Raw genomic sequence first — 72,089 nt, forward strand, 5'->3', positions numbered from 1 at the left:
TATGATCTCATTTGCATTAACTACCTAATCTAGAGAAAAACGTCAATTTGATATTGTGCGACTGAAAGTTTTCTACTTGCTGAATAACTTTTGCTCAAGCTTTAAAAACCCAACATTGGCCTATTAGAGTATGATAATTCTTCCTTTAAAATACTTGAGCGATTTTTAACTTCGGAGAAGTAATCCAAGAGTTTTGCATTTACATTAGAAAGCTAATAAGGGGAATGGAAGCAAGATTTTAATTCTTGAACTTTTCCCCTCTCTGATAGTCTTAAAAAATAGTTATTTTTTAGTAACATTTTAAATACCAAAAAAAGTTCCAATTCAGAAATAAGACTCTTCTTGCTCTAATGAATTCAGATTTTTATAGTACTCAATTTTTCTTATTTTTCCATATAAAATGTCACAGTAATCAAGCTGTCATCAACTTATGTAATATATAACAGTACAGCTACTGGCTAAAATTACATGTATAGGTACCTTAAGATAACACAAGACTTATACTATACTTATGAATAAGTGCTTTGTGACATGTAGTTACAAAGTTATAAGCATTAAAAATGCATGTGACACAAGTTCAAAGAGTAAGGTATTTTATGTTTTACTTATTTACTTCATTATTCCTTTAATATAGAAGAATTGGGCCTCTCCTACAAGTTAGAGACTGTTCTAGGCAATGAGCATACAGCCAGTGTACAAGACAGACAGTATCCCAGTCCTTGTGGAGGTTCCATTGTGAAGAGATGAAGAAGTATGTAAGCAAATACATAAAAAAATCATTCCAAATACTGTGAAATCCACTGGAAAAAAACAAAGTAATGGATAGACAAATGGAAACTGGAGCATAGTGCTTTTTACACTGTGTGGTCAGGAAAACTTTGAATAAAGTGTATATTCTTGCCTGCCAGGCTATTAAAATTGTTATAAAAATATATGTAATTTAATGAGTAACTGACTGAGGTTTTGGTCACTGATTGCTTTCTTCCCAAAGCCATTTCTCCAGCTGAACCATTCATACTGATTTTTACCTATATTCATTATTTATTCTTCTAAAAGGGAAAAGTAGTTTTTTTTCTTTTTTTTTTTTTTTTTTCTTTTTTTGCGGTTCACGGGCCTCTCACTGTTGTGGCCTCTCCCGTTGCGGAGCACAGGCTCCGGACGCGTAGGCTCAGCGGCCACGGCTCACGAGCCTAGCCGCTCCACGGCATGTGGGATCTTCCCGGACCGGGGCACGAACCCGTGTCCCTTGCATCGGTAGGCAAACTCTCAAACACCGCACCACCAGGGAAGCCCAGAAAGGTAGTTTTTGATCATTGACTAATCTTACAGAAGATTACAGAAATGCTTACTTCCTTAAATTGTTGTATTTTCTGCAATACAGCTGTAACAAAATTAATATTTTTTGTGAGATAATTTTCTAAGTTTAATTATGGAAGAAGTTAATATAACAGCTGGTTGCTTTCATTTTCTAAATGTTGTCTTTATGCTTTTTGTAAATTATAGAATTTGGAAAATAATTATAAAATTATTCAAAATTCCATCATATAGTGTACAAAAGAGTATGCATTGTTCTAAAAGGGTCTTTTTTTGACAATTACATGATAGTTATGTCATCTACTCTTGGATTTCTATATAATTTTAAAAGTTTACTTCTGAGAGGCAGATAATAATTTTTGTTGGCCAATAAACAGATACAGACAACTAAAGATAACCCAAAAAGAATTAACAAAATAAAAATAAATCTAGATAAATTATTTATGATGGTTGATATTCTTAAAAAAATTAAAAATAGTTTTGAAATTTAATTCAAGGGAATTAACTTTACTCTCTAAGTTGTGATTAGTTCCACTCAGAGTCTAGTTGGTTTCATGGTAGTTGACGCAGATTTTGTAGAAATATGGATGCAGTCCTGTTACTTGTCTCACCTGAGAGCAAACATTTAAGTTTTCAGTGGCAAATCTATCACGAGTTAAGAAAAATAATCAACTTCAGATTTAAAACTTAGTTGTAGCAAGATCTATTTTCAGCAGGAAAAAAGGTACCTCATCTTTTTTTACTTCAGAATTCCACTTATAAAATTGACTTCTAACTTACAAATAATTCTTTTATTTTTATAAAATGAGATACAAAATATTTTATTCCCAACTCAGACTCATGTGAATCAGATCTTTGCTAGTATCTGATTTTTCTAATTGGTTCAAGGATAAAAATCATAGGGTGCAAGCAAAACAGGAAGTGGTCTGGGATCTCCAGTGCCTCTCCCCATGTTCTACCTGCTGTGTTAGAATGCACTCCAACCAGGATAACCTGTGAGATCTTTAATAATATATACAGGCACATCATTAACACAGAAGGAGTGATTTTGGTCATGAAATATCTTCATCTTATACTTAGTTACATAGATTACATAACATTCTGCAGGGAACCCTAAGGATTCATGCCAGGTGAATTTGCAGATTCCAGATTTGGTTACCATCAGCAATCCTAGCCAGGTTGGTAGGTCCTGTATATTCATAGATAAGGATTCTCCTGTTAGCAAATACCAAATTTTCTTTCACCAAGAGGTCTATCATTTGTCTGTTTAGAAGATTTGACTGTGTCAAATTCTTTCTATCCCTGGTACATCAGCCCTCTTCACCCAGAAGAAAATGTAAAACACAGCTTCCATTTAACCATTTACTTCTCATGAGCAAATGCAATGAGAAGATGAAAGATACTTTGCTTACCCTGCTACACTCCTGCTCATCAAGAAGAAACCCTCGCTCCATCTGCAAATAACAAGGATAATAGCCAATGGATTATTGCAATGAAATCGTTGATACAAATCATAGAAAGTACAGTTTCATTACTGCTTCTCTATACACAATTTGAAAGTAATGAAAAATAAAATAAAGAAAATAATTTCATCCAGGTTTTATTCTGTAGTTGAATAAAACCTGAGAGAGAGTGCGTATTGGTTAGGGATCCAACTCTGCAGTCACAGTGCCTGGATTAAAATCTGGAAATTTATTCAATCTCTGATTGCCTTCATTCCCTCAACTAAGAATTAAATAATATATGTAAGGCCTTTAAAAGCAGATATTCTCAGAAACAATACCAGCTAAACCAACTTTCAGTCATCCAAGTTGTGATTGTGCTGTAAGACTTGCATTATTGCTTTTCTATTTTAATAGACAATTACAAAGATGCAATTATACTCAGTTAACTTATTCTCACATTATTTGCATGCTATTGTTATGTTTCTTAAATTTGTTTTTTATGTTACTATTGTGCTAAAGTATAGTTCTCATTAACTGTAATGGGTTAATGGCTCTAATGTCATTAATCGAAACATAATGATAAAATGTTAATATAAACATCTAACTTAAAATAATGTTGCAAGCTTAAATAAGAACAGACTTCAGTAAAACTGTGGATTGTGGATTTCTGTTATGACTTTACAATGAGCATAGGCTATAATTATTTTCCACAAGTAGCTTAAAAAGAAACAAAGCACAAATTAACAAATACAAAATTAGTATCAAAATACTAGTATCTTGTCAAACTAATAAGCTGTTTACACCAATGTCCAGCGTGTTTTTGTTTTAGAGTGTTAATGAGTTGCATCTTCATTTTCAAAGTATAGTTTCTAGTAATATGATGGAGACACCCCATAATACTTCCAAAATGCTTTCCTATATTAAATGAATGTTGTCCAAAAAGGTAAAGAAAAGACCAAAACTACAGCAACATTTTTCAAAGTTGCATTTTCTGTAACAAAAGAAGAATGATACAGTATTTCTGAGAACTTCATAAAGCTAGTGCAAAGTAAATGACAAACATGGCCAGTGAAGAAGATCTATTTGGTTATCTGCAAAATCCCTTTACCAAGTAGCACTGTGGTACAGGGTGTAATACCAAAGGCATATATACCAGGAGAGAACAGCATGGAGTGGTTGCAGATATTTCTCTTTACAGGTGGATGACTCCACCAAGGAAAAGAGTATGAACTTCTCTTAGCAGTTTGCCATAATATCTGGAGAAAAATAATATGTGACAGAATGATATTTTTTCTTTTATAACTGGAAAGTCATGTTCAAAGAAGGATTTGCTTTTTTAAAAAAATTTGGTAGAGGTATGGATAATTATTAATACTTTTATTTTTGGAGTCATGCTGACTGAGAAATGTACTTTTAATCAGTTCTAACGGAGCAGCAATCACTGAAAAAGGGTCTGCTCTAAATGAAATTTCCAAGTGCTCCTCCAAACAATATTCAGAAGGTGTCAACAGGGCTTTTTACCATGATTTTAATATTAAAAAAATAGTAAAATTAGTGTATTAGAAATGGACTAAGTTCCAGTCACAGCTAACTAGAGAACATTTTCCTGCTTCCAGAGAGTTCAAGATTTTTCTTTTCCATTCTGAAACATACATCTTGTGAAAAATCTTTGTGCTGGTTTGTAAAATGGATGAAACAAACATTTCCTTGTGACATTAATACTGTTAGAAAGTTCTATTTCCATGATAGTACATCCAAGTGACATAACTCAGTAATAAATGCATCATCTTAAAATGCCTTAATTTATCAACCTAGGGTCAAAAATTTTATTATGTTTTTAATGTTGACAATTACTTTTTAGCATTTTAAAGAGATAAGCAAATAACTTGATCAATGACAATGTAACTCTTCCAAAAATACTATTTTTCTATTTCTGGAGTAAAAAAATAAACATACACACACACACATACACATACACACACACACATATATGTATATATTAGTTATCAATTGCTAATAACAAATTACTACACACCTAGCCCTTTAAAACTTCACTTACTTATCTCAGTTTTCACAGATCAAGAGTTCAGGCAAAGCTTAACTGGGTTCTCTGCTTAGAATCTCAGAAAGCTGCAAAGTGCCAGCCAGGCTGTGTTCTTATTTGGACGCTTGACCTGGGAAAAATCTGATTTAAACTTACTCAGGTTGTTGCCGGGATTTATTTTCTGGTGGCTGAATGATTGAAGTCCTGGTTTTCTTGCCAGCTGTCAGCCAGGGACTGCTCTCGCTTCCTAGAGACCATCTTCAGGTCCTTGGCTTGTGGTCCCCTCCATAAGCCATCTCACAACATAGGAGCTCACTTCTTCAAGGCTAGCAGGACAATCTCTCTTTTGATTAACTTAAAGTCAACTGTTAGTGACCTTTATTATGTATGAAAAATCCCTTCACTTTGCTGTATAATATAACCCATTCATAAGAGTTAAACTTTGTCACTTTTTCAATATTCTATTAGTTTGAAACAAGTCACAGCCCAGATTCAATGGGAAGAGATTGCACAAGATGTAGAGATGAGGGCATGGTAATCATCTTAGAATTCTACCTATCAATATATTACTGGATGTATTAAAAATTGCACCCTTTAATATTTCAAAGTCATGAATTCAGTATACATTGTTCCCAGTTGGATATTACTCCATAATTTCTGAATAAGTTTTCCTCTTCAATATCTTTAACTCTCTGAAAGACTTAAACATGGTTTATTGCTGTTAACTATTATTGTGACTTAAAATTGTGAATTGGGATTCTCTAACTCTAATAACAGAGTATATAGCTACCACTAAAAAATTTAGAATAATTTAGTCCCAGAAACTGTCAAATATCTGAGCTTAGGTATCTTTATAAACATCAAAAATTTAGAAAGGCTAGAAATAGAAAGTAATACAAATATTTGCAGGGAGAACTATGAGAATAAACAATTATGAAGACATAAGTGGCTGTTTTTCCAATTACATTTTCTCTATAAATGAATAAAGTGTGTTTATGCTCTTATCTTTTTTAAAAAATACGTTGTTAATTTTTTCTTATTTAATTGTAATGAATCTATACATATGGAGTAGTAGTTTATCTTTTATTTTCTACTTTTTATTTTGATTTACTTTTAAATTCAATTTTTATTAGGTCAAATATAGAGATATACATACATAATATGTATTATAGTAACAGATAATATTAACAGAAAATATTAATGAAATAAAAGTGATGATCCTGATACAGTTCTCACATATCAGCTTTAATAAATGGAAAGAGAAGGTAAGAAACCAGTAGAGATAAAATATACTTTTCAATAACAGCTGATAGGAGAATTAGCTGTTTGGAAAATAAAATAAAAATCAAGGGACTTTTCCATCGTACTCCATAAAACAAATTTATTTTAAGGGAAAAGAGTTAAATATATATAAAGCACTAAAAAAAATAGGAAAAAATAAGATCATTTATCTGAAAGAAGTCTTTCTAAGCATATAAATAATGAAAATAAGCAAATGAATGATCAAAAAATTTGGGCAAAAAAATTTAAAGCTTTTTGAGTTAAAAAATGTTATACACAGAATTAAAATAACAGTGGAGAGAATTTAAAAAAAAAGCTAATTTCCTTAATAGGTCTAGATTTCTTGCAATTCAATAAGGAAAATTCTAACAATACCGGTAAACAATAATAAAGATCACAAACAGCCTTTTGTTTTTCCATTAGTTTAAATTGTCATAATATTTTAATTATTTTTTCATGCAAGTCATATGTATTACTATTTCTTCCTAATATTTGTATATCATTTTGTCCATTTATTTAATTGTACCAGCTGACATAAAAATACTAAATAAATGGAGCTGATAGGAGAAATATTAAATAGTAAGTCTTCATTATACTTTTTTATTTTTTCAATGTCCTTCAGATAATTTAAGTTTTCAACTGTTTCTGGTCTATTTGAGTAATATATAAACTCTTCCACTTTCTGTTATTTTCATATTTATTAGCACTGTGTTATACAAATAATTTTCTTTTAATTCATTTAATATCCTCTGTAAGTGATGTTCTTTCTCAATTGGTATTTTTTAGGTTTTTTTTTTAATGTACCAACAAACAAATTTTGTTCTTATAGTAGTACTATATATTTCCTGAAGTTTTCCTAAGAACCCAATATTAAAATGCATTTATCAAAGCTATTGTTTCTGATTTTTAATTATAATGTTCTGCCTTTTTCCTCTCATTTTATTTAGCTATTTTCTAATTTCTTGAGTTGAATGTTATATTTATTTTCAGTGTTTAAAGGCTAAGTATAACACAGATCCAGATGACATTTTTTTTTTTAAGAATTTATACTTTTCTAACAGTTTTAGATTCACAGAAAAATTGAGAGGAAGGTACAGAGACTTCCCATATACCTCCTGCCCCATATAAATAGCCTCCCCCATTATCAGCATTCCTCACCAGAGTAGTACATTTGTTGCAAATGATGAACCTACCTTGACACTTTATAATCACCCAGAGTCAACAGTTTACATTAGAGTTCAGTCTTGGTGTTATAAATTCAATGGGTTTGGACAAATGTATAATGATATGCATTCATCATTATAGTATCATACAGAGTATTTTTACTGTACTAAAAATCCTCTGTGCTCTGCTTATTCATCACTCTTTTCCTCTTACCCAACCCCTGACAGCCTCTGATATTCTCTTACTGTCTCTATAGTTTTTCCTTTTTAAAACTGTCATATAGTTGGAATCATATGGTATGTAGCCTTTTCAGATTGACTTATTTCACTTAGTAATATGCATTTAAGGTTCCTCTATGTCTTTTCAGGGCTTGATAATACATTTCTTTTTAGCACTGGATAATATTCCATTGTCTGAATGTACCACAGTTTATTTAACCATTTACCTGCTGAAGTGCATCTTGGTTGCTTCCAAGTTTTGGCAATTATTAATAAAACTGCAATAAATATCTTTGTGCAGGATTCAGGATTGCTGGATTATATGGTAAGAGTATGTTTAGTTTTGCAAGAAAACTCTTCCAAAACAGCTGTACCATTGCATTCCCACCAGCAATGAATGAAAGTTCCTGTTGAATGAATGCATTCCCACCAGCAATGAATGAAAGTTCCTGAGCTCTACATGCTCACCAACATTTAATGTTGTCAGTGTTCCAGATTTTGGACAGATGTGGAGAATCTTTTCAGATGGTAATTTGCCATCTGTATATCTTTGGTGAGGTGTCTGAAAATTATAAATTCTTTAAAACACCTTCACAGACACCTCTAATAAGATTTTTTTCCTTATTGTTGAGTTTTAAGAGTTCTTTATATATTTTGGGTAACAGTTTTTTTGTTTGTTTGTTTTGTTTTTAAATCAGAGAAGTCTTTTGTAAATATTTTCTCATCATTCATGGCATCTCTTCTCATTCTCTTGAGATGTCTTTCACAGATAATAAGGTTTTCATTTTAATGAAGTCCAGCTTATCTATTATTTCTTTCATGGATCATGCATTTGATGTATCAAAAAAGACAACTTTCTCAAGGATATCTAGACTTTGCCCTATGTTATTTTCTAGGAGTTTTTTAGTTTTGCATTTGACGTTTAGGTTTTTCACCTACTTTGAGTAAGTTTTTGGGAAGTGTGTAAGGCGTGAGTCAAAAGTCATTATTAGCATGTGGATGTCTGGTTATTCAAGCAACATTTGTTGAAGAGACTATATTTGCTCCATTGTATTGCCTTTGCTCCTTTGTCAAAGACCAGTTTTCTGTATTTATAGGGGTTTATTTCTGGGCTCTCTCTTCTGATTCATTGATGTGTTTGCCTTTTCTTTCACCAGCACCACACTGTCTTGATTACTGTAGCTTTATTGTGAGTCTTAAAGTTGGGTCAGTCCACCATCTTTGTTTTTCTCTTTCAATAAGCTATTTGCTATTCTGGCTCTTTTGCCTGTCCATATAAACTTTAGAATCAATTTGTTGATGTCTACAAAGATTGAGATTGCATTTAACCTATAGATCAAGTTGGGAAGAACTGACATCTTGACAATATCAATACCTTCCAATCTAAGAACATGGACTATACCTCATTTATTTAGTTCTTCTTTGATTTTTTCACCATATTTTTAAAGGTTTCGTCATATAGATCATGTTTATATTTTGTTAGATTCACATCTAAGTATTTCATTTTGGGGGGTACTAATGTAAAATATATTGTGTTTTAAATTTCACATTCCACTTTTTCATTTCTCATTTACAGGAAAGTGTTTGACTTTTATATATTAACCTTGTATTTTCCAATTCTTCCATAGTCACTTCTTAGTTCCAGAAGAATTTTTTTTGTAAATTCTTTCAGATTTTCTACATAAACTATCATGTCATCTGTGACCAAAAAAAATTATTTTTCCTTCTCAGTCTAAACATTTTTTCTCTTCTTGTCTTGTCTTATTGCATTAACTAGTACTTCTAGTACAATATCAAAATGAACTGGTGAAGGAGGGGAATTCTTGCCTTTGGCATGAATATTATAAGCACTTAATTGATTATCTAGTCATTCATATTATTGTGGCCTGTGTCCAAGAATGTGCTGGAGTCTAATGACAAATTGTTGTTTTATTAGTCTATTCAGATCAGAATTTCATTATGATAATATTGTCTTGTGCACATTACAAATTGATTGCATTTTATAATTCTCTCTCCTTGATTGAAATTGTAAAGCATCCCAGTTCTTCAATTGAAACTCAAGTTATATTTTAATAATACTTAGGAAAAACCCTAGGTCTTATTGAAAATAAATTTGTAAATTAGTTCTTGAGATAATTACTACTACAGGGTTCAGTCAGTTATTTTACACAGACTTCTATTATTGTGGTGGCATCCATCTTCAATAATGCCTATTATATTATTGACTCATGAGAACATTTCATATTTTCTAAAATGTGCTATAGGTAATAAAAACTCAGGATTCTTAGAGGAGGGAGAAGTTTCATTAGTCAAATAAATTTGGAAAATGTTATTCTATATCTCCCTCTTGGAAATTTACAGTGCACATTAACCTTTTGAAGCTCAGGGAAATACTGCTAGGAGTAAACAAAATTTAACTTTTTTACTCATTTTTTTTTCCAAGTAGAAGAGACCATGTCTCAGTGATATCCAACAGATATATTTTTTATCTTACCCACATAATTATTTTTATCCAGATAACTTAAAATGGCAAATGGCACAATATTTTTTCTAAAGTTATAACCTAATTTTGTTTTGAATATGGATCACTTTATTTTACAAGTCTCAATGTTTCCTCGTTCTCAGTATTGCACCCCATGGATTCTTCTGCCTTACAATTAAGAAAGTGCTTAACAGACACAAATGTGATCATGTCACTCTCATTCTGAAGAATGTCAAAAAATGTCAACCATTTTGAATACGATTATGTAGAAAATTGTTAGCATGACATATGTGAACTTTAATGAACCTATGTAATTTTCATCTCTACAAACTTTATTCTTCATCTGTTTTCCCATACAGTGGGTATTAAAATGGTCAGCTTTCTTCTTTATTCCCTCTTTTCCCTTCCTGAGTAGTCAAATACATTTCTAGGGATATGGGATCTATCTTTCTTCCCTCTTCTTTGTGCCTTTGTACATATTTTCCTGAATTCCTCTAAATGTTGATATATTACAAATGTTGACCTATTACAAGCTTCTGGGCCAGAACTTCTTAAATAATTTACTTATATTCAGAGTACAAATGAGATACTGTTCAAAGTAATTATTTTTTTAAAAAAAATATCTCAGCCACTCACTGATATAAAGTCTCTGGATGTGTTTAGTTTATATTCAGGATGATATTTAATATCCATGGTAGTCTAACTTAAAATTCCATTACTTCATTCTCTATGAAATGTATGGAGTTGTTGATAGACATAAAGCTAGACTCAATAATAATAATAAAGTGTACCTAGCATTTTTGCACTCATTTGCAGAGGACAATTATGTGTATGTACAGAATATTTGCAATACATAGGAAACAATGAATTTATTGTCTAATATATAATTGTAAACATAAAGTTGTTTATTTTAGTAGCACCCTTTCTTCATACTCTAATTCATGTATCATTGAAAAGAATCATGTCTTACAAGGAAGTAAATGTGAATTCTGGGGGAAATAAAAATTATTTTGCAAAGTAATCTCCAGCTAAACCTAATGTTACCAAAAAATTTGTGCTCCCTTATTTTCTACATATTCTCCTTTGTATACTCAATGCCTGAGATAATACCTATTGCATAGTAGACAGTAAATAGATATGCATTGAATTAATAAATAAATGAATAATGAGTAATTCAAGTTTTGAAAAACACAGTGTCTTAAGATGACCTGTTCTTTCGAGGCTTTTTTTTCTTCATATCCTCAAAGACAAAGTTTTTAGTGATACTCAACATATTTTTCTCTAAGTCTTCACTGATTTATTGATAGTTTCTGTTGATTGTAGTACCTATATCTGAACTGCTGCATTCAAATAAACTTGACCTATTTATTATGAAGAAGCTTTATATTACAAGTTGTCAACTGAATCTTTACAAAGACAATGGATGTCATGCTCCTTGTTTCAAATTCCTTTTAGAATGAATAATAATATCAGATTTGGTTAGACTAAGAGCCATCATTAGTGAATAAGTGGGCGTTTTTTCTATGCATTGCTGTGGATTTTGTATATGTCAGACAATGTGCTACGTATTGTGTGTTCTTTAAATTCATACAACAACCATAAGAAGAAGAAAATATCTCTTCATGACTGTGGAAACTGAAGCTTGGAGTTGTTAAATAAATAGTATAAAGGTATCAACTAAGGGGTAGCAGACTTAGAATTTGAAACCAGAAAATCTCCCTCTAGAAGCTGTGTCTTAAAGTAGATACTACAATATATTTCCTCCCTCAGGGAAAGTCCTTCATATTTTTTCTCAAAGTAAATATGGTATCTGGCATGGTACCTAGCACAGAGTAGGTGCTCAAATAATTTGTTGGAAAAAAATGCTTAATCTAAGGTAAAGTCTGCTATAACTAAGCAAATACTAGGAATACAAACCCATTTTTTATAATAGGAAGGATGTCAAAATTCTGTACTAAAATGACTTCAGATTTATATAATTGGCAGAAAAATGGAATGAACTTATTATCATGAAATTTTTTTAATCCAATGCCACCTAGATGGATGTGTAAGATATTCAAGTTTAAATATTTGAACAGTATTTTAAAAGTATATACTGCAATTATATGGGAAAGTAATACAGAGCTTTCACCCCACAAATTGTTTTCAAAGTTCTTTTTAATATTTAAATATTTACCACTGCATAATTTACATAATCTATTCAGAATTTACAGGATTCAAATTCTACATATCCTCTCCTAAATTTGTACCAATCATTGACACCATTTAAAGAAAACAAGAGTCTTACAGGTAATCTAAACCTTTTAAGGCTCATTTCTACTTACTTTATTTAACAAATTCAATATTCATATTTATACCATAACAATCTTAAATTATACATTTTTCCATCCAAAAATTGTGCCTGCTTTTCCATAAAGTCTTCATTTTTATATTCTATCGATACCTGTACTAGCACTTTTTCACAAATATGTGAAGCTCTCACAGTCTTTATTTCACCCCCTTTCCACAGGTCCATTTCAAATTCAGTTAGTACAATTAAATGTTTTATTTATAATGTTTTTACTCCTTATGTAAAATATGCCTATAAAGATTTTGAACTAACAGAGAGAATTCACTCACTCTTCCCATAATTCCTTCCAGGAGCTGGAATACCAATCTTCTTTAGTCATCATAACCCCTTTAAGTATATTTCATAAACTTAATTTTTTCAATCTATAAATATTTATATATTTATAAAATAAATCCATCCCTTTTGAGATCTGCAAAGCTGCTTCAGATCTGTACATGTTTCAAATATTTGTCCTGGTAACACTATATATTCTTTCAGATCACACAATTATTTTGTATGAGGGGCTGAAGACACTCAGCTTTTAAATAAAAAGGAACAGATTAGACTTTGCTATTGAAGGTATAAATAACAACCAGTCCATAAAAGTCACAATCAACAACTAGGAAATACAATTAATCTTGGAAGGCATTCATAAAAATAATTATTTAAAATGAAATTTAAAGCAAGCAACAACTATCCTCCACTTCCTTCTTTATAACATTCTTTTACTTGATTTAAATTTTTCTTTCTTTGTTCTGATATTTCCTATGCTTATTTTTTAAAGTTATGAGAAATATGTTTTATCTTAGGTCAATAGTTCTAACAGAAAATAGCCCAAGAGGTAAAAAAAAAAAAAATTACACATATCTCTACACAATTATTTCTGGAAACAAAGTATTTAAATCATGTTAAAAAACATAGGCACAAATGAAAATGAATAAAATACGGATACATATTTCAACATGCATGAACCTAATAAACATTATGCTGAGTGAAAGAAGCTAGTCATGAAAGAACACATATTATATGATTCCATTCATGTGAAATATCCAGAAAAGGCAAATCTACAGAGACTAAATAGATTATTATTTGCTCAGTACTGAGTGTAGGAATGAGATGTGGCTGCAAATGAGCACAAAGTTTCCTTTTAGGATGATGGGTATGTTCCAAAATTAGATTGTGGTATAGTTGTACAATTGTATAAGTATACTAAAATTCAATGAACAGTACATTTGAAATAGATCAATTTTATGATATGCAAATTATATCTCAGTAAAAGGCATATCATCTTCCATCCCAGAAAGTCGTATATGAAGAAAGGCATTAGCACCTCAGCGACTGTGGAAAAAACTGTTGATCTAGAAGTAGAATGCAAAAAAACCCTAGTATTTGAATGTAATTTTCTCTAACTTAAGCTTTCTCCTTGGTTCATGCTTGATCATATTCTCAGCTGGAAATGGTGACATTGAAATTATAGGTGAACACCTTGAAGCTATTGAGTAGAGATTGAATCTCAAAGGTTTTAAGGTGAAACTCAATATTTAATATGAAAAGTTAACTACCTGATGTTCTTAAAGGGTAAAAAAAGCTATTTTTAAATTATCACACTTTTTCCCTTTTTTATTGGTGAAATAAAAACTTTTAAAACTTTCATTGTCCTTAGCATCAATATTATATTTGTATTTTCTTATCTGTTGTCTGCAGAGAGCTCAGAATATAAGGAAATATAGATGTGCTGATACTGCGTGATACTGTATAAGGATTGCATTCCACTACTTAGTTTGTGAAAACTCATATCCTAGTTTGCCCTGGCAGGTAAGTTAATATAAACTTAGGGAACTGATGAATAGATGATGGAGTGAACTAGTGGCTAATGCGGCAGATAGTGTTGTGGAGGTAGCTGAAACAGTGTTTTTGAAATACCTTTAATTTCTCAAACCAGGTGTCCAATGGATATAAGGTACTGGATCTGATTGTACAGTAATTTAACTCTATAGTGAGAAAATTGCTCACCAAAATGGGGTGAATTATCTCTTCCCGAAATATGAAGGTTCCAGTGCACTAATGTACTGGAAGTGATTATTTACCAAACGTCATTCTGATCCTTTGAAGTTAATCCAATTCACATGGTTAAAATGTGTATATCTAGTGACTATTTACATTGGCTAATACCATCTTTTCATGTTTAAATTTATATTTAAAATATTTGTGTCAGTGGATTTGTGTAGCTGCTGTTTTACAACCACTGGACACATGCATAGTAAAAAAAAAATGAAAAATGTTAATAATTAGGTAGGTTTTATTCTCTTTATACTTTTGAAATGAAGTTTTGCACCAGACTTTAAAAGTTAACAATTGCTATATTGGCAGAAATTAAAGAAATTAAAAAGCACAAAAAATGAAAAAAGATCTTCCATAGAAAATATCTGGTTACTTGTTTCTCTATAAAATTTGCTAGCTGGGAGTGTCAATTGTGTTAATGGAGAGAGCAATTTGAAGCTGTAATCAGGATTAAGCCTCCATAAGACTCTTCATTTTTCTTTTCCATTTGATGACAATTTTCTGTAATTAATATCAGTCCTTTTTTACATCAACCAACTGCCTTGATATTACAAATAGAACATTGTGCTGTGGCTTTAGGTAAGGAGTAAATTAAGAACAGATGAATTCTTAATAACAGTCTTCTCTCACAAAATGTTCAAGATTATAAAACAATATGAGGAAATAATCACTGAAGATGTGAAAATATACAGGGATAAATTTACCTTAAAAATGGTGATTTTTCTGAAATTCTATTAATTTAAGTTCATCTGGGCCTTTGTATTTACATGGGCATGCCAAAGGATCTAGAAAATGCATTGCAATATATAAGGATCAGGTTCATGTACATTTATAGATGAATATACATCTACTTTAATACTAGAAATAAGATTAAAAATGGACATGGTCAATCAATTGAATTTTAAACTTTTAAATGAGGTTATTAGTCATGAACATTTAAAATTAACTCTAGTTTGTACAAGTACAATAAACTCATAAGAAATTTCTAGTTTTTTGTTTTTGTGGGAAACAAAAGAATGAAAACTTATACATTAAATTATTGCCAATGGTTATGTCCCATCAGACTACAGGGAAAAAAAAATCATGTTCATGCATATGGATTTCTTTTCCTTTCACTCATTATTAGCTTATTCTTTATTTCTGTATGATACACATATTTCTCTGCTGTTTCTAAAGTAAATAAATATATTCAAAATAAAACTGCTGTAATCATTATTTGGAGAACTTAGAGGCACAAAACAGTAGAAATATGAGTTTTAAATTAGACAATTCTTTTTTTTTTCTTTTATCTAAAAGCAAATAGTTAATGATTCTAAATCAGATAGTTATGCTTTGAATGGCTCTAAATGGTTCTTCATTCTGGGAAATGTAAGTCTAGCCTTTAGTGCATAAATGGAATTACAGTTATTAACAAATCAACTTTAACTAAAATAAAAGAGAATGATGCAAAGTGATCAAATTGTAGTGATACAAATATGAAAAATAACATTTAATTCTTATTAACAGCCAGAATATGAATATCCTGTCTCTCAGTTTTCTTTCAGTTAAATGGGGATATTAACCTTGACCACTGACCCAGTCAATATCATACACATTAACAAAAAAGTTAAAAATTAGGGTAATAACACTGCAATTCAAACAAGTACCTCCTGGAACCACAGAATGGAGTAATGAAATACATAATGGAGTGGTGTTCTCCTGGAAAATTCAATTTTTCCTATTGTGGCAAAATAAAGATATCTCTTTTAAAAAAGAAAAAAAATCACTCAAAAATAAAAGCCTTCCTTTAAAAACAAAATCTCTCCCCTCTATACAGACAGTAACTTCCCCACTTAAAATTTAATAATCCTTAAAATATGGCTTTTTATTATGTTCATTAAATAAGAATGATCAACATAAGGACAAAGATATGACTGGGTTATTTCATAATAGTTCCCAAATAAATTTTACATTGCATGGTAACAAATCTTTAGAAAATTAACATTCACATAAGCACAGTAAATCTTTTATTAACTGAAGTTATACGACGGTTTCGGAAGTGACAATGATGATTCTTTAACTAAAACTGTTTTTTTTTTTAATTGTTTAATGCTGTCATCTGGTCTTGAGCAAAACTTGCAGAGGCTATATTTAAAATTTTTGTTTTACCAACATTATAAAAACCCTGCCAAGCTTTTTGTTTAAAGTATAAAGTGATTGTAAGTTTCGGGTTTTGAGAATTCCTGAGTGGCCACGAAAGGAAAAAAATTCTGAACTTTTCAGGCTTATAAAAAGTTGAAAGTTATGCGGTACTTATATTTAGAGTAGACTCAGTTGAACAGTTTCAGGTTACTGCATGAGCTTAGTAGAAAAACAAAATATTGCTACTGCAGAAATAAGTTACTCTGTCACTAGGAACTGCCAGAAGAATCTATTTACATTTGAAAGAATATCAAAGAAACGAAACTCAGAGTTGAAGCAAAAACTGGCCCAAAAAATAATACGTTGCTTCATGAAAAAGGTGAGAGGAAATAATTTAACCACCCATGTTTTAATTTTTTATTATAAATACATACATAAAATAAAATATTTGTATAAAGTTTATAAAAGTTTTTTCAGTTCAAATAAAGTCTATTTTAGGTGGAGAAAACCATAATGTGGAATGAGCTAAATATTGGAACTGAATCCCAACACACTTTTTTCAATTTAAGTGGTATTTAGTAAGCTTTTTAAAACATCATGTATACTCTTATTATATGCAAAGCTTTGTTGAATAAATGTTAAATCTACTGTATAAATCAAGCATGAATAAAATAGTTGTACATTCAGTTATACATTACCCTTTAAAAATAATTTCAAAGACCAACATTTAAAATTTAAGCTTTACTTTTAAAGTTCTGATATAGAGTCAGAAATCATAAAGGTCACATGTCCAACTTATTAACTTTTCAGTTTTTTTTAAACTCAAAGTGCATTTCCAGTGACCGCAAGCTTTATTACTGAGTAAATACTGTTTCAATTTTGTGTACTGATATACTCATGTTTTGTGAAAGAAATATTTACATTTTTATGTTTATGTACTTATGGAGGAAGATTTCTGAGTTAGGGGGAAACATTTCAAAGGAAATTGGAGTTGATAAAGGTAATTGATCTATCATTCACATGCACACATGCATGTTTTGTCTTATTCTCTTTAAAGATAACATTTTGATATTTGCATTCTATTTTGTAATCTTATTCACAATCGTTCAAAGAGTATTTCCATATTTAACTGGTTTTATTATTCATAATTAGTCCTTTTATATGATGGATTTTCCATTCATTAGTTCTTTACATTTTTAACTATCTCAATTGAGTAAATGTATTAGTTTGCCAGGATTGTTGTCACAAAGTACCACAGACTGGGTGTCTTAAAACAACAGTAATGTATTGTCTTACATTTCTGGAGGCTAGGAGTTTGAGATCAAGATATTGGCAGGGTTGGTTCCTTCTAAGAACTATGAAGGATCTGTTTTATGTCTCTATCCCACCTGGCAGTCTGATGTTCCTGGGGTCCTGCTGTATTACTCCAATCTCTGCCCTCATCTTCACATGATGTTCTCCCCGTGTGTGTGTGTGTGTATCCAAACGTCCCCTTTTTATTGTTTTTTTTTTTTTTTTTGGCGGGCATCTCACTGTTGTGGCCTCTCTTGTTGCGGAGCACAGGCTCCAGACGCGCAGGCTCAGTGACCATGGCTCACAGGCCCAGCCGCTCCGCGGCATGTGGGATCTTCCCAGACCAGGGCACGAACCCGTGTCCCCTGCATCGGCAGGTGGACTCTCAACCACTGCGCCACCAGGGAAGCCCTAAACTTCCCCTTTTTATAAAGACACCATTCATATTGGATTAGGAGCCTACACCACCCAGTATGACCTCATCTTAACTAACTACATTGGTAACAATCCCATTTTCCTAAACATTCTGAGGCACTGTGGTTTAGGACTTCAACATATGAATTTTCAGGGTGACACAAATCATATTCACATAACAGTAAGTATATTTTTAATTAAAAAACTTGGTGGAGTAATGTGAGTAACATGTTTTCTAGTCCTTTCCTAGATGAGAATGTTTATTTTAGTTTCCTTCATATACAAACAACAATTTTACTGGTTATAAAATTTTTGAATCATCCTTTGGACAAAACAACTTGGAGAATATACCCCATAATCATCTGGTTTTGAAGCCAGACTGATTGTGTCTTCTTTGTGGACATTTCTTCTTCTTGCCCATCTATCTGAAGGCATTTTTTTTTCTTTATCATAGATATAATTTGTAAATAATTTACCTGCCACATAGTAAACCAATTTAATTTACAAAATCTGATAGTATTATTTAAGATATGGGTTTTGCCATTGAAATAGACAGTCATAGTTCACAAGAGATTAACTCTTATGAAAGATTATATCTCATTTAATTCTCTTTCTTGTAAAAGATCCTCTATGCTCAAGGCTTTCCTCCATAAAGTCATCAGGGGTCCAGGCTTGGTCTACCTTGATGCTAGTAACCCTCAATACCTAGCTTTCGTCTTCTGGTTTGAAATGCTTATTCCAGGTGCTGCCATTTTATCCCCATTCCAGCTACAGAAGGAAGAAATATAAAGACATGGTTATTTGTGTTAAGGGTACTAGCTAGAAATTGTACATGTAACTTTTGCTCCTATGCTATGGAACAGAATTAGACACATGACCACACTCAGCTGCAGGTAATCTGGAGAAATGTAGTCTTTCCATGGGTAGCCAAGTACTCAACTAAAAATTCTATTAATATAGAAGAAAAAATATATTAGGGGACATATAGTAAACACTGCTATAGTCTACACTTTTCTTCTCTTAAATATCCATTTGTAACCTCCTTCTCATGCATCTGAATGTACTTGCCTTTTTTTCAGGGAATCAACCTCAATGCCCCATCCAGTTACTGTATCCTACTCAAAGTCTAGGATCTCTGGAAAATGTGCAGTCCTACTGGTTAGGTCTGAATTTGGCTTATCATGGCCCAGCATCCTCTAAACTAAAAGACAAATTATCTGTCTTCCTCTTGTCACCCACTCCATAGCCAACACTCATATCCAATATGTATATATAATAAGAACATATCAACAACAAATCTTACAAGAGCTGTAGCAAAAAGATGCCAGCTACTCCAGGCCACCCAGGGAGGCTGCCCCATTGCAAGTGTAGTTTCTTCGGGGGGTAGGCAGTGGGTCAGTGACAAAAGGTGATGGTTTCCATGCTAAGGAAGGAGATGTGCATGTTGGTCTTGCTGTCTACCCCATGATCAGAGCTTCAAGGAGTCATCAAAGGTGATCTCTTCAGACACCTGATCAGGCTCTACCTGCCCCATGCAGATTCTGGCTGACTCTATCATCGCCCCCTCTGCATAGGAGTGAGTGGAATCATTCTCAGTGTGAGGGTTTCTGGAGAGAAGCTCCTCAACCACATTTTGATAGTCTTCCAGACTGATGCATCATTCCCTGTCTGAGTCATACACACAGAACAAAACTCTTAGCTTCTTTTCAGTGCACCTGCACCTGATCCTCCTCCATGGGTTGGAAGTAAGACATGGTAATCAGGAAGCTCTAGAATTAATCTCCTGGACCAGGCCACTGAGCCCCTCGCACATATTAATATTGTCAAAGAAGGCAGATGGCTATTTGGATTGTATTTGGTTGAGTTCCAGGCCTGGGACTTTGTTGAAGTTCTCCTTAGGAATGGTGGGCTGATCTCCACTCAGCTTCTTAAACCTCCACTAGAACTGCTGGATCTAGTCTGCTGAGAAGCCTGTCTTGTCCATAAGTTCCCACACATCCTCAGATTGGAGGAGGGAAGTGCCTATGGTGCTCCTGGCAGGGGCTGTGGGAAATGGCTTACTCACAGGGCTGGGACTGGCATTGGCTCTGCAGCATCTGGTTAGGCCTTGGGTCCAACATGGGTGAGGGTGTCAGGGATGGGTCTGAGCCACAGGTCAAGCAGCTTGGGAAAAGAAAAAAAAATATATTCATCTAAATAGGAAAGAAAGAAGTAAAACTGTCACTATTTGCAGATAACATAATATTATGCATTGAAAACCCTGAAGATTCCACCAAAACTCTATTAAAACTAATAAACAAATTGAGTAAAGTTGTAAGATACAAAATCAACATAAAAAAGCTGTTGTGTTTCTACACAATAACAAGACAATCAGAAAGATAAATTAATAAAACAATCTCATTTACAACTCTACCAAGAAAAAAAAGAAACTAGGTATATATTTATTGGAGGAAGTGATAGACCTGCACAATGAAAACTATAAGACATTGATGAAAGAAACTGGAGAATTATTATTGTTAAAATAACCATACTACTCAATGCACAGACTCTAAAAGCCAAAGCAATCTTGAGAAAGAACAAAGCTAGAGGCATCACACTTCCTGATTTCAAACTATATTACAAAGCTATAGTAATCAAAACAGTGTGGTATTAGCATAAAAACAGACACATAGATTAACGGAAAACAAGAGGAGCCTAGAAATAAATCCACTCATATATGGTTAAATAATTTATAGCAATGGGGCCAAGAAAATGCAATGGTGAAAAAAAGTCTCTTCAATAAAAGGTGTTGGGAAAACTGGACAGCCACACACAAAGGAATAAAACATAACCCCTATTTTACATTATATATACAAATTACCTGAAAATGGATTAAAGACTTGAACATAAGACCTGAAACCATAAACCTTCTAGAAGAAAACATAGGTGGTAAGTTCCTTGACATTAGTCTTGGTAATGATTTTTTTTTAAAATTAACACCAAAAACAAAGGAAACAAAATCAAAAACAAACAAGTGAATAAGCAAGTGGGACTATGTAAAATGGGAAAGCTTCTGCACAGCAAAGGAAACCATCAAAAAGAAAAGCAACCTACCGAATAGGAGAAAATATTTACAAATCATCTATCTGATAAGAGATTAATATTCAAAATACATAAAGAACTCATACAACTTAATATCGAAAGAAAAACAAAACACCAAAAAACAATCTGATTAAAAAATGGGCAGAGGATCTGAATAAACATTTTTACAAATAAGACATATAGATATATGGCTAATAGGTACATGAAAATGTGCTCAGTATCACTAATTATCAGGGAAATACAAATCAAAGTCACATTGAGATACACCTCACCCCTGTTAGGATGACTATTATCAAAAAGGCAAGAAATAACAAGTGTTGGCAAGAATGTGGAGAAAAGGAAACTGTTGTGCACTGCTGGAGAAAACGTAAATTGGTTCAGTCACTATGGAAAACAGTATGGAGGTTCTTAAAAATTTAAAAATAAAAGTATCTTATAATCCAACAATTCCACTTCTGGTACTTATCTGAAGGAAACAAAAACATTAATTCAAAAAGATGCATGCACCCCGGTATTCATAGCAGGGTTATTCACAATGGCCAAGACATGGAAGCAGCCTAGGTGTCCATCAATGGATGAATAAAGAAATATATATGTGTGTGTGTGTGTATACATGTGTGTGTGTGTGTGTGTGTGTGTGTGTGTATAATTCAGTAATAAAAAAGAGAAGGAAATCTTGCCATTTGTGACAATGTGGATGAACCTTGAGGGCATTATATTAAGTAATTTTAGTCAGAGAAAGACAAATACCATATGACCTCACTTACAAATGAAATCTGAAACAAACATACCAAAATAAAAAATAAAACTGAACTCACAGATATAGAGAACATATTGGTGGTTGCCTGAGGTAGAGGGTGGAGAGTAAGCAAAATGGTTGAAGGTGGTCAAAAGGTACAAACTTCCAGTTATAAAATCAATAAGTCCTGCGGATATAATGTACAGCATAGTGACAATAGCTAATAATACTGTACTGTATATTTGAAAGTTCCTAAGAGAGTTGTTCTCATCACAAGAAAAAATTCTGTGACTATGTAAAGTGATGGATTTCAACTAGATTTATTGTGATGATCATTTCACAATATGTGCGAATATCAAATTATTATTTGTACACTTGAAACTAATAAAATATTATACATCAATTATATCTCAATACAAAATTTGGGGGGTTGTGTAATGGGGCAACAAACAACCCCCCAAATTTCAGTAGCTTATCACAACACAAATTTATTTCTCTGTCATGGAGAGCCCAATTGAGATGTTCCTCGCCTAAAGCTTTCCTTCAAGCAGAGACGGAGACTTGGAGATTTGGGCTCATTTAATTTTGAGGGGCTGCCATCTTAAACAGATGGTCCTTGAGGTCACTATAGATCAAAAACAAACAAGCAAAGAAACAAACCAAATGCCGAAAACAAACAAATAAAAACGTTCCCATGCAGAGTACTGAAGAACGGGAACACATAACAGTCTCTTTTTCAGATTATGTTAAGTCATTATTTCTGCTAAGTATTTCAGAGATCAAAGCCATAAATTATTTGAAAGCAGAGATATATGATAGCTATTCAATATAGGTAAATTCACCATTTTCCCTTGAAATATTAACATGAAAGATGCGACACTAAACCAGTCTCAATGATGCCCCATTTGTCAGGTTAGCTACATTCAGTTGACAGTTGTCAGCTGATAAACTAAATCAGGATCCCAAATTTTTTGACACAACACAGATTTTATGAAGGTAAAAGTTAAAGAAGCAGGTTATAACCACAAATATTGATCAGAAAGTTACTTGATAATTTATGTAATAATATATTTTACATAACTATAAGAAATAGAAGCAGGTTACAAATGAAGTAGAAAAATAGTCCTATATTGAAACTTTGGAATAATTCATGCTTAAAAGGAAAATCTAAAAAACACTATTTTGGAATTAGATTTTTATAAATTTTTATTTATATATACTGTTCTCCCTAAGAATTGAGACCTCCATACCTTTGTGTTAATAAGTCATTTTGCTTCCACTATCCTTTTAATATTTTAATATTTTATGGCAGCATGGTTAGGCCCCATCTCCTCAGAGAAGCAAAATAGTGTAGAATCTTAGAGCACTGATTCTCCAACTAGACCATCTCTTTCATATCTAGGCTCTACAATATCTTATCTTTGCAAATTTAGACATGTTATTTAGTCTCCCCTTGGATTGGGATGAAGTAACTACACAGCCCCAAACAATCCATTAACAATTATTCTCAGACCAGATAATTGGTACTGAACGACTCTTAGATGGACGAATTAGGCATGTTTCTTAGCTGTCTGTGCGTGAAAGGACTGATAATCTTTTAACAGCTTCAAGCAAACCCACAGCCATCAGAGTCCAGAGGCTGACTTCGGGGGACACGGATTTGGGAAATCCCAGGAGGAAATTTCTGGGAATTTTCTAGTGGAGAAGGAGGGAGGTCTCAGACTCTAGTTCCTCTCTCTTGCCCTCTTCCCTCTTGGGCTCAGTAGAAGCACTGGAGACCTTCTGCCAACTTCCTGAGCTCTGCCTGGAAATGGTCACCCAGCACTGGTTGGGGACAAGGGATAAACAGTGGTCACCAGCCACATGTAGGAGCCAGGGCCCGAAAGACTGGCAAGCTCTGGCCACGGGGGCCACTTCTTACCCTCCCAGCTCGCAAGGGGGTCACTCTTTCCTCTAATCTGTCAGTGCAGTACCTGTGCTCCTGTAGGTGGAAAGGTGAGTCCTCCACACATTCCTGGCTGGGGTCCTCCAGCCTGCTTTTTCTCTGCTGCTCCACCACACTCTGCACCTTTTCTTATTTTGGTGAATCCCCCTTCCTCGAATTAAAGTCTCTTCTTGCCCCTTTGGGGCTACATGAAAAAAAAAAACTAAAAAGAAAATTACTCAAATTTCACAAATTATTACCTACACTTTAAAAAACTACACTTGTTTCCCTTAGGATTGTAGACACTTACATAAGAGTGGTAAATGTACTTTTTTTAACTCAAGCAATATTCAACTATCTGTTCAACTCCTAATCTTTGTGTATCAGGTGACATGTATTTTTTTTTATCTAAGACCATCTGTTGACAAAAATTATTTTAATTAATTTGTTAACTTTAGAATGACATTTATTTTCAAATAATCTTGATATATTTTTTATGTCCTATACATTTTTTAAAAGTTTAAGACCATAATTTGATACTGAGGTAAAATGATGCATATAAGTTGCAGGGGTTTTTTGTACATTTTCTCTTACAGAAAAAACACATGTTGACAGAAAACTTCATTCATTTACTTATGAATTTGTATTGATCTTTTGTGTTTTATATATAATAGGTAACATTTATTGAGGGCTTGCTATTTGTTATAAATGTTTTCAGCACTTTAATGGGCTACCTCATTTTATTTTATGACAATTTTATCTGGTAAAATATTATTCCCCTTTACTTGGGAAGTGAGGCCCAAGGTCATATAGTTATAAAACAGACCACACTCCCTCAGATGTTTCAGCCATGAATTATCTATGCTTACTGTAAGTCAGGAAAACCTAGGTAACTATTTCCTGCCCCATAGTACAGAAGAAAGTGGCAGAGGTTTAGAGTGTGGCATTGTAGTGCCTTACAGTTTAATTTTCTAACACAACTCTAAGTTTCTCCAAAGAGTTGTCCAGCTGCATAAAATTCCCACTTGAACTTTCCTCAGGGAAGCTAATATGAGTGCTCTGTCTACATGGCTGTTTGTGTATGGCCCTGAGCTTTCTTGTACATCAGACTTTTAGGAACAGCTGAAAAAATCAGGAGACAACTGGGATCCTTTGATAGGTGCTGATGATGAGAGAACCACTGCTAGAAGAGGCCATTACTCTTCGCAGAAGCCCTACTGGGAACTGCAGAAGGCCTCTAGGAGTGAATACCAACAAGACTTAAGACCAGAAATAACTGCCACGTATGTAAGTGGGATGTACTATGGCTCTGATAATGTAAGGAGCAGACTTTATTTCTTCAGTCTCTTCTGTTTCCAAACTGTAGGAATGGATCTGATATTAGATGCTGAGAACTTAGCTTTAATAAATGTAGTCTTTTAATGTGTTCTCATTTAAATACTTTTTCACCGCATGATGGTGTATGCTGGGAGAGGGAACATGCTGGATGAATAGAAAAATGTGAGTGGCAAATCAGCAAACTGGAAAATCTGTTTTTGTTTTTTTTTTAATTGTCTTACCTCAAAGTGAGGCCAGTCCTACTACTATATCTCCTCTTTCAAAATTAATATATGATACTGATCCTCACAGTATTATAATATATCAAGTGCAATTTATGAAAAGATGATAGAATGTCTTCTTTAGACTATTCATGTCATTTTATTTATTTATTTCATATGACATTCTTCATGTTTCACCTTATTAGATAAACTTTAATCTAGTAGGTAATGAAAAACATTACCTACCATGGAAATTTGATCTGATATATTGGGAAGAACATTGAATATTGATTGGGAGATTAGTCATAGTAATTTGAATCTTAAAGTAGTGTAAAATATTTTTACATTATATTCATTTATTCATAAACTATACATTTATTGAGCACTTACTCTGTACCAGGCATTTTGGTAGATGATAACCAAAAGAAGAAATGTTTCTGCCCTCAAAGAGCTTGCAGTTTATTAGAAAAAGCATGTTTAAACAGTTTCAGAATAATAAAGTTAATACTAAAATAGAAATACTGTATGTACTAGACAGGTACCTAAATGAGAGAACACTCAATTCTTCCCTGGAGAGGAAAGGCTCAGAAAAATAATGCAGGGATGATGCAATACAACATATGATTTAAAATGCCAACTTTAAAAATTAGTTTATTTGTGTGGGTTTGTCCTTTAAAATATGAGAGATGTAAAGAAAATAGATCTATAAACCAAATATGATTAAAAATATCCAAAGTTCTTCTTGTGAGAGTATCTAAATCATGGTACTGAATTTAATTAAATAAGAAAATATGTTCAATTTGAAGGGCTAATCTGTGCAACTTCATAAGGTTTAAAAATTTTTAGGCATGATGGAAAGCTGTTTCATAATGGAGGAAAGTGGGAAAAAACTTTATTGATGTTATTCCATTGACTTTTGATTTTCCATCAATTTTGTTAATGTATTAGCATTTAGTCCTATTTTTGCTCCTTTAATTTTTTTTCTTTTAGTTGTTTAAAAATGTTTTTCTATTTGATTTATTTACAGAATTTTGAGTATGTTAAACTTAAATACTATTTTCTGTATTTATCCTGTTTTAATTTTATAGAGATTCTTGACTATGTAGGCTAACATCACAAACAGTTTTTGCAAGTTCTTAACCATTATTTCTTGCCATAAAATTTCTGTTCTTTTTGTTTCTCTTTTCCTTCTAGGATTCCATTTACATGTATGTTTAACATTTTCACTGGTTCCCTTATTTATTTATTTTTATCCCATTTTCCATTGTTTTGCCTCTCTGTGCTTCAGTCAACAATTTTCTTAGTATTTTCCAGTGCATTATTTTCTAGTTAACTAATCTTTTCTCCAGCTGTGTCTAATATGTTTTGAAACTCATGTATGGAATTGAGTGTGATGCTCCTTTCAGCTTCTAAAAATGTGTTGAAATCTCTTTGCCCCCTGATAATATAGATCTTGTCCTCTTTATGTATGTTTTACTTAAATAAAATTTTATTAAAGTTTAAGTTCTATGATGACTCTTTTCCTTATGAAAAAGTATCCATTCATCACTGAAATAAATAGTAGTATGTATCTAAGGCTTTAGAATTATATTTTCATAGGTGACTTGGGGAACTGTGTTCAATAATATAGACAGCATCTCTGCATTCATTTGCATTTCTAAACTTTCCATTGTCTTTATTTCAATAGTCAGAAGTTTCATTTAACATCAAAAGTTACATTGGAAATTGCTGAATAAATTTTAAAATCCTTTGTATTCTGTTTTATATTGTTGATACCTAATAGGGAAAATATTCTTAATAAATTTTAGTGTTATCTGGTAGTATAATGTAAGGAAGTACTACTTTATGTATGAAATTAGGAAGCCTAATAATGTATATAAACAACACTCAATACTCAATAGGTTTTAAATAATAACTTGAATAGATATGTCCCATTTACTTTTAAGATTTCTTTCTTTACATTTTGATATATATGCATTGCATATATGCATAGCCAATACATATATAATGGATAGATAGATAGACAGATAGTTGGATATAGATATACAGATATAGATATATAGAGAGATATAATGTTGATGGATAATGGGACCCCCAGAAAAACTTTTTACTTTCTATTCTCTTAGTAAAGAGAATTTGCTATCATTGACTTATGCACTATTGTTCTGATTCAACAAAACTCTTTCCCACAATTTTACCCTATGAATTTATTTCAACTGGTCTCCAATTTGAAGAGTACATTTGAAATAACAGGGTAAAAATAAAATAAAATTTATTAATTAAAACAAAATGTATAACTTTGCATTCCAATTCCCATTCTAATTCCATATAGTGATAGTAAAATAAAACCTAATTGAGATTGAAATCACATTCTCCCTCTCCATTTACCACATTTGGGTAAAAATTGTGTGGATTAGTCTGTTGTATTTACTCTACATTGCTCCAAAACTCCAAGAAATTCTCTCTGGAAGGTGATTCAGAACTGAATATGCTTCTAATTAAAAAAAAAAAAAAATCTAAGAAGTTTTTTTTTTGTGTGCCTTACTAATTTTTAGGTGCTATAGAAAAATATGTCACTTCTCTTCCCACCACAAAGAACTTACAGTATAATTATGGAAATAAGACTAAGAATGACAACAAAGTCAGGTAACTAATTCCAATAGAATTAGGTTCTAATCATTTTCATTGTGTTTTAATTGTACTTCGATACCGGACGAGAAAAAGAGTAATACCAAGTGATATATTACAAATATTAAATAAGTCTGTGAAGAGGTTATGGAATTTAAACTTAGATCTTGCATTTCAAAAAACAGTGAAAATGATACTCTTCAGCAGGACACAGTTGGGGATATTGTGCTTCTCAAAGCTTTACCTGTCCTACAAACAAAGCATGTGAGACATGAATTGGCTGAGATCATTTTCAAAGTGGGAAAAGTCATGGATCTAGTGACCATAAAACCCAGCTCAGAAACTACCTTTTCAGAGAGTCCAGTCAGTTTGAAAACCACTCTCATAACCAAAAATCAGGAAGAACTAGGTATCTCTTCAACACAGTGAAGGGGGATTGGAAGACAGAGCCAAAGGAAAAGAGTTATAAGTTTGCTTTACGGAAAAATTTTTCTAAATTTCATCACAAACTGTCCAATTTATCTTCTGGTATTTATGAGATAGCTAAAAATAAATGAAGTAAAGTTCTTGCTAAAATTTTTCATAAAAAAAGATGGTGAAGAATTTTATAACCTCTGACTGTGTAGGAATGATATAAACCATAAAAGTAAGACTGGAAGGGGACAGAAACTGGAAGATACAATAATTAGTCCAGTTTTCTCATATTTTATAATAAGTAATCATTTTATGATCAAGTATTATATCAAAGTGTTAAAAGTATTAATACAAGAATGACTATATATTTAAAGATACTAAGTAGACTTATTAAATAATTCAATATAGTTGAAATCATGTAGTAGGTGTTACAAGCACTTACTCATATCTTGCTCACATCTCCTTCTTGGTACCAGCAGGAGTACTGTCTCCTTCTTAAGATTTAGTTTATGGCAAGAAGGATATCAACAGAAATGACTGCTGTCACTTCTGGGCTGACACATTGAATTCCTGCTGCAGACTCCTCCATGTTCCCCTCCCCTGCAGAGTGGACCAGAAGCATTATGTTGAGAAGTAAGTGCCACAAGATTGAAGCAGCCTGAGATTCTGAGCTGCCACATGGAGAATAGCTGCTTTGGAGAGATGCCCAGACTGTAAGGTACTTTTTGCAAGACATAAACTTTGTTGTCAAAATGTCACTGAAATGTTGTGTTCTTTTTACTGCAGTATAACCTAGTCTTTTCTGATTGACACAAAATAAGCAGTGGTTGGGACATAGTAGAAGAGGAAGTTCAATAGAGCTTGTTTAAAGATTTAGATAACTAAGAATATGGCTAAAAGTAATACCTATAAAGAAAACCTCTAGAAAATGTATAAACATTCCAAATTATCAGGAAAAAACCCCACAAACATGCATAAAAGAAAACACTGTTTACATAGTGAAATATTTTAAAAAGCAGTGGGAGAAAATAATGACATAATTAACCAAACATATATATCATTTAAATAAATGTAAATAGGCTTAACTCAAACGTTTAAAGTAAAAATTTTTATTAGAATAAAACCTAGTAATATATTGTATACAAAAATATACACATTGCAAAATAACCCAGAAAAGCCAAATATGGAAAAGGTGGATCTAGCCAGCCAAGGTAAATGTAAATAAACAAAAATCCAAAAGTGGGATTAGCAATATTGAATCAGAAAAGAAAAAACTTCAGGGCAAGACATAATTAAATGAAGAAAAATTTAAAAATAATAAAATTTACAACAAAGATCAAAGAAAATATTCATTCATCAAATAAAACAGTAAGAGCCAAATCATCAGGAAATCCAGAGAAAAAGACAGAAACACATTTGTAACAGGAAACTAATTCTTTTCCATTTTACGTTAAATTAAATTTAAAACAAAAATAAACATGTAAACAGTATAAATAATATTATTAATATATACTTATAATTTTTAAGTTCTGTATATTGATATAGAAAATATTCTTTTAAAAATGCTATTAACTTTGAAATTTGGTCATGTATAATGTCATGAAGCATTTCAATCAACTTTGGAAAGTCAAATTTTTATGTACTATACCCTCTGATTTAATTTAAGAGAGCACAAAGTTATATGGGAAAATATAAAAAGTATAATGTCCGAAGCTTAAAAACTATATGTATATGTGTGTGTGTGTGTAAACATATATTTAACAACTTTATTAAGTTGTATTTTAAATAGCACAAAACTAATGCATTTCAAGTGTACAATTCAATGATTTTTTTTAACTTTATTGGCAGCTTTAATAATCACCATAAATAATCCTTAGAGTATTTTCACATCTCCCAAAAGGATTCCTCATGCCCATTTACAGTTCAGCCTGGTTCCCACACAGATTCCCACTTCTAGTCCCCAGCACCCACTAATCTACTTTCTATCTCTATAAAATTGCCTTCAGGACTGGACCTTCAAGATGGTGCAGGAGTAAGACATGAAGATCACCTTCCTCCCCACAAATACATCAGAAATACATCTATGCATGGAGCAACTCCTACAGAACACCTACTGAACTCTGGCAGAAGACCTCAGACTTCCCAAAAGGCAAGAAACTCCCCATGTACCTGGGTAGGGCAAAAGAATAAAGGAAAAACAGAGACAAAAGAATAGGGACGGGCCCTCACCTTGGGGAGGGAGCTGTGATGGAGGAAAATTTCCACACACTGGGAAGCCCCTTCACCGGCAGAGACAGGGGTGGAGGTTGCGGGGGGTGGGGGAGGAAGCATCGGAGCCACGGAGGAGAACACAGCAATAGGGGTACAGAGGGCAAAGTGGAGAGATTCCTGCACAGAGGATCAGTGCCAACCAGCACTCACCAGCCAGAGAGCCTTATCTGCTCACCCACCGGGTCGGGTTGGGGCTGGGAGCTGAGGCTCAGGCTTCGGAGGACGTCAGGTCCCAGGGAGAGGACTGGGGTTGGCTGCATGAATACAGCCTGAAAGGGACTAGTACACCACCGCTAGCTGGGAGGGAGTCCAGGAAAAACTCTGGAACTGCCGAAGAGGCAAGAGACCATTGTTTCAGGGTGCGTGAGAAGAGGGGATTCAGAGCATTGCCTAAAAGAGCTCCAGAGACGGGTGTCCACGGACACCAGAGACAGAGACGGGCATGAAATGCTAAGACTGCTGCTGCAGCCACCAAGAAGCTTGTGTGCAAGCACAGGTCACTATCCACACCTCCCCTCCCAGAAGACGCACTGCCAGGGTCCTGTGATCCAGGGACAACTTCCCAGGAGAACACACAGCACACCACATGTTGTTGCAACGTCATGCCGGCCTCTGCCGCCACAGGCTTGGCCCACATTCCACATCCCTCTCTCCCCCCCACCCCCCGGCCTGAGTGAGGCAGAACCCCCGTACACGCAAAGGCGGGGCAAAATCCAAAGTTGAAACCCAGGAGCTGTGTGAACAAAGAAGAGAAAGGGAAATCTCCCCCAGCAGTCTCAGGAGCGGTGGGTTAAATCCTTACAATCAACTTGATGTAGCTTGCATCTGCTGAATACGTGAATAAACAAGGAATCATACCAAAATTGAGACGGTGGACTTTGGGAGCAACTGTAGACCTGGGGTTTGCTTTCTGCATCTAATTGGTTTCCGTTTTTATGTTTATCTTAGTTTAATATGTAGAGTTTATTATTATTGGTAGATTCGTTTATTGATTTGGTTGCTCTCTTCTTTTTTTTAAAAAATTGTATATATATAAATATATACTTTATTCCTTTTTCTCTTTTTGTGAGTGTGTATGTGTATGTTTCTTTGTGTGATTTTGTCTGTATAGCTTTGCTTTTACCATTTGTCCTAGCATTCTGTCTGTCCATTTCTTTTTTTAATTACATTGAATTTTTTTATTTTTAATAATTTATTTTTTATTTTAATATCTTTAATTTTCTTTTCTTTTTTCTTCTTTCTTTCTTTCTTTCTTTCTTTCTTTCTTTCTCTCTCTCTCTCTTTCTTTCTTTCTTTCTTTCTTTCTTTCTTTCTTTCTTTCTTTCTCTCTTTCTTTCCTTTTCTCTCACTTTTCTTCTGAGCTGTGTACTGAGAGGGTCTTGGTGCTCAGCCAGGTGTCAGGCTTGTGTCTCTGAGGTGGGAGAACCAAGTTCAGTCCATTGGTCCACTGGAGACCTCATGGCTCCACGTAATATCAAACAGCAAAAGTTTTTCCAGAGATCTCCATCTCAACACAAAGACCCAGCTCCACTCAATGACCAGCAAGCTCCAGTGGTGGATACCCTATGCCAAACAATTAGCAAGGCAGGAATAAAACCCCACCCATAAGCAGAGAGGCTGCCTAAAATCATAATAAGGACATAGGCATCCCAAAACACACCATCGGATGCAGTCCTGCCCATCAGAAAGACAAGATCCAGCCTCATCCACCAGAACACAGGCACCATTCCCCTCCACAAGGAAGCCTACATAACCCACTGAAACAACCTTACCCAAAGACAACAAAAACAACCTTACCCAAAGACAACAAAAACAATGGGAACTACGAACCTGCAGCCTGTGAAAAGGAGACCCCAAATACAGTAAGTTAAGCAAAATGAGAAGACAAAGAAACACACAACAGTTGAAGGAGCAAGGTAAAAACCCACCAGAACAAAAATATGAAGAGGAAATAGACAGTCTACCTGAAAAAGAATTCAGAATAATGATAGTAAAGATGATCCAAAATCTTGGAAATAGATTGGAGAAAATACAAGAAATGTTTAACAAGGACCTAGAAGAACTGAAGAGCAAACAAACAGTGATGAACAACACAAGAAATGGAATTAAAAATTCTCTACAAGGAATCAATAGCAGAATAACTGAGGCAGAAGAACAGATAAGAAACCTGGAAGATAAAGTAGTGGAAATAACTACTGCAGAGCAGAATAAAGAAAAAACAATGAAAAGAATTGAAGAGAGTCTCAGAGACCTCTGGGACAACATTAAATGCACCAACATTTGAATTATAGTGGTCCCAGAAGAAGAAGAGATAAAGAAAGGGACTGAGAAAATATTTGAAGAGATTATAGTTGAAAACTTCCCTAATATGGGAAAGGAAATAGTCAAGTCCAGGAAGCACAGAGAGTCCCATAAAGGATAAATCCAAGGAAAAACACTCCAAGACACATATTAATCAAACTATCAACAGTTAAATACCAAGAAAAAATATTAAAAGCAGCTAGGACAAAAAAAAATAACAAATAACATACAAGGGAATCCCCATAAGGTTAAGAGCTGATCTTTCAGCACAAACTCTGCAAGCCGGAAGGGAGTGGCAGGACATATTTAAAGTGATGAAAGGGAAAAACCTATAACCAATATTACTCTACCCAGCAAGGATCTCATTCAGATTTGATGGAGAAATTAAAACCTTTACAGACAAGCAAAAGCTAAGAGAATTCAGCACCATCAAACCAGCTTTACAACAAATGCTAAAGGAACTTCTCTAGGAAGGAAGCACAAAAGAAGGAAAAGGCCTACAATAACAAATGCAAAACAATTAAGAAAATGGTAATAAGAACCTACATACTGATAACTACCTTAAATGTAAATGGATTAAATGCTCCAACCAAAAGACATAGACTGGCTGAATGGATACAAAAAGAAGACCTGTACATATGCTGTATACAAGTGACCCACTTCAGACCTAGGGACACAAACAGACTGAAAGTGAGGGGATGGAAAAAGATATTCCATGAAAATGGAAATCAAAACAAAGCTGGAATAGAAATTCTCATATCCAACAAAATAGAGTTTAAAATAAAGAGTATTATAAGAGCCACTACATAATGATCAAGGGGTCAATCCAAGAAAAATATATAGCAACTGTAAATATATACACACCCAACATAGCAGCACCTCAATATATAAGGCAAAATGTAACAGCCATATAAGGGGAAATCAACAGTAACAGAATCATAGTAAGGGACTTTAACACCCCACTTTCACCAAAGGATAGATCATCCAAAATGAAAATAAATTAGGAAACACAAGCTTTAAATGACACATTAAACAAGATGGACTTAACTGATATTTATAGGACATTCCACCCAAAAACAACAGAATACACTTTCTTCTGAAGTGCTCATGGAACATTCTCCAGGATAGATCATATCTTGGGTCACAAATCAAGACTTGATAAATTTAAGAAAATTGAAATTGTATCAAGTATCATTTCTGACCACAGCACTATGAGACTAGATATCAATTACAGGAAAAAACCTGTAAAAAATACAAACACATGGAGACCAAAAAATACACTACTAAATAACCAAGAGATCACTGAAGAAATCAAAGAGAAATCAAAAAATACCTAGAAACAAATGACAATGAAAACACGATGACCCAAAACCTATGGGACGGAGCAAAAGCAGTTTTAAGAGGGAAGTTTATAGCAATACAATCCTACCTCAAGAAGCAAGAAACATCTCAAATAAATAATCTAACCTTACACCTAAAGCAGTTAGAGAAAGAAGAACAAAAAATCCCCAAATTTAGCAGAAGGAAAGAAATCATAAAGATCAGATAAGAAATAAATGAAAAAGAAATGAAGGAAAGGATAGCAAAGATCAATAAAACTAAAAGTCTGGTTCTTTGAGAAGATAAACAAAATTGATAAACCATTAGTCAGACTTATCAGGAAAAAAGGGATAAGACTCAAATCAATAGAATTAGAAATGAAAAAGATGTAACAAGTGACAATGCAGAAATACAAAAGATCATGAGAGGTTACTACAAGCAACTATATGCCAATAAAATGTACAACCTGGAAGAAATGGACAAATTCTTAGAAAAGCACAACCTACTGAGACTGAACCAGGAAGAAATAGAAAATAGAAACAGGCCAATCACAAGAATTGAAATTCAGACTGTGATTAAAAATCTTCCAACAGGGGCTTCCTTGGTGGCGCAGTGGTTGAGAGTCTGCCTGCCAATGCAGGGGACATGGGTTCATGCCCCAGTCTGGGAAGGTCTCACATGTCGTGGAGCGGCTGGGTCCGTGAGCCATGATTGCTGAGCCTGTGTGTCCCGAGCCTGTGCTCCACAATGGGAGAGGCCACAACAGTGAGAGGCCCGCGTACAGCAAAAAAAAAAAAAAAATCTTCCAACAAACAAAAGCCCAGGACCAGATGGCTTCACAGGCAAATTCTATCAAACATTTAGAGAAGAGCTAACATCTATCCTTCTCAAACTCTTCCAAAATATAGCAGAGGGAGGAACAATCCCAAACTCATTCTACGAGGCCACCATCACCCTGATACCACAACCAGACAAAGATGTCACAAAGAAAGAAAACTGCAGGCCAACAACACAGATGAACATAGATGCAAAAATCCTCAACAAAATACTCGCTGACAGAATCCAGTAGCACATTAAAAGGATCATACACCATGATCAAGTGAGGTTTAGCACAGGAATGCAAGGATTCTTCAATATATGCAAATCAGTCAATGTGATACACCATATTAACAAATTGAAGGAGGAAAACTATATGATCATCTCAATAGATGCAGAAAAACTATTGACAAAATTCAACACTGATTTATGATAGAAAAGCCTCCAGAAAGTAAGAATGAAGGGAACTTACCTGAACATAATAAAGGCCATATATGAGAAACCCACAGCCAACATCGTTCTCAATGGTGAAAAACTAAAACCATTTCCTCTAAGATCAGGAACAAGAAAATGTTGTCCACTCCCACCACTATTATTCCACATAGTTTTAGAAGTTTTAGCCACAGCAATCAGAGAAGAAAAAGAAACTAAAGGAAGCCAAATTGGAAAAGAAGAAGTAAAGCTGTCACTGTTTTCAGATGGCATGATACTATACATAGAGAATCCTAAAGAAGCTACCAGAAAACTAGTAGAGCTAATCAATGAATTTGGTAAAGTAGCAGGATACAAAATTAATGCACAGAAATCTCTTGCCTTCTTATATACTAGTGATGGAAGATCTGAAAGAGAAATTAAGGAAACACTCCCATTTACCACTGCAGCAAAAAAAATAAAGTATCTAAGAATAAACCTACTTAAGGAGACAAAAGACCTGTATGCAGAAAACTATAAGACACTGATGAAAGAAATTAAAGATGATACAAACAGATGGAGAGACAGATATACCATGTTCTTGGATTGGAAGAATCAACATTTTGAAAATGACTATACTACCCAAAGCAATCTACAGATTCAATGAAACCCCTATCAAACTACCAATGGCATTTTTCACAGAATTAGAAAAAAAAATTTCACAATTTGTATGGAAACACAAAAGACCCTAAATAGCCAAAGCAATCTTGAGAAAGAAAAACTGAGCAGGAGGAATCAAGCTCCCAGAATTCAGACTATACTACAAAGCTACGGTATTAAAACAGGATGGTACTGGCACAAAAACCAAAATATACATCAATGAAATAGGATAGAAAGCCCAGAGATAAACCCACACACATATGGTCACCTTGTTTTTGATAAGGCAGCAAAAATATACAGTGGAGAAAAGACAGCTGCCTCAATAAGTAGTGCTGGGAAAACTGGACATCTACATGTGAAAGAATGAAATTAGAGCATTCCTTAACACCATACACCAAAATAAACTCAAAATGGATTAAAGGTCTAAATGTAAGCCAGATACTATAAAACTCTTAGAGGAAAACATAGACAGAACACTCTATGACATAAATCACAGCAAGATCCTTTTTGACCCACCTCCTAGAGAAATTGAAATAAAAATAAACAAATGGGAGCTAAAGAAACTTAAAAGCTTTTGCACAGCAAAGGAAACCATAAACAAGACGAAAAGACAGCCCTCAGATGGGAGAAAATATTTGCAAATGAAGCAAAGGACTAATCTCCAAAATTTACAAGCAGCTCATGCAGCTCAACATCAAAAAAACAAACAACCAAAAATGGGCAGAAGGCCTAAATAGACATTTCTCCAAAGAAGATATACAGATTGCCAACAAACACATGAAAGGATGCTCAATATCACTAATCATTAGAGAAATACAAATCAAAACTACAATGAGATATCACCTCTCACTGGTCAGAATGGCCATCTTTAAAATCTACAAACAATAAATGCTGGAGAGGGTATGGAGGAAAGGGAGCCCTCTTGCACTGTTGGTGAGAATGTAAATTGATACAGCCCCTATGGAGAACTGTATGGAGCTTCCTTAAAAAACTAAAAATAAAACACCATACAACCCAGCAATCCCACTACTGGGCATATATCCTGAGAAAACCATAATTCAAACAGAGTCATGTACCACAATGTTCACTGCAGCTCTATTTACAATAGCCAGGACATGGAAGCAACCTAAGTGTCAATCAACAGATGAATGGATAAAGAAGATGTGGCATATATATATATATACACACACACACACACACACACACACACACACACACACAATGGAATATTACTCGGCCATAAAAAGAAATGAAATTGAGTTATTTGTAGTGAGGTGGATGGACCTAGATTCTGTCATACAGAGTAAAGTAAGTCAGAAAGAGAAAAACAAATACCGTATGCTAACCTATATATATGTGTAATCTGAAAAAAAAAATGGTTCTGAAGAACCTAGGGGCAGGACAGGAATAAAGACTCAGATGTAGAGAATGGACTTGAGGACCCAGGGAGTGGGAATGGTAAGCTGGGACGAAGTGAGAGAGTGGCCTAGACGTATATACACTACCAAATGTAAAATAGCTAGTGGGCAGTGGCCACATAGCACAGGGAGATCAGCTGGATGCTTTGTGACCACCCAGAGGGGTGGGTTAGGGAGGTTAGGGAGGGTGGGAGGGAAGAGATATGGGGATATATGTGTATGTATCACTGATTCACTTTGTTATACAGCAGAATCTAACATAACCATTGTAAGGCAATTATACTCTAATAAAGAAGTTAAAAAATAAATTGCCCTAGTTGGAAATTTTATGTACCTGTAACCATATGACATGTTGTCTCTTGTGTCTAGCTTCTTAAACTTAGAATAATGTTTTCTGAAGTTAATCCAGGACATAGCCTGGCCAGGAATTCCTTCCTTTTTATTGTTGAGTAGTATTCTATTGTATGGATATACAACACTTTGTCTATTCACTTATCAATTGATGGACATTTAGATTGTTTCCACTTTTTGGCTATTGTGAATAATGCTGCTATGGACATTCATGTGCAAGTCTTTCTGTGGACTTGCATTTTCATATAACCTGGGTATAGACCTACAAGTGTTGGGTTCTATGGTATTTTATGTGTAATTTTTTGAGAAACTTCTAAACTCTTTTCCAAAGTAGCTATACCATCTCACATCCTCCCAGAATTGTATGATATTTTTCCACATTGTCACCACTGTTTGTTATTGTTAGTCTTATTATTTTTATTTATTTATTTATTTATATTTTTGTGGTACGCAGGCCTCTCACTGTTGTGGCCTCTCCCGTTGTGGAGCACAGGCTCCAGACGCGCAGGCTCAGTGGCCATGGCTCACGGACCCAGCTGCTCTGGGGCATGTGGGATCTTCCCAGACCGGGGCACGAACCCGCGTCCCCTGCATTGGCAGGCGGACTCTCAACCACTGCACCACCAGGGAAGCCCTGTTAGTCTTATTTTTGATAGCTGATCTAGTGGATATGAAATTGTATCTTGTAGTTTTAATTTATATTTCTCTAATGATGAACTTGTTATGTACTTATTAGCTCTGATGTGTATTTTTTTTTCAAGGCCACCAAGGTATTAGCTTAATCCTGATACTATCTACCAGGAGATAACATCAGATAGCACAGGTTAAGGGTTCAGTACTACAAGATTGGCCCTCCCCCCCCCCCCAACACACACACACTTCTGAGGCCAAACACAAGTCCAGGTTGCTACCTGTGTTTCTGACCAAACAGCTATAAGTAGGAGGGTCACACCACCACCTGCTTGGGTTCTATTAATCTACTAGAGTGGACCACAGAATTTAGAGAAACATTTTATATCCATTTATTTTATAAAAGGATATAACTTAGGAACTGGTAGTTGAAAGAGATGCATAAGGCAAGGTATGGTGAAAGGATGCCATGCTTCTATGCTTTCTGGGTGCACCGCTTTCCCCATATCTCCATGTATTCACTGGAAGCTCTCAAAACCCCATCCTTTTTGGTTTTTATGATGACTTCATTACCTAGGTATGGTTGATTAAATCATCGGCCATTGGTGATTGAACTCAATTTCCAGACGTTTTCCCTTCCCTAGAGGTGAGGGTGTGGTGGGATGGGATTGAAAGTCCAACCCACTAATTGCAAAGTGGGTTCCCCTGGCAACCAGACTCCATCCTCAAGTTACCTAGGGGCTTTCCAAAAGTCACCTCAGTAACATTAATAGACCTAATAAACAAGTGAACTATTTTGGAGGAAAATTAAGATAATATAAAATATAAATAATTTTCTAAACCAAACAGGGAAAATTGATATCACACAAATACATGACATACACACTGATAATAGAAATAATCACAGATATAGGGGATGTTACCTAAATCATGAGAGACTAATTTTCTCCATTCTATGTAAGCACATTTACAAACTTGAATGATATATACATATATATATATATACATAATTTTTTAGGAAAATGTAAACTGCCACTACCAATCACAGAACAGATAGATAATTTGAACAGATTAATACCACCTAAGAAACAGATTTGTCAAAGAGCTATGCTCAAAAAGTGGACTGTTTCCTAGAGCAGTTTGTTAAGAAAGAGTTAATTCCAAAGCTATATAAAATCCTTTGAAGCACAGAAAAAAGAAGAGAGCTTCTAACTTTTTTTTTATGAAATCGGCAAAATATTGACACCAAACAGTGATAAAAGATGTAGTCCAAAAGATATAGTCCATCAGCTACATAGTCCCCTGCCCCTCCAAAAAAATGAAGAAAAATAAAGAGAACTCCAAACTAATCTCACCCATGACACCAGTTTACAAAACATTAAATAAAACCTACCAAACATTACCCAGAATCATACTAATCAAGACTAAGTGAGTCTTATTCCATGTTTCCCTGAACCTGACTGCTCTAGTACCAACATATATGGCATTATAGCATTTGAATAACATTTGGGGACATTTGACATTTTTTTCACTGGTGGTCATAGTGCCTAATGCCCAGGTGGTAACTCCTAGGTGACTTGAATCATTGTTAGTCTTTAGTAAATGACTTCATGGTTAATGGCTTATTCTCCGATTTTTCTTTCAAGTCTCAAGAATGTCCAGTGCTATATTTTCCTTTGCATTCTATCCTGCATTTCATCTCAGCTTTGTTTTGTGTTTGTGTGAAGGGGCAGAGGTTTCCCTGGACCAGAATTAATTGTTAGGTCTTTCAGTTCTACACTATTTACTTTTGTATGCAATTTGTTTAACTAATTAGATATATAGTGGTAGTTTAGCATTAAATGCAATGTATACATTGGTAGTTTTGCATTCAAGATAAACTCAAATGAAACACCAATGTAATATTTAAATGTAACATTTTTCAAATTTTAAGAATGAACAAACCAAAAAAACTGATTCAGTTAGTGGTCAAATTGAGAAGAAGATATACTAAAACTAATACATCTAGAGTAGAGATCGAACAACTTTCTCTCATCTCTCTCCTTTTCCCTCTCTTATCTTAATCTATTACGTTTATCCATCTCTCTTTCTATAGGGCTATTATCTAACCATTTCCTTGAAATTCCTTAAAATTCTACTCTCACATAAGACTTAAAAAGACTTTTAGTATAAGCTGTACATTCGGATTCCTTTCTGAGGGCAATAGACAGCATCTGATTATCGTACTAATGGAGGTAAATGTCTGTCCTGATTAGGAGAAAAATACCATGGCCTTGTATCAATGCATATCATGGTATAATAAGAAAAGAGTATAATGCAGGGCTTTTATCTGCATTTTCTGTTCTTATTGAAAGAAGGAATGAGACTAGAATAGGTGCTGTAGAAGAACACTAAAAATAAGGTGGTTCGCTCTGGGCTTTGCCTGGACTAGCATAAAAGACGCCTGGATAAGGTGGGAGCCAAGCTGCTACGAAAGCACCTCATTAAAGGTAGGCTGCCTAGAGAGAGCAGAAGGAACACTGCGGCTTGAGAGCAGTGCAGTAGCAAGTCCAGACTTACAGGAATTCATATACCTGAAGTCCGGAGCAGTCAAACCAGCTTGAGGCCATCTATCACCATAGCAGTTAGTGGCTGCAGGGGCTGTTTGAACCCTAGATTCCTGGAGAGAGTACAATACCAGAGTGACTACAACACAGAGCTTCTGACCCTGAGATCCAGTAAGTAAATGTTCATAAAGCAAGGATCAAGAGGTTTGGTTCTCCCTGGGCACTTAGCTCTGAGGGTGAACAGGCATTCATTAGAGAGATAAGGCTCAAGTTTGAGAGATAGGTCTTAAGTATTAGCAGGAGCATATCTGAGACTTCCTAAAGAAAAACAGCAGGCCACCCACCAGAGTGGAGAGGGCTCAGAGAAGGCACAGCTGTGGCTGTCATAGAAGGATTGGACTAAGGAAAAAATTTATTATAAATGCTAGTGTCTCCAAGAAAAGCAAAATTTACTTGGTGAGATAGTGTTAAATACTTATTCTTCCTATTCCAAAATATACAAAGTAGTTTGTTTTTGACTGATTTGAGTAATATTTTGTTTCTAGTATCTCTAAAGAATAAGTATGCAAATTTTAAAGTTTATGTTTTAAAAACTTAAAAAGAAAGTTTGAGAGCTAGAAAGGATTGTAGAGGTAATATATTCCATCACATACCCACAAAATCCACTTCCAAATGAGAAATGTGACACTCAGGGAAATTCTCTAACTTGCGTAGAGTCATGAGTGGTAATGAAAGAATTAATACTCACACTGCTGATTCCTAACACAAACTTAGTTTAATATAGAATATCGCTAATAAAGAGTAAATTTGCTAAATAAAATTTCTACTTTATCCATTTTTCAGAACATCAACAACAACAGCAACAAATGGTTGGCTACTTGCAAGAACACAAGTTTTTTAAAGAATAAAAGAAAAAAATGCTAATGGATATAACTCATAAGTACTGACACATTCTATATGAATGCATAAAAATATATACAATGCCACTATATATACATTGCATATATAGGGAGCTATCTATCTATCTATCTATCTATCTATCTATCTATATCTATTTACCTATCCATCCGGATATATATGGATAGCTAGATATATATGGGTATATATAGTTGTATATGTAAACAAATATATGTAGAGATATATGCATACATACAAGTATTCCTTGAAGATGTAATTTCAAGTTGTAATTCTTATCAACTGAAGAACAGAATAAGCTGCCTCAAAATGTGCCGTGTTGGCATGTGGATTGTTTTGAGCTAAAGGCAATCAAGTCACAGCAGATCCAAGAAAAAAAAGCTTTTTGACCTTCGCCTTAACTGCCTAAAATAATTTTTAAATAAAGGGCCTGGTCCAGCAAGAAACTATCACCAGAGATAGCTATAAAGAGTATGGGCTACGTGTAATAAGCTGGCAGAGCTTGACAGGGCCTGTTCAGAGTCCTCTCTGTGTCAAATTGTCTCTGTTAGGCATGGAAAACACTTGTTTACCAAACATTTGCTCTTCCCATCTTGCTGTGAATTGTCTTCCTTCCCTTTGAGGACCTAGACCCCTATCCACTTCTCCTTAGCTCAGGATGACATATAAGCCTCAATTGCCTGAATGTCTGAGAGCCTCTCATGTCTATGGGTGGTTCCTGTATACATGAACTTAAGTTTGTTTTTCTCCTGTTAATCTACCTTACATCAATTTAATTACTAAATGAATCAAAAATACCTACAAGGGTAGAGAAAAATTTTCCTTCCTGACGCAACTTAAAAACGTGAGCATAATACAACAAACAAACATAGGAAGACTCTGAATGATGGAAAAAAAAAATATGGGCTGACTAAGGACCATGGGATTTGAGGAATGAAAAGACAGTGAGCTCCGTGTGTGTTAGCTTTGCCTTCTATATAGCCAGGTTGAGGCACAGGGGACTGCAATCTGAAACTATCAAAAGATATAGACAAAAAGACCCAAGAGAAGCCTGTTCTACCTAGCCAAAGAAGAAGGAAAAGGATAAGGATAGCCTAATAGAGTAGTAAACTTATTGACAATGCCCACTGTACTCCACCTAAATACCAGTGGAAAAACTGCCCCGCCCCGCCCCCCCCATTCTTTGTGTCAGGGGAGCTGAGCACAGAGCCAAAGTTCCACACATCTCTCCCCTACTGCCAATAGACAGCAACAGATAGTGCTCTGATTATCTCACCAGATTGTTCTTGTTTGGGCTAAGCAAAGAGCTGAACTTTCACCTTACCAGGCAGTAACAAGGTGGAATAAAGCAGTGTGAGTTGGTGTTATTCAGGACGTTGCACCCACATCTCCCCCAGTATCAATGAAGCCCAGTGGAGTGATGAACCTCCATCCTCACTGTTCTCCACCCTGTTGTCAGCAGTGAGGCAGTACAAGACAGTACGAGGCAGTACTAACTGGCATTCTGCTTTTGCTGATAGGGTAGTATATTTGTGGATTAACAGGGAGCTGAGTTCTATCCCTATCCACCAGCAACAAGGTAGTACAATGCCATGATCTGCTTTTTCAGGGATAGTGTCAGTAGAGCCCAGTGGGTATCTGAACCTGTACCTCCACACAGACCTATGTGCTACAACTAAACAGGGTGAATCTCCACTAAAACAGATTAAATTGAATCCAGAATCTCACAACATATCCTAGAAGTCCAAAATGCAATCCAAAATCACACATCATTCCAAGAACCAGAACAATCACTACTTGAATGACAAAAGACAATCAGTAGATGCCAACACTGATATAATTCAGCTATTGGAATTATTTGGCAAGGATTTGAAAGCAGTAATCATAAACTTGCTTCATGAGCAATTATGAGCTCTTTTAATAAGTGAAAAAATAGAAAATATCAGCAAAAATGGAATATATTTTAAAATACAAAGAGGAAATATAGAATGTAAAAATGTAAATATGAAAAATGAAATAAAATCTCACTGCACCAGCTCAATAGTAGATTGGAAACAACGGAGGAAAGAATCATGAACTTGATAGACAATAGAAATTACCTAATCTGAACAGTAAAGAAAAAATAGTTAACAGAGCTTCGATGGCCTGTAGATCAATATAAAAAAAAATCTAGTATTCTTATTATCAGAATCCCAAAATGAGAAGAAAATAGAGCATGGGGTTGAAAAACTATTCAAAGAAATTATGGCTGAAAATTTCCCAAATTTGGTTAAATGCATAAGCCAGCAGATTCAAGATGTTGAGTAAAACCCAAACAAAATAAACCCAAAGATGTCCGTGTTAAGATGTATCATGATCAAACTACTGAAAACTAAAGACAAAGAAAAAATCTTACATACAGCTAAAGAGAAATGATACATTGCCTATACAGGAACATTGGTTTGAATGATAGTAGATTTCTGATCTGAAAGTATGGATTCAGAAGGAAGTGTAATTCATTTTTCAAGTACTGAAAGAAAAGAACTGTCAACCCTGAATTCTATAACCAGCAAAAATATTCTTCAGGAATAAATACACTCTCAGATGAAGGAAAATTAAGAGAATTTGTCATCAGCCTACCTATCTTTAAAGAATGTTTAAACTACCTTTAAAGGAAGTTCTCCAAATAAAAAGGAAAATAATAATTGTAAACTTTCATCTGTATGTCATAGTTGAATCACATAGGTTTATCAATCTAACACTATTCCAGTGGTAGTTCTTTCAGTGGGAGTTAGTGTGTTTGTTTATGTAAGTATGTATGTATTTAGTTTGTTCACATATTAGACATCAGGCATAAGATTACAAGCCTTTGCCAAGCACTAGCTAGGTACAGAGAACACAGTCCATGTTAGAATTGCCCATGCATGCAGAGAACATAAAATTTCGTGGGAGGAAATGACATTGCACACATAATGAGACAATTTTTTAAACTTACAATTATTTAAAATCCTGTGAAAATGTGTAAGATTGAGGAGGGTGTATGTCAAAGGAGCCTTACCTCCTCTAGTGGATTGGGTAGGGAGGGCTTTCTGAGAAGGTGCAATTTAAGATGATACTAAAAAATGAGGGTGATAACAGGGTTAAAGGTGGTGGGGGCCAAGGAAGTGTGCAGAAAGAACATTCAGAGTAAAGGGACAACATGGCCTGGGGCCTGATGTGGAAAGGAAGGAGTTTGGGGCATTCTGAGAACTAAAAGAAAACCAGCACAACTGAAATTTTACTGTGTAATGGGGAAATGACACTTTTGAGATAGATGGGGCCTGAAAGCCATGTAGACCATTTTGAACTTTATATAGTGATAGCAGTTATCATCAGTTTCCTCTGTTTGTGACAGGGGCAGCTACTGGCAAAAATTATTCCTAGTGACTTCTACTTTCTTTATCAATTTATTGCCCATTTTCTGGAGAAAATTTCAATTGATCATTACTTTTTCAGCACCTTATCTACAGAACATCTTCCAGCAGGATTCTAATCTTCTTAAGTTAAATGAAATTAATAAAATTACACTTAGAATAGTGCCTGACACATAACTTCAAGAAAATGCATTAATTTAAGGTAGTACTTACAGTTTACGCAAAACTTTTTCAAAGTCCACCTAAGATGTCCTGGGAAGCAAGCCTGAGTAACATCACTTACTGGTTATGCTTTTATGAGCTCTGTGCCCACAGATACCCCCTATCCTGAGAGAAAGAGCAGGCATTTATTTGCTTTCCTACCTCAAACTGTTATGTATGCTAGTCTTCTCAAGTGTTGCAATGGAAATTCGTCTAGTAGTATGTCAATTTATTTGATATGCCTAAAATTTATTTTTATGTACATCCCCTGACCCTACTTTTCCTTCCTTATCAGTAAGACACTCATGAATACCTATGTAAACTGGGCCTTGTGAAGACCTCTGAGTACATCACATAATTCTACATGCCAGAGGGGCAAACTTAATAGAAACAATCAATAAAGTCCATGAACCAATCTGTGAGACAATAAAATGTTTATTTTGCTTGTTTATGGAGAATGTTTATTTATCCCACAGCTCCTCATAGAGAAAGTAAAGCAGGCAGATCACTCAAAGGTTATCTACTGGCCACAGTTAAGAAGCAGCAGCTAGTTGCTGGCACCTACTTCCTTCATGGATATTCTGCACTTTTGGTATCTTAATCTCATTCTCATTGAACTAGATTCTTTTCCTTCCAGGACCCCATCACTGCTGTACTCACAAACGCACATAGAATCTCTTTCTCTCTCTTCTAGCCACTATAGTGGCCTCATGTTGTTATGTCTGACTTGACAACCAAATTCTGACCTGATGGTTTTATTAGTCTATATCTTAACTTCTGACCCCTAGATTAGATCATGTGTGGTTAACATTAGATCATGTGGGGTTAAACCTCCAACTCTCAGAAAGAGAACACCAGAGTCTTCCATTTGAAAATAAGTAAAAAATAATGATGGCACATTACTCTGTCAAAGGTAATTTTTTATTGAATTATGATTTATTTCTTAATAATCTAACAAAGCAGATTGTTTTAAAAAATTCCATAGACTTCCCTTAATAGACTTATTTTATAATATAAAAAAATATATTAAGGAGACAAACACATGATTGCTGAGGAAATCCTTCAAAACATATTGGTATAAGAACATAAGGAGAAAGTCACTTTTCAGAAACAATGAGATTAAAAAGTAGAGTAACTTTTATACATGGTGGCTCTATACTACTTTTTAAAAATATTTATTTATTTATTTTTGGCTGCTTTGGGTCTTAGTTGCGGCACACAGGATCTTTTGTTGCAACATGTGGGCTCTTCATTGCAGTGTGTGGGTTTCTCTCTAGTTGTGGTGTGCGTGGGCTCAGTAGTTGTGGCTCGTGGGCTCTTTAGTTGTGGCGTACGGGCTGCAGAGCTCGTAGGTTCTGTAGTTGCAGCACACGGGCTTAGTTGCCCTGCAGTATGTGGGATTTTTTTTTTTTTTGCGGTACGTGGGCCTCTCACTGTTGTGGCTTCTCCCGTTGCAGAGCACAGGCTCCGGAAGCGCAGGCTCAGCAGCCATGGCTCACGCTCCCAGCCGCTCCGCGGCATGTGGGATCTTCCCGGACCGGGGCACGAACCCGTGTCCCCCGCATCGGCAGGCGGACTCTCAACCACTGCGCCACCAGGGAAGCCCAGTATGTGGGATCTTAATTCTCCAACGGGGGATCGAACCCGTGTCCCCTGCATTGGAAGGCGAATTCTTAACCACTGGACCACCAGGGAAGTCCCTCTATAATAATTTTTAAACTTTCTTAAATTTAAATACACTTTTAACGTAAAAAATAATCACTCAGTATAATAATATTAATAGACTTTTTACTAAGTGCCTACGATGTTAGAAATGTACAGATGTATTATTATTATATTTTTATCTTAACAGAATCTCTAAGAGATAGGTATTACATCTTCATTTTAAGGTGACCAAATTGGGACTCAAGGAGGCTTAATGGTTTAATTAAGTTTACATGCTAATAAGTAGTGAAGTTTTGATGGAAATTGAAATCTGCTTGGAAACCCTCTTCTGGATTCCAGTTCAACATGATGATATATTAACTGTTGGCATATGTAATATTTTGACTACTTTATATTATAATAAAAAAAAACACTGACACAGAAATTCCAGTGAGAATTAGTCCTGCTCTAGCTGACAGTCACATACCTGCATATAAATAACAAATATTGGGTTTTTTTTGGAAAACGTACAAAGAATACCACTTTTGAATCTTTAAACAAGCCTGGCTATGAGATTTTTTTACTTTGCTTTTCAAAGACTTGTATGTTCTTTGTGATAAATATGATCAACTATCTTGATTCTTCCTCAGAACTAGACATTTATTTTCACAAAATTCACTGTATGCTTATGAGAGAATATTATAGACTACAACTGTTAACTGCCGTTACTCTCCTAAGCTACTCATTTTCCAAATTTTGGAAACTAATAGTCATTTATTGCCACATTTTTATTACAAAAAATTCCAAATTAGTGAATTTATCAGTTTTTATAATATGGTCTCTTTAGGGATATTGTCCTCCCAATGTAAGAACTGGGTGTGTATTTAACATGTCACACTTTCATATTTACTGTTGCTGCTGAAGACTTCAGTTCAATCCAGCAGGTCTTCGTGAGCAACTCCTATGTGTCAGTGCAGAGCAAGAGCTGCTGAATGAAAAACTAATAACATAATCCCTGCCCTCAATAAAATAATGGCCTAATTCTAGTATATTGTATAGAGTAGCAATTACAGAATTTCATTTTTTAATCCCAATCTAAAATGATCAGTTAAGCTCCTAATAATGAGACTGGCCAAAATTCTAATTTTCTGATTTTATTACACATTAAACAGCAGTAGGTTCCAGTTAGGGCCCTTTGTAAAATGAGATTTAGAGGAAACACTAACTTTGCTCTATACTTACGACAACACTGGGTACTCACTGCCTACAGTCTAATATTTCTTGATTCTAACTTATAATCTTTGGTGTCTTCTAGTATTCTACCTTACAATCTTTTTACTAACTGCCTATAGACTAGTTTCCCTGATTCTACTTTATGAAACACAGGGTTGACTGAATTCAGGGTAGTATCCCCAATTCTTCAGGACTCTTCGAATTATTCTCTGTTATTAGGCACGTTTCCATCTTTACTTATCTTCTGACCAACCACAATATGGTCAAACTAAATATTAATAGCTAACAGTGTTATCTGGCTTTTGAAAATAATTGCATTTCTGGTTTCAAGGAAATCCTCCACTATGCAAAATTGCCGTCTCTCGATGCAAGTGGGAAAAATCCAGCCCCATTAAAAAACAAGGAAAATGGGCTTCCCTGGTGGCGCAGTGGTTGAGAGTCCGCCTGCTGATGCAGGGGACACAGGTTCGTGCCCCGGTCCAGGAAGATCCCACATGCCGTGGAGCGGCTGGGCCCGTGAGCCATGGCCGCTGAGCCTGCGCGTAGCCTGTGCTCTGCAACGAAAAAAAACAAGGAAGAGAGAGATTTATTTTCTATTGCTAAGTGGGAATTGTAGTTATCACACAAAATAAGTGTATGGTAAAGAGTTCAAATTATGTCAAAATTTTAGAAATGACTTCGTTTAGATACGTGGTTTGCACTGATTTGAGGTTTACATTGAGTACAATGTTATCATTCTCAATGTTATATTATGATTATTGCAATAGAAACACGTTTTTATTTAAAAATCAGTTTATTAACCCATTAATTGGTATCATGAAACCCAATCTCTCGGGAAAAATAATAGTATAGTATAGTAGAAAGACGAAAGAATTTGAAGTTTAGTTTCTTTCTAAAATGGAGTGATGGTACTTTACAAACTTACAATAAGGACAAAACAAGAAAACTCATATAAAATGCTTTTATAAAATGCAATAAAAGTTTTAATTTAGATAAGTATCTGGTAATTAATTGTAAAAATAAGACATCATATTGACTAAGCATATTGGAACAATTCTTGGGAGAGAACCACCTCAATTATATAAAACAAATGTATAGAAGTCCTGCTTTTAGACTTCTTGTAAAAATATGAGAGCTGCTTGACTCCCTAAGATGTCAAAACAGTATAGGTGAAACTACCCCAGGGCTGAGATAATTGGTTTCACTTTTATATTCCCCAGTTTCTACATTTGCATTAGCTGTACTAACAGAAAGACATGTTTGTTTATTTTTTTCTAAGTAGGTCTATAATAATGTTTAGAGAATATAATGAACGGAATATATCTGGTATCATGCACATTAATTTCTCATTTTAACCATGGTTTTTAAATGCAATGCAAACATCTATGAAAGTTTAAGAATGTGAGTAGATCACAGAGGAAGAAAAAGCTGAAACAGCTAATATACTTGCCCAATATGGGGGGGGGAGAAAGCTGCTTGTCATTTGAAAGCTAGAAAAGACCTTGCAGTCACTGCATTTGGATGTAATAGCTACCCAACAGAAACACAAAGTGGAACTTGCTCAGCTAGAACAGCAGATAACACAGCTTGAAAGCGACTTTACAGCTGCCAGGAAACTTTGTAGTTAGAAAGATCAGCTACACCCTTGAGATTCTGAGACATGGGGGAAACAGATATCTGTTTAAAAATTGCATTGCTATTGATAAGGAGACAGAACTGGAAACACTGCTTTGTACATTTTTTCTGAATTATTGAGAAATATCTATTTTACCATAAATTTTGTGAATCCATCTTTCTCTCGTTTGTCTCTAAATTCAATATATACCTCAAGTGTTGGTAATAGAAATGCCATCTAGCTTCATTTAGATAGATATTAAAACTAAATAAAAAAGCAGTATTTATTAACTTACGCCTGTAGATGGCTTGAAGATAAATCTGCCAAAACTGTAAGTGTAAATCCTTCCCTATTCACTTTGTATTTCAGAGGCAAAGCAAACGACACATTTTTCCTAGTGGGGAAAATGACACATGTCTGACAGGTGAAATTAACACCATCTATCCAATTCAATTGACTAAGCTCTTATTGTATAGAGAGCTAAATATAGGACTCTGGGCTAGAAGCTGGCAACACACAGGTAGATAATAGGACAAAGTCCTGATCTACCTGGAGCTCATTTCTTGATGGGGGTTCATTAAGTGTACCACTGTAATACACAGTCTCCTACTATGTTCACTAAAAAATATATTCACTTTACAATGTACGCAATTTTTATTATTCTTAAGAATAGTTTTCCTTTTTCAAAATTTAGGGTGAAAATCAATTATCTGAAATCTAATCAACAAATAGTCTCTACATCCCAGAATTTTCCAATTTCTAAATCTTTAAACATATATACATAAAAGATGAATAATGAATTCTATTTCCTAGTACTTTTAAAGCTAACATTATTTTATAAATTTGTGTGTGTGTGTGTGTGTGTGTGTGTGGTACGCGGGCCTCTCACTGTTGTGGCCTCTCCCGTTGCGAAGCACAGGCTCCGGAAGCGCAGGCTCAGCGGCCATGGCTCACGGGCCCAGCCGCTCTGCAGCACGTGGGATCTTCCCGGACCGGGGCACGAACACGTGTCCCCTGCATCCGCAGGCGGACTCTCAACCACTGCGCCACCAGGGAAGCCCTATAACTTTTATAACGTAGGGGGTTTTTTTGTTTTGTTTTGTTTTGTTTTTTGTTTTTTTGACTCTGGATATTTGTACAGCCTGCTCAGAATAAGGGCATGGAAAAATTGGTCATTGAGAGTTCTAGGACTTTTAAATTTTCCATAGAAAACAAACAAAACAATATAACACTTACGTTTGTAAGAACTTTTGAAGTGCTTCATTATGTTGAATTGTTTAAAGACTATTAGCAATAGTAATACCAAATCATTCTTGGGTTGGGCTTACAATTTAACAATTGGTTAGGGAAAAGCCATTTAGAATCAAATGGACCTAAATCCATACCTTTTATTAATAATGACAGAAGTAATGGAACATTGAAATACATATTCATAAGAAGATATCACATGCCATTTACTAAGTTTTGTACACCTGAGAAAATATGTTAATATAGATAATTGTTGTGCTAAAATTATAGCCAAACATGTCTGCAGGTTTTAACTGTCTAATCTAATTCTACATTCTCAATGAATAATGTTTAACATTTGAACCAAAAACAGTTTGGCACGAATAATTAAAGGCTTAAGTTAAATACATAGACAGTCATTTAAATTTAGATCTGCAATAACATTTACTATTATTCTCCAAGGCTTTGACTGCTTGACAGAAACAAAGTACTCTGGGATTAATTTCAAGAAATGGTGCCAACTCTGCCGCAATTTGCTGTAATTAAGACATGAAAGAACACTAAATATTCAGATTAAAGAAGCATGATGGAGCATGATAGAGTGTCAAGGTGTGGCAGGGAGCCAATAAAAAAAAACAGCCGGGAATACCATATTGATGGATATGAAAACAGCACCGGTAAAGTTTGGTGAATTTTCTTTTAAGGAAGCACATTAGTTTATCATTTTAACCTTCGATTATTTTTTATTTCTTTCCTCACTCAAATTTAAAGCTGAGACCTGGTGCTGTTAGAAAGGCAATACAATTGAAAAAGAAAGTGACAAACATTGTGTTCTTCTAAAGCTAATTAGTTCAAGTGTTGTGGAGAAGTCATTAGGAGGGTATCATAATTATCTTTATGGTGAAGGGATTTCCCTGTGTGTCACATTAGTGTAGTTTGCTTTAGAGCTGAATGAAAGAGCCATATAGGTGTTAACTCTAAGAGATTAAATACACTTTTTGTATTCATTAAATTCTTCTTTACAGTTTAAAGAGAAAGTATTCATTTTGATCTAACAAGTCTCCTTTTTAATTCCCTAAGAATCATGGGATATAGTATTCTTTAGTCTTGGAACCTTTATGTATTGATTAACACTTCATTTAGGCTAATGGTGGGTGAATCTTCCAACTGACTTTTTTTTTTTTTTTTTAATGAAAGTCCCTTTAAGGTTTTGATCCTAGAAAAGATGTGGATACTTGACCCAGTTGCTAATGAGGAGTTGTATAATCTCCAGTATCCTATAGCTCAAAATAGCAGGATGCAATATAAAAAGTCCATCATAAAAGGCGCTATTGGAATGCTTTTTGTCTTCACAGGCAATACGCAAAAAAATAGGACTTTCTAAGAAAGTCAGAAGCTGGTCTCCTGCAGGCACAGGAAGCCATCAAAGTCAAAGTGGATAAGGGGGAGGCGCCTAGACAGTGCAGTCAGGAGACTGAAAGAAAATCCCAGGATCTACAGGGAGGGAAGCTTTGCGAAGAGCAATCTTCCTAGTCATCAGAGCAGGTCTCCAGCAGCCACGTGGGGACCTGCCGAATCTGCATAGAGCAGGGCTTTGTGAGAGAAACCAGTGTACCCCAAACTGTGAGCTTCACCAGTACGGAAATCTGTTCAGCCTGACAAAAGAGAATTTCATGTTCCAGGTATATGATTAGAGGCTCAAAATAGAAAATGTGGATCTTTTCAGGCTTTGAGGAAGGTGCTGCTAAGAGTCAACATCTTCCAAAGAACCATAAAAACAAAACTGAGTTGTTTACACACACAGAGATCTTTGCAGAAACTGTGTAATGTCTTTTGGATACAGACTTTCTTCTATCTTAGCTTTTTCCCTGATTTTGCAAATCTTCATTTGGGAAAAAAGAAGCTTGAAATAAAGGGCATATTTTATAGTGCTCTTAAACAGTTCAAATTGATATTCTGCCTAGAATCTTAACATTCTAGTAAAAAAAAATGTAGTTGGAGAGATATCAAAGTATTTCACAGACGCTAGTATTTACATAACTTAGATAAGATAGAAATAATATAATTTATTATTTCATAGCATAAATAAGTAATCAATTGTGCTTATAATCTGTGATGCATAATATTCACACAACATTGAATCTCTATAGTTAGAAGTCTATATGTTTGCTAAGTTTTTTTTTCACGTAAATAAATAGTATGAAGCTATGAGCATTATTATCTTTATTACATGTGAGCTATTGTTTGACTAAAGTTTGTGGTGTAATACTTTTATGAAATAATATCTGAATGAAGTCACTGGGTACATAATAGACAGCCATCGTCAACCCCTTAATTTTTCCTTCCACTATTCACAACGTTGCCAGATACGTGTTTCTGGATAAAACCCCCTAGAGGTCTCCTGCAAATTCTTTTTCAATACAACCAGATCATTGCAGATAATTGTATTACACAGTGTATCGATCCAAAATCGTTGTGCACCGGAAACATCTGAAAAAACATGATTATAGCTTTCTGTTTATTGTTAGTACATCATATAAGCAGGCTTTTGTGTGAATCACCTGTAAAAAAGGCAAGGTGGAAACATCAGAGAAATTACCTCTTTACAAGAATCTATTGATCACTTTAAATCAAAGAAGTATGTTTGACATAAGATTACCTGCCAGTTTGAACATTAGGTACACTATGTTATAGCCTGGGGCAGTTGTAAGTCTGACAAAGGGATTGTAAATAAAGCATGCAGCTGCGAGCGCCTCTGGCTTGGGATCAACTCCGGCTCAAGTCCAAGGCATAGGTAAACTTAAAATAATTTACCCCTTTTTAACCAGCATATAATGAATTAGAGTAGACTCTTAGGAGAACTGTGGGACATAAATCTCTTAGTCAGTTTGAAGTGGCAAACTTCGTAGAAAATTCACATCATACATAGTTGATAAAAGGTCTTTTTTGTATATGTGCCACAAGTTTACTCAAGTAGTCTTGAAGTCAGTCTATTGGTACAGGTAGGTTCTTCAAACAAGAAACTTCCTGAAACATACCTATATCCATAATCGTTTGTATATAGTCTGATTGCTCAAAGTCCTTTTAACTTAATGACCGTTAACCTCTCAATTTCACTGTCTGAAAATTCTCCTTATTTAAAAAGTTTTGGCGTAAGGTTTTTTTTTTTCATAAGAAATATGTATACTGTGGAAGGTGAAAAGGCATATAAAATGAAACATTGCACTTTACTTATGCAACTACATTAACAATGCTAAAAACATATCACTATGAAAATATTGATTGTTTTTACTTGATTACATTTTCTTATTGGTCAAGAGCAGGGAAAGCTAAAGTGCCTTTATATATTTTTAACCTTGAAGGGTTTTTAAAAAAAGTTTGAAATTGAACTTGTTGTAATCTTTATTGGATTTTTCCCCATACTTGAACATGTGTTGAAATTATTAAACATTTTACTCATTTGTTCAGAGAGATTTCAATGTATTTGAAATTTAATAAAGATGAGCTCTAGATGATGCATTCTTCCTTGTTAAATATTTAGCTGTTTGCGTTAGCTCTGTGGTTTCCTGAGGCACAAATTTAAACTGTTAATATATAGCAGGTTTAAGCTATAAAAATAGTAGATGCTGTAATTTCTTCTGGGGCAAAACTGGTCATTTTGAATACTTGCAAGTAAACAAAGCAAACATGTATGCACATATTTATTAAAATATAAGCACTCAGTTGCTCAAAATCTATAAATAAGAAACTGAGAATCAGATATTCTTAGATCTAATTTATAAGGGAGACATCATTCAACTTCAAAGATGACTGATAAATGCAGAATATTTATATAGAGTTTCTTCTTTATGAGGTTGGCTGTAAAAGATACCTCTGATGTAAGACTGTAATACCTTGGTTTCCAACTTTATTGAAGCTTAATATAAACACCATTTTTTAGACATAAAATGAGAATCATTAAAAGGGAAGATGCTTTTCTTGAAAAAATATGACCTTCTCCATTTCTATTTATATTGATCTGGAGATACTAAAAGTATTTCTTTTTTTTTTTCTTCATTTGAACTGCAAGATTGAAATTACTAATTTTCATAAAATATCATGATCTTTAATGCAATGAATTATATATCCAGTTATATTTAAGAATACCTCTAAAAAGACACTATTTAGCAATGTATATAAATATATACCCAAACATGTGATTAAAAATAAAATTAAAAAACCTGAAAACATTTAAAATTGATAATATGTTTTTGAGGAAATTTGAAAAGAAAAAAACAGATAAATACTTTATAAACGGGAAATACGCGAATAAAATATACAGATATATATCTCTAGGAATACGGTCAACAAAGAACAAAGGAAAAATGTCTTTGTCTTTAAATCACTTATTTTTTGAGAGCTTGAAGCATACTGCCTAAGTCTGCTTTGGTCTAATGAAAGACTGCCATCTATTGGATGACCTTGAAAAAGTGTTTAAATTTCATAAGTATTATACATGAAAATAAATCAGTGGAGAGCCATCATTTTGGCATAATTTATAACGTATCAGTCTTTGTCTATATGAACATATATACATATACCCGAGGCCTATGCTAAAGAAAGAACAAGAAAAGTATACATTAATGTTCTTCTTTTATAATACACTTATGTAGCAGCAGAAGTCTCAAAAATAAGCTCAGGGAATTGTTGTCTGATTAAAACATCTAATTTTTGAATTCAAATGTTTTATAAACTCGAGATTACTGACACGCATCTTGTATCTCTTCATACATACGTTTGTTTACTTGTGTTTTAAATAAAGGAATCTGAACATTTGAATGCATGAGCTTGTATTTGGACAAGAAGGATCTGTTTAAATCTTCCTCAAAGTTGCATTGCATAAAATTTAAACCAAAAACAAAAGAAAAAAAAAACACATTAGCTTAGTTTTTTAAAAGGCAATATTCTTGTTTTATCTTTCAGCCCAAGAACTTGCCAGTCAAGATGAAAAACTTCTTCTAATGGAATCCAGCTTGAAAGCTACTCAAGAGCAGCTAACTGAGCAAATAGCAGAAACAGTTCGCCAAGAACAGAACAGTAGAAAACCCAAGGCAGAGCTGAAGACAGTGACAGAAGGGATTATTGCTTCTGAAGAAGAAAAAAATGATTACAAGTGAGTTGTTTTTTAGTATTTCAAAAAGTTTTACTTTACAAACTGAAATCAAGTCAGTCCTTTTGACTTTAGCTGCTAAATATTTAATTCTCTCTGTCTTGCAAAAGGTTATGTGTAAATATACTAGCTTGTTCAATAAATTGTTCGTTCCAAAATAGATAAACTAAATTTCCAAAATCTCTTAAATGAAACGGCACATATTGAAAACGGTAACTGTCCTATTCCAGATTCTGAGTAATGACGTGGCAGTCAACTTTCTTGTTAACTATCAAGAAATGTTCAAGGTAGGATTCAAGGCAAAGAATACACTGTGTTTCTGTAGCACCTATCTGCCAATGGCATTCTCATCTTTCTCCTTTTGGAGTCCAAAGGTTACATATGGCTCTTGTTGCCTTTCTTTTTGTTAAAGTAGCAGCTCTAAGCAAGACAGTATTAAATTGAGAGACATTTAGAGTAGAAAATGTTTGGTCAGACCATTGAGGCATGTAAGGAACTATGATGAAAAGTAATAAAGATCTATGTTGTTTTGAAACATTCATGAAAATTGTTCTTAGTGAAACACCTAGTATTTAATTTCTGTTTTTATCATTTAAATCTTTATGTAATTATTATATCTCTGCAATGTTCTCAGATTTTGTCATCTACTATTCAAATAAACGTTAGTTTCTTTTTTTGAGTGTTCTGGTAATTAAGTATTCTATCTTCTCTGCCTTTTGCTTCATTTTCTTAATCTGTTTTTAAAAATAATTGTGAAAGTAGCATAGCCCAGATGAATCTCTCTCTGTCCCTCTCTCTGTCTCTATTTGTCAAGAATTACACTTTACTCACTGAACTTTGGTTAAATTGAGTAATTGCAGTTAGATAAAGCATACACATCTAATGTTTTTTATTCCCTCATCACTCATACCTTTGAACACAGTCCTGAGGCCAAAACTAAAAATGTGCATTTGATATTAACCGATCTTTGGAAGTCAAAGTCTAAACTTATACTACTTACTGCTTATCTTGATATATCTATCAAGAGGATTTCAAAATCTTACATATGATAAACATTAAAATTCTTTTTTGATTTATAGTTTATAAAGCATATTAAAACGTAAAAGTAAAATTTTTGAAATTTATTCATGAGCAATTTATTTCTGTTTTAATCCAATGATTTAATATGACAAAACCCTAAAAATAATTATAAAATCTAGGATCACATTTTATGTGTTTCTAAATAAAATTAAACACTACGATAAATGCTGTTTGCCATTAATGTAACTTTAGTCAGATGCCAGAACACAGACAACAAAAAAGCCACATTTAACAAATATTAAAGGGTAGAAATTGGTACCAAGGATTAAAAGCATATTGGGCAAAGTTTCTTTGGGAATGGCTACAGTAATGTACTATTGTTATAAATATTATGGTCTTTTAAAAAGCAAACTTATATTAGGGCAATAATATGCTTAAGATATATTTAGAGAATATGAAATATATAACAATGGTTGTGAACACATATAAAACTAATGACAGTTTTTGATGTTCTTATTGTTATAAAATAATGCCAACATTTTTTCTACAGTTAAACATTACTATAAAGGCACGTTATTCTGACCCACAAAAAATGTCATTTTTGATCTGAAAACTGGCATGCAAAGATCTGCTTTCAATCTTGAATTTTATAAGTAAATACACCGGACACTGATTCATTCAGTTAAATTACAATAAAAATCAAACTTAAGTTCTATATGCTTGATCTATATTTATCTATTTTATTTTACAACACAGCCTGATCATGAAATTAAGTATGATATTTCACTTTTAATGTGAAACTGCTGTCAAGGTATACAAATATCATCTCAGAGAGTATTTAAAATTGTAACAGTATTTTTTTGAAGTCTAACTATTTGAAATGCTTTTTAGCAATTAAATAGTTTAAAAGTCATAAATCAGAAATATTATTGACATAAGAAGATGTTAAATTTTAAAGATACTGATAAATATCATAATCAAAGCAGTAATGGTTTCTTAGGAGAAACAGGTTTATCTTTCTTTTCAAATATAGCCTCAACGTACATTGTCATAGGATGTGCCTACATGCTAGATACACGTGTCTATATATTTTCTATGATATGTGAAAAAATATACTATTGTTTAAATGTCAAATAAAAATCAAAGCCTTTTTGGCCTAGCAAACAAAAAATTCTGTTTATTTATTTTGATTTTTTTCCCACTCAATCGACAGGTGGCATGAATTGATCAAATTTACCAATTGATCTGGTTTGGGGCAGTGCCAGACACCATAGTGCTCCCCAGTCAGAAGAAAGAAAGGCCATGTTAGGTGTCATAAGTCATAAGGCATGCAAGCATTATAGTTAGTTCCCTTAACCAGTTATCCCTTTATTTGGAAAAGTCTTTGGATTTTGACTAGAAGATTCAGGAACAAAATGTATGGAGCATAAATTTAAGGTCTTGAGTAGTTTCTAGAATTTGCAATCACAGTAGAATATTCCTGCAAAGAGCAGAGAATCTCACTAGAAAAAAGAATCTGAAACTTTTATTAAGATGAAGAGAAACTCATTTCTGAAATTATGATTTTATTTTACAAAAATAGAAAAAATGGAACACCTCAAACATGATTTTAAAATGCATTGGAATAAGTCATGAAAACAATAACTTGAATGTATATTCTAAGGGATCTGCTACAATTTGAAATATTTGTCAATCAGGGTCCCGTACATTTCTCTCTCTAATAGTGATAATGTATCCAAGTGACTTTTTGATAAGTATTTAACTCAAAATTATTTTTCATTCATTTATTTTGGGATAATCATTCAGAATTAACCAGTTTCCTATATCACCAAAATCTATTACTAGGTTAAGTCATTTCTTAACTAAATATGAAACAGTTAAAAAAGAAGCATACAAAAAAATTGGCAATCAAAAGGAAGATTTTTTAACATTAAAAGGTGACCTGTAAGTTACTGGTTCCATAAAGCTGAAGTTTTAAAAAACACCTAGGATTTAGATTTTATTTTTCCCCTCCTCTTTTTGAACTAAATGAAGAGAACACACACCTTATACACAGTATAAGCCTGTTACACTTGAAAGATTTGTTCTGAATGTCCAGTGGGAACCTGGAAATCGTAATAATTTGTAGTATCGATTGAGTGAAGCTATGCAGCTGGGGCCTCCGGTGAATAGACAGGAATAGACATTTTATTGATTAACTTTTACAGTCATATTTTCAAGACTCCACTGTAACATAATTTTCACTTCCCAGCTTTGTGTTGCTGCATCATGAAACTTGGATTCTTCTCTCTTAACATTTACCCACTTGAGGAAAAAAGTATGAAAGTATGGATATGTCTTGCCAAGGTTGTGATCTACAGATTTGCAAAACTTTCTGGAAAATGATTTCTCTCAAGTGTTATTCTACCACAAACAGTAGAAAGGAACAAAACTGGTTGTAACAGTTTATGGAAATATCATTATGGCAACTATTTGGCAATTAAACGTCTTATTTATCTTCCTCATTCTCTTTGTGCTTAGGAATCTTAATTTTCCTACCCTAATTTCATACATGTAACTCTTAAGATGAATTATCTTGTGAGGGCTTTGTTTTTATTCACTTATAATTTACATCTTATTTAATGTGAGCAGCAGAAGATATTGTAATAATAGGCTATAATTTAGTCTGAAATGAAAGCTGTTAAATATTAAATCATTTTGGCCAATAATTTCAAAGTCTGAAAATGTGAATATATACCTATTGGATATATTTGATATTTCTCTAGTCCTGTGAAAGTTTTTTAAATTATTTAAGCAAAACATGTATTTGCACAGGTGAAAATATTGCACATTTTCTGTATATAATCATATGTTTATTTACCTCGAGTTCTTTACTGCTTGCATTTTTGGTCGCTGGAAAAAACTGCAGATTTTATACTGTCATTTACATATGTAGAAAGTATTTCACTGTAATTTTATGTAAGAGTTGATGACAGAGATATTTAGACATTAGATTGGCTTTGGAAATGGGATTAAAAAAAGATGACGTCAATTCCTTTTTTTTAACTCCCATCTGCATTTCTTTTATTTATGACTTTGAAAAATCTAATGTTAGAATAAATTGATCCAAAGATAAAATTCAGGAGCTTCATGTGACTACACCCAGAGGCACGAAATATAATTAAATTAGACCAAAAATTTAGCACAAGTTTTAATAGTTATGCAATATAGTTCATATTCTTTAATGTTTATGTCTTACATAGTTAATTTTAGGAATCTTATCTATATTCAAAATCATTAATAATTAATATGGAATTTATAAAATTCATAGATTGGGTTAAGAAGTATTCAAAGCATTTTAAGGTTTTAATTTACTTCTCTTTTAATCCAAAAAAATGAGTAAAGCATCCCATCTTAGTAGTGAGAATGTGAAACTGAAAAATTTTTCTCGTTACACTGAATATTATTTTTTTTGATATTCAACAATCTTATAACTTGTTTCCCATTGACTTTCAAAGGTACAAATATTGAGAATTTCCTTTGATTTTTCTTCCAGGGAGTGTTAATATTTTCTGTGAAAAGTCTTATAAACACTTTTATGTGCAAAATATGCATACAGACAGTGCTTGTTGAAGTTCCACAGTTATCACAATTAATATAGCACATTAATGTATTTCAAGATTTTTCAGTTATTCACATATATATGTAATTATATTTTTTCTTCTAATGGAATAGATATTTTATTTATAATGCAAAGGTATTTGAATAAAATATCTAAGAATTAATTCTTTCCTGCTTCACATTAAAAGAATGAATAAAATAATGTATAAAGAATACAGGTTATTTTTATAATGTGTGTGGGTCTTGGAAGATGCTTAACCTCTGTAATCAAGTACAGGTTTTAAAATTATTTACCAAAATGAGTTCAATTAAGACGGATCTAGTAATAAACATAAAATACAAAAAGTCTGAATTGAGATTGATTTCAGCATAATCCTGTAGAGGAATCCCCACTTATTGATCAATTTTAAAGCCCATGCATAGCACTTAGAAAGATAAAGTAAGCAAGGTCAGATAATCAAAGCATTTAAATAGTAAAAACAACAACTGCCACTGTAGACTGCTAAAATAAATCCATAAGACAAATTGCTTTAGCAAAAAGTGGATGAGCAGCTGATCTTCCTATTGAACTCTGATACTGTTCAGTGACCACACTGGGAAAAGGATTGGGAGAAATGCCTTAAAGATCAATATTGAGTGAGATGTAGCAGGGATTCATTTTGAACATGAAAGTATTACAGGTGTGAGAGTATAGACATCTTCAGATGTCATCAAGTGGAGATAGTTTAATACAGTTAAAAAATGCCATCTATGCCCGATATTGCCAAACCACACTCACAGAAAAGCTCTCTTAACAGTTTCAAGAAATTGAATGGGGTTTAAAACAGCTCTCGACTTAAAAGTATAGTAAGTTGGCTTTATATGAAAATAGTGGTACAACTACTTACCAAAGACAATTAATATTTCTCTATAAATATAGTCTACATAAACTAATACATATTTGGGATATCAAATAATTATGTGATAGTGGTCTCCAGTCTTGTACAGAGGTATATAAATTAATCATAGAATAGGGGATGGAAGAAATATTTTTGGAATTTTGTGGAAATGGAGTACTCTTGTTGTGAGTTCCTGTTTGAAACTTGTTGCAAATTGAGGAGTCTTATTTTTCATGAGTATTTGAATTCTATTGGCAAATTGTATTCTTGACTCTCGTGAACAACAGGAGTTTCCAGTATATAGATCTATTATCAGCAGAATTAGGTTTAACACACTTAACTACTTTTCTTATAAGATTTGAGTTTAACTTCTACTTAATGAGACATCTTCATGGCTATAATGAAGTTTCATGGGAAACTGAATATGCATTAGCATAAGTACATGCAATTTTATTGCATTTTGAAATAAAGTGGTTCTTCAGTCAAAATGGACAAAAATGCCATTGAATTACTCCTTACCTTTTCTCAGGTTCCCATAGGTGTCATCCTTACGTCATTATCTGTTTTCATAGCTTCTAAATTCATCTCATGCTCGTTACATGAATAATACTATGTCTTGATAGGGTAAGGACACCAATACGATTTTCCACAGAGGTATTTCTGGTGGAATATTATCACAGTCTCCTAATAATCTGAATATAGTAATTAGAGCCTTATAATATTATTTATTGAGAGATTTTACTTCATTTGCAAAAATATTTCAATATTGAACCTCTCAGTTAAATGATATAAAACATTGAATTAATTTATTTTCTTCTGGAATAGAGAAGAAAGAATTTAAGTGATGACTGGTTACATGTAAGACAGAATTTCCATATCAAAATGATTAACATATACACATTACTGTATATAAAATAGATAATCAACAAGGACCTACTGCATAACACAGGGAACTCTACTCAATATTCTGTAATAACCTACATGGGAAAGGAATCTGAAAAAGAAAGGACATATATATATGTGTCACTGAATCACTTTGTTGTACACCTGAAACTAATACAACATTGTAAATCAACTATATTCCGATATAAAATAAAAATTAAATTTAAAATAATTTAAAAAACTAAAAAAATCTACAATGAGCAAGAAGTACAAATAAATGCTATGATCATATGTGGAAAACAAACAAACAAAAAAATGAAATATAAAAATCAGGCTGAGGCTTAAAAGTTGAATAACTTAGGCTTAGTTTTTTTCCATTCCTTTCTTACCATAATAAATAACTATTTACAACTATTGTAGTCTCCATGTTTGCTGTATGAATTGCTGATAGCAGCAATTTTAATGGTAAAATTGTGGAACAATATTCATAGTTGTCAGAAAAAGGTCATTCTATTTGCATTCATTAGAAAACCGGAGGACTGCAGTGTGTGTTTCCTTTGGGATGTTGCAGCTATTGATTTATATACAGCTGTAGGAAAAATTAATTAGGATTATATTTCACTTATTACTGCAGCCTGTGTGATAAGAAAGAAAACCATTTTTGGTTAGAAAGTTGAACAGAAAAACCTAACTGGAATCATTGTTTCTTAAATCACAACTACTTTATCATATAATTTTTCTCTTATAATGTGGTTAAAGGCTTAGTATATTTATGGAAATTTAATTAGCACTTTGAAAAATGAGTGTTTTAGTATATATCCTATAATAATAATGATAATTCAAATTAAGCCAAAGAGACATTTTTCCCTTGTTAATTGAACCTTTACTTTCTCTAAGCAAAATCCGTGTGTATTTGTCTACTGTGAGTCTGCAGGTATTGGGAAGCTGTTGTCAAAAGAAGATTTAAATAAAAAACCAAACAGGGACCAAGATCAGGTGAATTCTCAAGGTGAAAAAACAGATTCCAGGAATGAGAGTTTCTGAAGCATAACAACATGAGAGAGAAGCCCTCTTCAGTTTTACATTTTCAATCTAAAATATGCTTATAATTAGGTTCTTCTGTGAATTTAATACTTCAAATAAACTAGAATATGTTACATTGATAACGTCCTGTTAGTTTGATAATATCAGATTGCCAATAGGTTTAAAAATATATTTGTCTCCTTTCTATGAATATTATGAATACTCCAAGTGGAAAAATATTGAATTCAGCTCTCCACATCATTTATATGTGACACATGTTTGAGATTAATCAAAGTGTAGTCACTTCTAATTAACAGCAGAGAATAATTTCGAAATGGGGCAGAACCAGATGACAAAAGATAGTTTGTGTGTGTTCAAGACATACTTTATGAATGGAAACACATGCTTATTATGACATTTCTAACTTGAAATTTTTATTAAGTCAGCTATCATCTTTTAGACATGTCACATTTTAAGAGAAACCCACTGCCTGGCCTCTGGTGGACACTTAGGCATAGACTCAGCATTTAGGGGAAAGCCAAATCAAAGAGAGGTAATTTGATGCCCCTATAAAATCTAAAACTAAAGTACAGTATCAAAATCCATTCATATTATTGGAAGTTCTAGGTTTTACTAAAGGAGCAGAGGCTTACAGCAAACCTGAGTACAAATACAGGCTTCTTCTCTACATTTTATAGATTAAATATTGTCTAAAATTAATGGCTAGGACTGAAAATATATTACCTCCCTCTCCAAAACTTTTAATATAATTTTTCTTGGCTATTACCATAAGAATCTATTCCTTAATGTACCTAGTAAAATGTAAACTGAGTAAACATTTTGTGCTTTACTTCTTCCCTTTAAATATTTGGGGCCCCTTTAAGAAAAAGCAGTTTTTATCTTGAGTAATATGGCACTTTGCCTTTCCAGGGTGATAAGCAATATTTTCCACCATGGCACATTTTGTATCCTGTTGCAAAAATTATATGAGGTAATTATACTGAGATTCATTGCAAGTCCTTGGCTTTTGTAGTGAATCTAACATTTCCAGTTTGTTTTCAGGGTAATGCTGTGTTAGATTAATAATGAAGTAGCAAACCAAGAATTTTATAAAATCACAGAGGTCTAGGGCAAAAATTTTGAACTACTTTCTTGACTAAAACAAAATTACCAGAACTGTATTTCTTAGGAAAATTTATCGATCAAGTTATATGTTGGACCACAATTTATTGAAAAGCTAATGTTTTAAAGGCATTGTTTCTTTAGGTTGTGAGGGACACAAAAAATAGCTAAGGTAGGGTTCTTTACCATGAAGTGCTCATAAGCTAATTGGGGGAAAATTCATGAAAACAGACATTCACAAAACTAGGTAATGTGTGATTTGTCTATTAAATTGAAAGGAAAAATATCATAGTATTGAAATAACTACCTCAGAACGGGTAATTAAAGGGGCACTAACTGGTAACTATCTTTTCAAAATGTGTAAGTATTTGACAGGGTGCTTTACATGGGCAAAACGACTGAGAAGCAAAAACACAATGAGAAAGCATATTTTTGGTCTAGAAAATTGTAAATGATTTATTTTGCAGAGAACATTTGGATGTGCAGAAAGGCAAGTGGAAAGCACATTGTGGGTACTCCCTATGCCAGTTTGGGGAATTTACAATTTTCTTAGAAGTAATGGGGAGTTTATGAAGAGTTATGAATAGTCAAGGGCATATGATCACACTAATGTCTGAATCTCTCACCCACTTCTCTTAACATTTCACCTGGCTAATTCTTACTCATCCTTAAACACTGGTGTGTTAGGCCACCTCCTGCCTGTGGCTGCCTCCTCACTCGTTCCAGATGGAATTATTTTACATACTCCATGCCTCCATGGCACCCAATGCCTATGCTACTATAGTGAGCATCTCACCTTATTTTACCCTTTGTTGTAATAGTAAAGGCTCATTTTCCCCACTGGATAGCTCTGTGTTCATTACTATCATCCTGGACTACTGTAGGCACTGCCACCTTTTAACAAATTTTGGTTAAATTAGTAGTGGATGGAGGAATGGACTTAGCTATGTGCCTGGTGCAATATATCATCCATCACCTAATGAAACATGCCGAATAGCTGGACTGACTTCTACATATATTGAAAATATCAAAGGAAAACTTGATTTTTATCAAAGTGTTGTACCAATCTTTAACCCCTGGGTTATGTGTGGTCAAGGCTGAGAGAAATGGGTTTGGAAAATGGAAGCTTTATTGGCATAGATGGGGGTTGAAGGAGATGCTAGTTTGCAAAAAAAATAATAAGTAAGTGTGTAGTAAGCAAGAGGTACCCACATTATTGCTTTAAATATTTGGTGACACTATGATCTGTATATACGTGTCCCCGCAAATTTGTATGTTGAAATACTAACCCCTGAAGTGATGGTATTAATAAGTGGGGGATTTGGGTGATTAGGTCATGGGGGTAGAGCCTACATAAATAGAATTTGTGCCCTTATAAAAGAGGCCTGAGAAAGCCCCCTTACCCCTTCTATCCTGTGAGGACACAGAAAAAAGTCAGTTGTGTATGAAGCAAGAAGCAGGCTTTCACTAGACATGAAATCTGCCAGTGCCTTCATCTTTGATTTCCTAGCTTCTAGAACTCTGAGAAATAAATTTCTGCCCTTTATAAACCACCAAGTGGTTGGTGTTTTGTTACAGTAGCCTGAACACACTAAGACAGTTGGGGAGAAAGAAAGGAAAAGAGAAAGTAAAGTAACTGATTAAAAAGAGTGAGGAAGGACTAAGTCCTCATGCAATATAGAATTGAACTTGACAATAGACAAAAGATAAGGAGAAAGTGAACAAGGAGGATATAAGATTGAAAGTGGGTCACTGATACGGCAAAGAATCAGAAGATACAGCAGATGTTTATGAAGTGTAAAGATAGACACTTACAGGGGTGTCCTTTACATCTGAGAAAAGATATGGGTGGATGATGTGTACAAATGTCAGGAAAATTCAAGAACATGTCAGGAAAATTAGAATAGTTTTTGAAATAAAATCATCTGACAGAATGAGTATAGCAGGGGTTTAGAGGACTGTGAACAGGACTGTCAAGAAGGAGTAAAATCATTGACCATTGAGTGGAAAATGTGAAGACAGCATATACTAATGTGTGCATAAGGAAAATTAGACTCACAAGATACTGAGAGTGTAAGGGGCAAGGATTACTGGGTTAAAGTGAATTTGAAAGTACAAGTTAGTTCATTCACCAACTGCTTCCCTTAGGTCCTGCTTTGCACCTGACACTGATCCTAAGTATAAACAGTGAACAAAGCAACTAAATTCCTGCCCTCAAAGAGGTTATATTCTAGTGGGGAGTCAGATAAAAAAAAGAAAACAAAATGTTTGACAAAATTATACAGTATAAATTGTATCTTTCATAGATTTTGTAATTTTCTCTTTTTTTGGTCTTTCTTTTTAAAAAAAACTTTTACTGAAATATAGTTGTGTTAGTTTCAGGTGTACAGCAAAGTGATTCAGATATATATATATATATGCTTTTTTAGATTATTTTCCATTATAGGTTATTACATAGTATTGAGTATAGTTTCCTGTGCTATACAGTAAGTCCTTGTTGCATAATTTTCTTATATTAAAAAAAGATTTTGTTATTATGGATGCAAAAGTACTTGAATGGCATAGCTTCCTCCAGTTCCGGGAATATTTTTTTCCCCAGGAATCCAGTCCTTTGGGTTTTATGATTTACCTTCCTTCTGAAGACTAGAAAATGGAACATTTTAATGCTTATTTATAATAAAAGCCATGAAAACTTTATGACGATGACTGACAAAGTATTACAGTACATACCCAAATCACATTTTCACATTTATTTAAAGACATCTTGTATTTTTTTTCTCTTCTTTTAATTTTGATGCAATTCTAAAATCTGTCTCAGTTTTTTCTTCTTTTGTCTCTTCTCTTTACTGTCGATCTCATGGCTTCACCTACAGAGATGAATCCAAAGTGTTAGAGCTCTGGGCTATCACACAGAAGTATCAAGGATCCCCTCATTCCCATGCTTTTTCTGATCCTGGTAAAGTTAATTTAATTTTCATGTTAAAATTATTCTATTATTTATCATTGTTGGCACTGAATCTCTCTACTTTCCTTGAGGCCTGAGCCATCTTCCTCATAGTCTGTTCATAAAAGACTTAACCAAAGATAGATTCAAACTAGTGGTGACTGCTCTGTATCTGGATTATTCTTGATTTGAATTAAGACAACAGATAAACCAAGCCTAACTAGACATCTCAAGGGAGCTCAGAAGAATCCACTCAGAAACCAATTAATTTAATATTTTAAATAAAAATTGTCAACAAATAAAACAGTGATAAATATAGACCTTAGGAAGGGTTTGGATTTTCCTACCAGAGTCAACAGAAAATGTTTCTATGACATCATGCCTAACCTACCCATCTAATTGAAGCCATACTTTAAGTTGCTAATATACCTATTGCTGACAGAAAGAAATGTGTTTTTGTTTGTTTGTTCTGTGTTTGCTTTTTTTCCCCCTCTCTCTAGAGACTGATATATACTTTTTTATGACTCTAGAAACTTTCCTAATTTCATTCGATAACTCTCTTAATTGAAGACTATCTGATTCCCTCCCAAGCCAAGTGGGAAGCCTCATAACCCTGTAACTCTTAAAATATATTTTTTAAAAAATTTTTATTGGAGTATAGTAACATTACAATATTGTGTTAGTGTCTACTGTACAGCAAAGTGAATCAGCTGTACATATACATATATCTCCTCTTTTTTAGATTACATTCCCATTTAAGTTACCAAAAAGCACTGAGTAGAGTTCCCTGAGCTATACAGTAGGTTCTCATTAATTACCTATTTTATACATAGTATAAATAGTGTATATATGTCAATCCCAATCTCCCAGTTCATCCCACCCCCCACATTCCCACTTGGTATCCATATGTTTGTTCTCTATGCCTGTGTCTGTATTTCTGCTTTGTAAATAAGATCATCTATACCATTTTTTTTCAGATTCCACATATATGCATTAATATACAATATATTTTTTTCTCTTTCTGACTCACTTCACTCTGTATGACAGTCTCTAGGTCCATCCAGGTCTCTACAAATGACCCAATTTCGTTCCTCTTTATGGCTGAGTAATATTCCACTGTATATATGTACCACATCTTCTTTATCCATTCATCTGTTGATGGACATTTAGGTTGCTTCCATGTCCTGGCTACTGTAAATAGTACTGCAATGAACACTGGAGTGCATGTGTTTTTTGAGTTATGGTTTCCTCTGGGTATATGTCCAGTAGTGGGATTGCTGGTTCATATGGTAGTTCTATTTTTAGTTTTTTAAAGAACCTCCATACTTTTCTCCATAATGGCTGTATCAAGTTACATTCCCACCAACAACATTTCAAATGTAAGTGAATGTCAAATTTATATGTAACTGAAGACCTTCATCCAGAGCATCAGAAATGACTTCTTTCTACAAAATCGAGGATGGAATCTACAAGAATGAGTGAGCAAAATGTCCACTGTTACTGCCATGAAAACTTGAAAAGGTGAAATGTAATGAGGAGAAATTCTTGTGCTGTCCAACAGCAAATCTTAGTGTGGAAAGAAGAAATACAACAACTCTTAGATAATCAAGTACCCACAATTATTAGGTGAAGCTATATTTAATCTAAGCCTGAACTAAGGTAAAATTATTCAAAACGTTAAGAGAGAATTGAAAACAGCATGGTAATTACAGAGAATACTTGACATTTATTTCATTGAGTATGTGCTGTGTACTGATTGTTTGACTTTCATTGTTTCATTTAGTCCTAACATCAACTGATTAAAATTAATATTATTGCTATCACTTTCAGATAAGGAAACTGAGGACTGTAGAGATTAAAGAATTTGCCAGTATATCCATACGTGTTATTTAACTTCCTGTGAAATTAAACCTAGCATTCACATTTTTGACCATTAAATAGGCTATATAAGTTTAAGAATACAAGTATGATGGACACTGCAGAAATTCAAAGGATCATAAGAGACTACTACAAGAAACTATATGCCAATAAAATGGACAACCTGGAAAAAATGGACAAATTCTTAGAAATGCACAACCTTCGAAGACTGAACCAGGAAGAAATAGAAAATATGAACAGACAAATCACAAGCACTGAAATTGAAACTCTGATTAAAAATCTTTCAACAAACAAAATCCCAGGACCAGTTGGCTACACAGGTGAATTCTATCAAACATTTAGAGAAGAGCTAACATCTATCCTTCTCAAACTCTTCCAAAATATAGCAGAGGGAGGAATACTCCCAAACTCATTCTACGAGGTCACCATCACCCTGATACCAAAACCAGACAAAGATGTCACAAAAAAACTACAGACCAATATCACTGATAAACATAGATGCAAAAATCCTCAAAAAAATACTAGCAAACAGAATCCAATAGCATATTAAAAGGATCATACACCATGATCAAGTGGGGTTTCTCACAGGAATGTAAGGATTCTTCTACATATGGAAATCAATCAATGTGATACACCATATTAACAAATTGAAGGAGAAAAAACATATGATCATCTCAATAGATGCAGAGAAAGCTTTTGACAAAATTCAACACCCATATATGATAGAAATCCTCCAGAAAGTAGACATAGAGGGAATTTTTCTCAACATAATAAAGACCATATATGACAAACCCACAGCCAGCATCACCCTCAATGGTGAAAAACTGAAACCATTTCCACTAAGATCAGGAACAAGACAAGGTTGCCCACTCTCACCACTCTTATTCAACATTGTTTGGTAGTTTTAGTCACAGCAATCAGAGAAGAAAAAGAAATAAAAGGAATGCATATTGGAAAAGAAGAAGTAAATCTGCCACTGCTTGCAGATGACATGATACTATACATAGAGAATCCTAAAGATGCTACAAGAAAACTACTAGAGCTAATCAATGAATTTGGTAAAGTAGCAGGATACAAAATTAATGCACAGAAATCTCTGGCATTCCTATACTCTAATGATGAAAAATCTGAAAGTGAAATTAAGAAAACACTGCCATTTACCATTGCAACAAAAAAGAATAAAATACCTAGGAATAAACCTACCTAAGGAGATAAAAGACCTGTATGCAGAAAATTGTAAGACACTGATGGAATAAATTAAAGATGATACAAATAGATGGAGAGATATACCAGGTTCTTGCATTGGAAGAATCAACATTGTGAAAATGACTCTACTACCCAAAGCAATGTATAGATTCAATGCAATCCCTACCAAACTACCACAGGCATTTTTCACAGAAATATTACAAAAAATTTCACAATTTGTATGGAAACACAAAAGACCCCGAATAGCCAAAGCAACCTTGAGAAAGAAAAACAGAGCTGGAGGAATCAGGCTCCTGGACTTCAGACTATACTACAAAGCTACAGTAATCAAGACAGTATGGTACTGGCACAAAAACAGAAATATAGATCAATGGAACAGGATAGAAAGCCCAGAGATAAACCCATGCACATATGGTCACCTTATCTTTGATAAAGGAGGCAAGAGTACACAATTCAGAAAAGACAGCCTCTTTAATAAGTTGTGCTGGGAAAACTGGACAGCTACATGTAAAAGAATGAAATTAGAACACTCCCTAACACCATGCACAAAAATAAACTCAAAATGGATCAACGACCTAAATGTAAGCCAGACACTATAAAACTCTTAGAGGAAAACATAGGCAGAACACCCTATGACATAAATCACAGCAAGATCCTTTTTGACCCACCTCCTAAAGAAGTGGAAATGAAAACAAAAATAAACAAATGGGACCTAATGAAACTTCAAAGCTTTTGCACAGCATAGGAAAGCATAAACAAGACCAAAATACAACCCTCAGAATGGGAGAAAATATTTGCAAATGAAGCAACTGACAAAGGATTAATCTCCAAAATTTACAAGGAGCTCATGCAGCTCAATATCAAAGAAACAAACAACACAATCCAAAAATGGGCAGAAGTCCTAAATAGACATTTCTCCAAAGAAGATATACTCATTGCCACAAAC

General features: G+C 33.9%; 1 pseudogene; it reads right to left on the reverse strand.

Annotated features, from left to right (window-relative positions):
- Nucleotides 1–19,561: 19,561 nt before the first annotated feature.
- On the reverse strand, nucleotides 19,562–41,934 carry LOC105748563 (calcineurin B homologous protein 3-like; annotated as a pseudogene).
- Nucleotides 41,935–72,089: the final 30,155 nt, after the last annotated feature.

The sequence above is a fragment of the Orcinus orca genome, chromosome 17, assembly GCF_937001465.1.
Source record: "Orcinus orca chromosome 17, mOrcOrc1.1, whole genome shotgun sequence".
Lineage (NCBI taxonomy): Eukaryota > Metazoa > Chordata > Mammalia > Artiodactyla > Delphinidae > Orcinus > Orcinus orca.